Raw genomic sequence first — 72,089 nt, 5'->3', positions numbered from 1 at the left:
AATTAGTATGTATATTGCAAAAGGGCTTTACAAATTATATTAATAAGATGTAGTTGTCTTCTAAACAGAACCTTTGGAATACATTTTTCCCCCTCAAAAAAATATAAATGAGTGACAGTAGTAATTCTGCCTTCCACATTCTTAACATATTTCATTTTCAGGGCATTATTTATAGTTTCCTATATTCCTTTCCAAATGGAAACATTATGGAAATACCAATTATCCTAGAAATTCAAGTAATTTATAGATTATGAATAATCCAGATACAAACAAAAGCAAGCAAGCCAAGCTTCCATGTATGTGCCTAAATGTTTGATTAGAAATGAGTCAGGTGTTTTGGGGTTTTGTTTTGTTTTAAAAGAACAAGAAATCAGGTAGATTTTTAGATGTTCATTTTAGAAAACATATAGCATAATCTTCTCATTTTACAGATATGAGGAAAATGCACCAAAGAAGGCAATGAACTTACTCATGGTCCTATCTATAACATCACAGCAGAAGTTCTCCGGTAGGGATGGCCATGAGCTCATGCTGCCAGCATGTAATCATTTATTTATTCCAACTTTGTTCACCCACACCAATGCATAGAGCAATAAGGATAACTAAGAAGAGTTCTGGTAACCCTTCACCAAACACAACTTTCCCAAGACTCTCCTTATTTTGAAATATCTTGCCAAGAATAGAAAGGTAATTTGAAATAGGTCTATGATCTGAAACTTGGTTCTCTCTCAGATGGAAGGGTTACTGTGGAGACAAATTAATGCTCCAGTATACTTTCTTTTAAGTAAATTTGGTGATAAGTGAGATAGGAAAGATACAATGGAAAAGAGACGTATTTTGTACTTTAAGAATGGGAAGTTGGATTTTGGTGGACATACACTCTTCATCTTTGCCTCAAATGTACGTGCAGCTGGAAGCATCTTCACGATGTTACTATTTTTGTATATTTACATATGTCTACATGACTACAAAAATAGGCAGAAAAAATAAAGAGGAGAATAAAATTAATCATAGTGAGTTTCATTTCTGTTCTGTATGTAATTCATTTCTCATAGCATTTTTGATGTTGTTGTAAATTCTTGACTTCAAAGTTGTTGGATTTTATAAAGATCATGAGCTCAACACCCATAATATACTCTTCTCCTCCTTAAGTATTTAGAGGTGTCTCCAAAATTCCACAACTTCACACTGTAAAATGCAGTGATACAAAAAACCAATTACCAGGAGTGCGGTGTGGATACCATATTAATATTTCCTGTCATTTTTGTTCAGGTGCATGAATGATGTACTGTGCAGCTTGTTTGACATTCAATGATAATCTGACTATTCCAATTAAAACGTCTCTGTCCAAATAAACATTATAGAACATATAGTAATTTTACTTGCAAATAGACTGAGATGATTTTCTTTTATACCATTCGCTAAGGTGTATTTTATTATTTGGATTTAAAAACAAAACAAAACAAAAAAACTTTTGCTGTATTGTGATCATTTGGCATGAATTAGTTACAGCAGTAACTAATGAAATCCCCCAGAACCTCTTTGACTAGTTTTGACCACTCTGTCAGGAAAGGAATGGGAGAGACGAGACAGAACAAGGGAAGAGTGTTTGATATTTCATTCTATGAGCAGCAGGCTAATTTGCAATTTGAAGAGTCTATAGCCCAACATTTCCTGTCTGCCACATACATGTAGAAATATGACACATATTGCATATATCCTAATTCCAGAAATTGGGAGGTAAAATTAATTACTTTTAATTTGTCTTTCTTAAAAGATAGCAATAAAATACAGCAATATCATAGTGCCATGCAATTTTTTAAACTTATAACAAAAATCAGTTTTTATCTGTTTCCCCTCGTTTGTCATAATCTTGCCAGTCAGATTATTAAAGGATGTCATGACACTATTGAATAATTTAATTTTGTGTGCCGTATAAAGTAAATATCCAAAATACCCAGTAACTCAAACTCAAATAATACATGCTGGCTTCAAAGACCTTTGCTGTGTAAAATGTGCTTTCTCCTTTATAATCCCTCTCTGTCTCACTTTCTCTCTCTCCTACTCTCTCTTTAGATCAGCAGTATATGTACTGCTTTAAAAAGTAAACTTTATGTTTCATCATAGCTTGGCAGTGCATGTAACTTTTAATTATTTAAACTCCTAATCTTTGGAGACAAACTTTGCTTTTGCAGATGACTGTGTGAAAGATTATATCATTCTATTACTCTTTCATTATTAATTTTAACAGGGCATTTGCTTTGCTTTGCTTTTCTGAGTAGGTTATGGAAGAGCTTGAAGTCTGCTCAATTGTATGGGTGCCCTGCAGCAGTTCGTATTCATTTCACTTGAAAAGACAAAATACATTTTGAAGCTGTACAAAATATTAAGCTAAAACAAGCGGAAGCTGATCTCGTTTGAAAAAATGAAAAGTAAAAACAAAATTTGGAAAATTCTCTGTGGAGTCACTTGATGAATATGATGTAGGTAGGAGTCTGAGAGAAGAACAGTCAAGATGGTGCTGGCAAGTTTTGTATCCTTTAGAGGAAAACAGCTGGGATATAGTTGGATCCTTTTGCACTGACAGGTGTTATGGTCAGGCAGTAGTCAGGGCTATAAGACAATTCACAGTGAATTCCCAACACATAGGCACTGTGCTTGAGGGGATGACTGACAACCAAGGCAAGCACACAAGACTAGAAAAAGCAGCAAGATGGCTACCAGGCAGGATTTTGAACATGTGCAGTAACAAATAAAAAGTTGTAAGGCTAAAGGAGTTTGTGCAAAGCTGTATTTGTCATGGGAGTTTATGGAATTATTAAGTTTCTTCTACATGGACTGGATGAGGGTAGCTGAGGGTGTCACAGCTAGCTGGGATGGTTGTTCATATATTGAGTGGGAACAAAAGCTTTTCACATTTTTAAATACCAAAATAATCTAATCATTTAGCCTCAAGGGCATCCTTGTCTTGTTCTTGATCTTAGCATGATGTAATATGTAATATTAGAATAATATTGTAATATGGTAATATTCTAATATGTAATATAAAAAAGAAAAGAATAAACTAAGCCCAAAGTTAGCATAAAAAAGAAAATAACCACAATCAGAACAGAAATAAAAAAGAGACCAGAAAAATAAACAACCAAAAAAAAAAAAAAAGCAATGAAATTAAGAGATGTTTTTTGAAAAGATAAAAAAAAAAACCTGACAAACCTTTACTAGACGAAGAAAGAAAAAGACTCAAATAAATAAAATCAGAAGCAAAAGAGGAGACATTACAACTGATAACAATAATACAAAATATCAAGAAAATACTATGAGCAATTACATGCCTACAAATTGGATAACCTAGAAAAACTGGATAAATTGCTAGAAACAAACACCTTACCAAAACTGAATTATGAAAAAAATAGAAAGCCTGAACAAATAAAAAATAAGTAAGGAGATTGAATCAGTAATCAGAAACCTTCCAAGAAAGAAAAGTCCAAGATCTGATTGCTTTACTGGTGAATTCTACCAAATATTTAAAGAAGGCTTAATGCCAATGATTCTAAAAGTTTTCCAAAAAATTGTAAAGGAGAGAACAATACAAAACTCATTTTATTAGGCTAGCATTACCCTTATACAGTCAGACAAGGAACCACAAGAAAGAAAATTACAAGCAAAAAATATCCCTAATCAGTATAGATGCAAAAATCCTTAACAAAATGCTAGCAAAAAGAATTTAACAGCATAGTAAAATGATCTTACACCATGATCAAGTGGGACTTATCAAGTAGGATTTAGGAATGCAGGGAGAGTTTTACATACAAACATCATTGAATATTATACACCACATTAATAGGATGGAGGATAAAAATCACATGATCACATCAATAGATGCAGAAAATGCATTTGACAATATCCAACATTTTTTCATGTTAAAAACTCTCAACACGTTAGGTATAGAAGGAATATAATAATATATATTCTCAATAATAACAAAGACCATATAGAACAAGCCCATAGCTAACATCATGCTAAGATCATGAACAAGACAAGGATGTTCACTCTTGTCACTTCTGTTCAACACAGTACTGGAAGTCTATTTAGGCTTCCTAAATTCAGAAAGAAAAAAAGAGCGGGGGGGGAAGGAAAAAGGGAAGAGAAGAGGGAGGGAGGGTGGGAGGAAAGAAGGAAGGAAGGAAAGAAGGTAGGAAGGAAGGAAAGGTATTCCAATTGGAAAGCAAGAAATAAAATTGTCTGTGTTTGCATATAACATGATCTTGTATATAGAAAACCTGAAAAGACTCCACCAAAAAACTGTTGGGACTAATAAATTAATTCAGTACACGGACAGGATAAAAACAATATTACAAAGCTACAGTAACCAAAACAGAATGGTACTGGCATAAAAACAGACACATGGATCCATAGAACAGAGTCAGAGTCTAGATTTATATGCTCAACAAATTTTTAACAAGGTTACTAAGAACACAGTAGGGAAATACCTAATAAATGGTATTGGGAAAACTGGATATCCATATGGAAAAGGAAACTGGATCCCTATCTCGCACCATTCCCAAAAATTAACTTGAAATGAGTTAAAGACTTAAATGTAAGACCTGAAACCATAAGACCCCTACAAGAAAACACAGGGAAGAGGCTTCTTGAAATTGGTTTGGCAATGATTTTTTAGATATGACACTAAAAACACAGGCAACAAAATAAAAAAATAAACAAGTAGGATTACATCAAACTAAAAAGCTTCTACACACAAAGGAAACAATCAACAAAATGAAAGACAACCTATGGAATGGAAGAAAATATTTACCAACCATATATCTGATAAGGGGTTAATATCCAAATATATAAGGAACTTACACAACACAAAAGCAAAAAACCAAAGAATCTGATTTAAAAATGGGCAAAGGACCTGAATAGGCATTTTTCCAAAAAAGATATATAAATGACCAATAGGTACCTGAACAGATTCTCAGTATCACTAATTCACTAATCGTTAGGGAAATGGAAATCGAAACTACAATGAAATATCATCTTGCAACCATTAGGATGGCTTTTATCAAAAAGATGGTAGATAACAAGTGCTGGTGAGGATATAGAGAAAAGGAAACTTCTGTATATAAATGGTGGCAATGTAGAATGGTGCAGCCACTGTGGAAAATAGAACTGACATTTCTCAAAAAATTAAAATAGAACTACTGTATGATCCAACAATCTTTATCCAGGTATATATCCAAAGGAAATGAAATCAGTGTTTTGAAAAGATATCTCCAGTCCCATGTTCACTGTAACATTATTCACAATAACCAAAATATGTAAAACAACTTATTTCCATTAATGATGAGTGGACAAAGAAGATGTAGTATAAATATACAATAAAATATATAATGGAATATTATTCAGCCATGAAATGGAAGTCCTACCACTTGTCACAACATGGGTGAATCTAGAGTCATGGGTGAATCATATTATGCTAAGTGAAATTAACCAGACAAAGACAAATAGTGTATAATCTCACTTATATGTGGGGGGAAAAAAAGTGGAACTTACAGAAACAGAGAGTAGAATGGCGGTTACCAGGGTCTGGGGATGGGAGAGGAGAAGTGAGGGGGGATGGGGAGATGCTAGTCAAAGAGTTCAAGCTCTGGAGTTCTATCGCACAACACGGTGATTATAGTTAATAATAGTGTGTGGTATACTCGAAATTTGCTAAGAGAGTAGACTTTAAGCATTCTCACTACACACACATATACACATAAAAAGTTAAGTATATGTGAGTGATGGATGTGTTAATTAAGCTGCTTGTGGTAATCATTTTATAAAAAATACATATATGTCAAATCATCACATTGCATACTTTAAATAGATATACAATTTTATTTGTCAATTGTACCTCAATAAAAATGAAAAATAAAGAAAACTGTATGTGAATAACATTACCATCCAAAGCAACAAGAGAACACAGAAGACTAGTGATTTTATAAAGTCATAAACCAATAAATGACTGCCACGGGGCTTCAGAATAAAAGAAAAATTATCTTTATAGATACTTTTGGATAGCAAAGATTGGGATACATTTAGTTACTAAATAAAAGCCTTTTAGCTAGTTGATATCTTTTGAATATCAGACATAGCAGGCCACAGAGTCAATTGATATTATCTACTGAAATATCTCTTGGTTAGCCAATTGATGACACACTGAATCTAAAAATTTTCACCAAAACACCCTGCCAACAAAATGACAAAAAAATTGTTCTAACATCCAAATTAACTTAACATTTCTTCTCCTTGGTTTTCTGCTTCCATCTGCAAGTTTTAGTTAAGTTTCTCAATAAATTAATAGCCTTAGTACAGTTACTCCTCTAGAGAAACGTGGCTATTAAAAGAAAATTTTTTGTTTGCTTTAATTTTGTTTTTGGTAAACTTTAGAAACATCTGTGAGGTATATAGAGGGATACAGTGACCTGTTAGCTAAAACATCTAAGCTAACACAAAGTTCCAAGAAAAATACATCTAACTGAAGAACATGGTACATTAGGATGGAAAAGGCATTTCTAAGACTAAGTAATTTAAAATGCTCTTTATTTGTTTCTCAAAGAGTATTTCAAAAATAAAGTTCTATTTATAAAATTTCTTTGGTTATAAGAGTTATAAGGCTGCCCATGGTAACTCTTTAAGAGGATGTTTAATAAGCTCTAATGATCCTAAACTGACAGAAATCCTTACAATGGAAAATTCAAATCAGACAAACACTCACACCTTAAAATTTTAGCTGAGTTAACATCTGAGATGTTTTTTTTCTCCTATTTCTTATATTTGAATTGTTGTCACTCTTAGTTGTTTTCATTGATAATGCCCGTCAGTTTATCTAACTGCTTTTGAAGGAAAAATAGCACTGTGGCAAAGTCATTGAAACCAGTAGATAGACCATTCCATTATCTCCTCAAGTACCTGAACAAATATTGTATGAAGTAAGTGAAAATAATTCTCTCATTTGTAATGTCCCATTGTCTGTCTTTTCTTATTAGGCATTTTAAGATTAATTTTGTGCTTCACTTTTCTCTGTCAAGGTCTTCTCTGTCTCTCTGTCTCTCATTAAATGATCACAATTACCATTCACACATTAACAGAACTGAATTTACTTCCAAATGTCTACCTTGTAGGATACTCAATACCATTGGAGTCCTCATGCCTTTTTCTGTGCTAGGATCAGTTGTCATACTGAAGGTATTTTCTCTGCATTTGGTTGGAAATAAAATTTTAACTCTACCGTTTAACCCATTGTTATCATTCCCTCTAGTTAATTATTACTCTACAGTTTAAATCAAGGGTTTTATCTAATATTTCCAAATTTCCTTTTATCATCTATATTATGTACAAAATTTTGCGTTGTTGTCATACATACCTTAGTACGGGCCCATCAATTTCATGGGATTTTGAAAATTTTTAGTTAGTTGACTTTTTATCAGTATCTTACGTAACAGGCAGGAATAATTAACACAATTATTAACTGAAATGTCCCTGGATTAGCCATGTGATCACATACTGAATCTAATAATTTTCCTCGTACGTACTTAACCAAAAAACTGTGTGAATTATTATTCTAACATACAAATTAGCTCCATGTTTCCTCTTATTGATGTTTTTGTTTTAAAAAGTTGAAAACCACAGGTTAGTAGACAGCAAATGTTACTATCAATGGTACTGAGTTCTTAAGCATTTACTGAGGATATGAATAATGAAGACAATAAATAAGAGGAAAGAAATACTTTTGCTGCGAACTTTTTAATGATTTATATACTACCATATGAGCTCTTTTTTTTTTTTTTTTTGGTCCATGTATGAACTATTAAGGATAGCCACATTTTTAAAAAATTTGACAATCTCATGGACAATGTTATTTCTTCCATTGGAACTTCCAAGGAATATTAAATCCATTACCCATTTTTGTTTCCTTGTCAATGCAATCTGTCTCTGCTTTGCCCCTATTAATGCCACACTGAAAAATTGAATCTGTTCCTTAAGTTAGTCTCTAACCTCTTTTATTATTTGAAAGAGAGTTTAGTGCTTGGAAACTTGCTCAGGGAAATAGAATTCCCTTCCTAAAATTTTCCACAGCACAAACATCAGTATTGCAAGCATGCTCACCAGTGAGCCCCTGGACTGATTTTGAAGAATTGCTGAACAAAATGACTGAGGTCAATATGGGGCCTCTCAGAGGCTCAGCTAATTCATATGTTACAGGTGACGCTGATCCCTTCAGACTGAGAAAAGCCACTGCTTTCCAAGGCCCATTGTCTGTGGGGGGGGTATAGGAATGGTGGGGGGCAGGGGGAGATTATTTGTCTGGTCTATGTGCTTTCTGGACCTAAAGAGAAAAAGCTTAATAAACTCAATGCCAGTTTCAGATACCTTAAAAGCACATTCCTTTTCTAGTCCAAGCTAGATTCTGGTTTTTTTTAAATATTAAATTATTTTATCACTTTAACAAAATTATTGATCATTATTAAATGTAATTTACATATATTGGATCAGCTAGAATAATTTGAGTGCTCAGTATTGAACATGTGCTGTGAATGAGGTCATCTAAAAAACACGTCAGGGGCACCTGGGTGGCTCAGTCAATTAAGCGTCTGCCTTCGGCTCAGGTCATGATCCCAGGGTCCTGGGATCAAGCCCCATGTGGGGCTCCTTGCTCAACCGGGTGCCTGATTCTCCCTCTCCCTCTGCCTACCCCTCTGCCTACTTGTACTCTCTCTCTCTCTGTGTCAAATAAATAAATAAAATCTTAAAAAAAAAAAAAAGTCAAGGGTTTTTTGTTTTGTTTTGTTTTGTTTCCCCCTCAGGTGTATGGGGGAAAAAGATAAGACTAGCAAATTTCAGCCATCTGAACTGCCCTGAACTCTGATCTCTCTGCCTTCTGGCCTCCTCCACTCAGGGAGACCACTTTGCTCTGCTTTGGAGTGCTCTCCCTACCTCATTCAGAGTTTGGCTGTTTTCTCCACACAAAACACCGAGGTGATTGTAGGAATCACATGATTTTTTTCTTTCTAAGGGATCACGATCCTGAACTTTCAGCTCTCCAATGTCTAAAAACAGTAGTTGCATTTACTTATCTAATTTTCTCTCTTATTTATTTATTTTTACAGTAGGAGAGAAAGTCCATTCTCATGGACTTCCTCAGAACCAGAAGCAGAAATCCCTACATTCATTTTTGAATTATAAACTTTTTAATTGCAGTGTAGCCCACATACTGAAAAAGTGTGCAAATCGTAAACACATTGACTAATTTTAATAAAACATCCATGTATATAGCACCCAGATGAAAAATAAAACATTACCAATAGCCCAAAGCCCTCTGCATGCCCCTTTTCAACTGCTATAACCACTATTTTGACCTCTAACACCCTTGCCTGTTTTTGACTTTTATTTATAGTACATACTCTTGTGCCTGACTTGTTTTACTCGGTGTTATGATTTTGTGATTAACTGTGTTGTTGTATGTGGTTCATTTATCTTATTGTTGCAGCATATTGTAGTCTGTTCCAAATCTCTGGTTTGAAGCTATTACTAGTGGTGCTGCTATAACCATTCGCAAAGAGCTTGTCTCAAGAACATATGCACATACCCAGCTAGGTATCTACCTAGAAATTAAATTATTGGACCATAAGGCATACATTCATTTAACAAAGTATATACTGAAAGATAATCATCTTCTGGGGCCCCTGGGGGGCTCAGTTGGTTAAGTGGCTGCCTTCGGTTCGGGTCATGATCTCGGGGTCCTGGGATCGGCCCTGCATCAGGCTCCCTGCTCAGCGGGAAGTCTCCTTCTCCCTCTGCCCCTCCCTCCTGTTCATGCTCTCTCTCACTCTCTCACTCATGCTCTCTCTCGAATAAATAAATAAAGTCTTAAAAAAATTGTCTTCCTCCTCTTTTCATTCTTTTCCTTCCCCTCTTTCTTCTTTTTTGATTAGTACTGCATTCACTACATTCACTACTACTATACATTCACTACATAGCAGTATGGGAAGAATTAAAATCTTAACACTATGGGGTCTTCCAATCTACACTTTGGTGTATCTTTCCTCTCTACTTTTTCTGAGAAATATTTTTAGTACTCATTATATAGGTCTTGCAAATATTTTGTTTAATTTTTTCTTAAATAAATTTTTATATTCCTGTAAATGGTATTTTCATTTTATTTCCCAACTGTTACTTGATATTATAGAGAAATAATTTCTTTCTTTTTTCTTCTTTCTTTATAGTCTTTATGTCATTTATTTCTTTTTCTTACTTTAGTGCACTGGATTTAACTTCCAGTATGATTTTGAATAGAAGTGGTAAGAGTAGATATTTTTGACCAGATCCTCAAGAGGAAAATGACTGATATTTTATCAAGGTTTTTTCAGATGAAGAAGTACCACTCTTGCTCTAATTTTCTGAGAGTTTTGAAATTAATTTGACCAGTTTTTCTCTGTATCTATTGAGATTATCAGATGAGTTTCCTCCTTTAGTCTGTTAATGTGCTGAATTATATTTATTGAACGTTAAAACATCCTTGCATCCTTGGGATGATAAATTGCTCTTCATCATGATATATTATCCCTTAAATATATTGTCAGATCTTATTTGATAATATTTTGTTAAGGATTTTTGCGTCTGTGTTCATGAAAACTATATGTCTGTCAGCTTTTTTATTTAAACTGTCCTTTTCAAAATTAGGTCTCAGGGTTATTCTGGCTTCAGAAGGAAATTGGGAAGCATTTTGTTCTCATTTATTTTCTTAAAGGTGTGTACAGTCAGTCATATTTCTACTTTAAATGTTTAATAGAATTTGCCACTGAAGCCATCTGGGCCTGGGAGAAGGTTTTACATTAAGAATTCAATTGCTTCAATGAATATATGGTTACTTACATTTTATAGCTCTTTGTATGTCTATTACAGAAATTCTTAAAAGAAACTTATCTATTTCTTATAAATTTTTATATATTCCCATAAATTGTTAATGATTTTCTGTTATACTTTAATGTATGGAGAACTTACATTGATGATTACTTCCCTTATGCTGGTAATTTGTATTCTCTCATTTTTTCTTGATTATTCTTTAGGGGTTTATCAATTTCATAAATGTTTCCAAGAACAAGTTTTTACATATATTAATTTTCTTGAATATGTGTCTCATCTTATTTTATTGATTTTTCCCCTCCAATATTTGTTATTTTTTCTAATTATTTTGGATTTAATTTATCTTATTTTTCTAGCTTCTTAAGGAGCAAGGGTACATCCTTGATGTTTTTCAATATTTGTTTTATAGAAAAAGCATTTAAAACTATGCCTTTTCTTCTAAACACTGCTGTAGCTACATTCCATAAGTTTGGACATGTTATGCTTTCATCAAATTTTAGTACAAATGTATTCTAATTTCCCTTGTGATTTCTTCTTTGACCCAAGGGTTATAGTACCATGCTGCTTAATTTTAAATATCTCAGACTTCCTAGATATGCTAATTTTATTGGTTTCTAATTTGATTTTGTTGGAGTCAGAAATCATATTCTATATGATTTCAGAAATTTGAAAATTATCAAGACATATTTATGGTACCACATATCTTTGTGAATGATCCATCTGGTTTTGAAGAGTGCTTAATCTGTTTATTAGGTGTAATATGTCTCAATTAAATAAAATTGGATGATAATTTTGTTTACATCCCTTATATCCTTACTGATTTTTGTCTATTTCTCAATAGACTTTTTTCTCTATCAACTACTAAAAGATGAGTGTAAAACTCCTCTAGTTTTGGCTGTGAATTCGCCTGTTTCCCTCTTTGGTTATCAATTTATTTCATATAGTTTTATCTCCAATATTAAATAATGCAGATTTATTATCACTGTGTTCTTGATTGAGTCTAATATTATAAAATGTCCCTTATATTAACATAGCCAATAATTTTTCTTACTGAATTTTTAAAGAATATTTCTATCCTTTACTTATAGTACATCCTTGGCTTTATATTTAAAGTATAACAATATGCAGTTGAATCCTGCTCTATAACCAGGCTGAGCATCTCTGACTTTAAAAGTCTGGTTAATTTATATTTAAGACCATTATTGATGGCTCTGTGTTTAAGTTGAGCGTCTTACATTTGTTGTTTTTTTTTTTCTCGTATGTTCTTTCCCCCTCTTTTTCTCATTTCTATTTTATGATAGGTTACCTTAGTATTTTTAAGTATTCCATTTTCTCTCTATTATTTTATGTACAGCTCTTTGTCGCACTTTTTGGTGGTTGCCCTAGAGATAAGCGAGTGCAGGCTGTGTACAATACCTCTGAAGTTGAATGTCTGTCTTTTAATTAGTGAACTCAATAAATATTTGTTTATGTAAGCTTCATTCTATGTAACTCCACTAGCAGTACAAAGATGAATAAATCGGACATGATTTCTGGTCTCATATAGCTTACATTCTAAACTGGGAGAGGGTGAGACGGAGGAGGCGAGTGAACAAATAGTAACATGATTGTTAGTTGAGATACATTAAGCTAAATACAGGAAAGGTAACTCAGGGGACAGAGTCAAGGAAAGTCTCTCTGAAGAGGTGATGTAGAGTTGACACATGAATTATTAACAATATGTTAACCATGTGAAGAGTATTCTGAATAGAGAAAACAGCATGGCCCAAAGCCCTAAAATCACTAATCGAAATTGTCCAACTTTATAATTTCCTAAGGTGTTTTTTTTTGTGCCAAAGAAAGAAAAAAAGTGACTCTTTCAAAAGCTATTTTATTATTTTATTTTATTTTATTTTATTTTATTTTATTTTATTTTATGTTAATCACCATACAGTACATCATTAGTTTTTGATGTAGCGTTCCATGATTCATTGTTTGCGTATAACACCCAGTGCTCCATGCAGAATGTGCCCTCCTCAATACCCACCACCAGGCTAACCCATCCTCCCACCCCCCTCCCCTCTAGAACCCTCAGTTTGTTTCTCAGAGTCCACAGTCTCTCATGGTTCATCTCCCCCTCCAATTCCGCCCCCTTTCATTTTTCCCTTCCTACTATCTTCTTTTTTTTTTTTTTAACATATAATGTATGATTTGTTTCAGAGGTACAGGTCTGTGACTCATCAGTCTTACACAATTCACAGTGCTCACTGTAGCACATACCCTCCCCAATGTCCATCACCCAGCCACCACATCCCTTTCACCCCCCACCACTCCAGCTATTTTAAACGCACCAAAATATCTTCACTTGCATGAATTGTAATTTCACTTATTAAAATAGAACCGTAACTAAGTGCCTTCCTTTTTATACTTACTGCTACGGAAATTTCTGGATTTTTTTTAGCTGTTAAAATGCACAAGTTGAAGAAATACTTTTGCAGTTTTTCAGGTGGTTTCATAGGGAAAACTGTTCTTTGTATCTGACCTTATCTGAATCCACCTGGGAGTCAGGAGGCAGTCTTGGCCCCAGAGTGAATTGCTGTGAATAGTTGGCCAGATCTCAAAATCCATGTGTGACCAGAACTCTGAGCTTTCTGTAATTACAGAAAATTCTCAACCTATAGGAGTTAACTTAGCGTGATTCTCATTTATAGCACTCTTGCAATTGCACCTGGGTAATTATTTATGGCACTTAGGGCAGCAAGAGCACAGACGATGTCACTCAAACTGTCTAGATCCTTAAAGATTGCCACATAAAATTTGAACCCTTGGGGTGTGTACTTGGGGTCATTCTAGCTACCTGGTTCAGGTGCACCATTAATTCTTGGATGAAGATTAACCACTTCCTTGCATGTCTATCATTCCCTTTTCAGCCACATGTTTCTTATATAATAATAGAAATATGTATTAGAGTAGATATTGTATATCCCTTTTAATTATTGTCTATAATGTCAAAAGGCTTTTCGCTATACCATATACAGATAATTGTTTTTCATTCCATAGTTCAGTGATTATGTGTCTACTTATGTTTATAAAATATTGGTCAGTAGATCCTTGGCTAGCTTATTGTAATTTCCTATTGCAATGCTTTACCACATATGAAAATAGCATCATCATTTTAGAGTACCATATAATAAAAGGAATATGCAATATTTTTAAGAATTCCTGTATATATTCAAGTTATGATCAATACTAGTTTATGTGGATTACATTTCAACCTGAGATTTTATTTAACCAGTTAAAAAATGGATTTATTCATCTAAGCTCTTGAAATGCACATAACAGCATTATTAAGATGATTTATCATGAATAGCATGAAAAAGAGCTTCATTATTTTCTAAGATGATATTTTAAAGAGAGTGTTCCCCAAAACATGTTTTAAGAAACTAGGGGAAGGATTAGGTAGATGTTACAATATACTAAAGACAAACATCTAATACTTGCATTAGATCATGATTTTGAACTGAACATTACAATAATCATAATCAGAAATCATTGAGTTTTTAATCTGTGTGAGCCTCTAATAATGGTTGCAAATATTTTTTTTAGTATTTACTAAGCCTCAGATTCCATGATAACCGCGTTTTATATACTTTCTCAACTCATCCTTATCATAGCCTATCTGATTAATAGCATAATTACTCTTTTGTTTATGTCTGTCTTCTTTTATTTTGTTTAAAGCTGAAGAAACTGACACTCAGGAAGAACTTGCAAATAATTTTACAGATATTACACCCTAGAACCCACATTTGAATTGAGGCTGAGCCTAAACTCTTAATTTCTGTGGTACACTGCATCCTAACTTATCGTTTTGTCTGTTATAAATATTAATAACTTGTCAATCTTCCTCACTATATTTCAAACCCCTTAAGAACAAAAATGCATTTCCTTCATTTTTTTTGTATTTCTGACCAAATTCAGCTTAGTACATCAGTTCATTCCTTGAACCTAGTATGTCTAAAATAAATACTTGTGAGATATTGAACAGGCTTTGTTTTAAAATTCCCCTTAATTTTATTTTTATTCAAGAATTATCATGATAGAGTTTATGGTAAAAATATTTTCTGTATATTGGTAAAAAAATGTACAGGCAATTCTATGGCAGTTCTGTAGGATACATAATACTTTAATTATACGGCGGATATGTGGTCATATTGTGTGTCTTGTGATGGCATTAGAGGTCATTTCAGATTTTCTTTTTTCAGACAAAGCAAACCAACCCTAGCTTAAGATCAGTGTTTTTCTAAACACACACCACTACACGTTTTGATTTGTGTTCCTGATCTTATTCTTCTGTCAGATAACTGCTCATTAGATCTTTACATTTATATTTAAATTGAATTATTATGCAGTACAAGGGCACCAATGACATAAATAATCAATAATATAACCTAATTTCACCTCTCTCTTTTACTGTCATTATCTTAGGGTGAATGGGCTTTACATGTTTTTCCTAGATTATCAGTGTATTAAATCCACATCATTCCATAGCTTAAAAAAAATAAACAGGCAATATAGTAACTATCTCCTAACGTGCCTGTAGCCTTAACATCTAGTATAAGCAGGTGAGTGACTTGTGTGAATTACAATTTAGATTAAATGAGCACAAACTCTTACTATAATAAAAAACCGTTTGTGTTTTGGTGCTTTTTTGCCATATAAAATATAATATACTTTGTGTGGCAAAATATCTTTTTAACAAAGTTTATATTTTAAAATATGAATAATTAGTTGATGAAATCACTCTTTTAAAAGTGTCTCTGAAAAGCATCAGAAGTTAATAATACAGACAGAGATTAAGTGATAATGTTTCACCCACTAAAAATAAGTTGATTTTTTTTACTATTTTTACCTTTGAAACAAAACAAAAAGTTAATGTGATAAACTGAGTGCCTTATAGAAATGGTTACCATTATCTAAAAATGATCCATTGAATAAGAAGTAAATATATTATTTTACGTTCAGCTCTTTTCCTTCTTCAGCTTTACTAACAAAAAAGAATTCATAGTTGTGACTAATCTCTTGTCTAATTTAGAAATCACTATTGATCGCCTAATAATTGCCGGGAATTCTGTTGAATCTTGGGAATGCAAAATGCACCCAACTGGTTACGTGCTCTCCTGAGCTTCACTCTTAACTGACAAGAAACAATAATTAAAGCATTGAAATAAATGCCATAAATAGCAGTATAAACAACAAACAGTAAAACATAAAAGGAAGTCCTTAATTTACCTGAGAAGGTTGTAAAAATGTTCACGGAAGGGTGAAGGTGATATCTTAACTACATCTTATAGGACAAGTAGGAGCATGCTGAGAGGGCCAAGAAAAGAAGGAAACACCAGGAAAAGAAAAAAAAAAAAAAAGAAAAGAAATTGCCTGTGAAAAGGGGAAACTAGAAGTTTGTCATCCAGAAGTCTTCCATTACAAAACCCTTAACTATCATAACTTTTTCTTTTGAGGGGGGCAGAGGCAGAGGGAGAAAGAGAACCCCAAACAGGCTGCACACCCAGCACAGAGCCTGACTTGGAGCTCATCTCACAACCCTGATTACCTGAGACGGAATCAAGAGTCGGTTGCTTAACCAGCTGAGCCACCCAGGCGCCCCTATGCAACTTTTTCTAATGGAAGCTTAGATCTGACCAGCTTTTTCATGTCCTAGTAATTACTATTTTCATACATCTGGGGCACCTGGGTGGCTCAGTTGGTTAAGCGACTGCCTTCGGCTCAGGTCATGATCCTGGAGTCCCCAGATCAAGTCCCACGTCGGGCTCCCTGCTCATCAGGGAGTCTGCTTCTCCCTCTGACCCTCCCCCTCTCATGCTCTTTCTATCTCATTCTCTCTCTCAAATAAATAAATAAAATCTTAAAAAAAAAAAAGCAATCCATACATCTGTAATTTGACTTCGTCAACACTTTTCATGCTTCCTTTGCCTCCTCGTCCATGCCTTAATCGGTGCCTTAATTTCTCTGAAGATAAATTTCAGAAACGTTTCATAGTTTACAGCATCTCAACATAAATAATTTTCATTAGATTATTTTTTACAAGTTTGATTACAGATGGTATTGTAATCTATACTTCATAAATCTGATTTTTACCAATTTTGTTTTTGATGATATTGTAATCTATATAGTCAATTAATTTCATTTTACAGTTGCCTGTGATAGCATATAAATATAAATGAATTCTGTACGTTGGGGCGCCTGGGTGGCTCAGTCGGTTAAGCGTCTGCCTTTGGCTCAGGTCATGATCCCAGGATTGAGCCCTGCGTCGGGCTCCCTGCTCTGCAGGAAGCCTGCTCTCCCTCTCGCCCTACCCCTTCTTGTGTTCCCTCTCTTGCTGTGTCTCTCTCTGTCAAATAAATAAATAAAATATTTTAAAAATAAATAAATGAACTCTTGTTTCAGGTTGCATTTCCTAGGAATCAGACTGAGATTAGCAGGGAGGATAGGGGGCACAGGGGCCAACTTTGGCAGAGCAGAATCAGTGATGACCACCCAGTAAAGATGGTCCTGACATTAATGATTGATGTTCAAATGGTAACCCAATCATGCATTTCTGGAATAGAGCCCACTTGAATATATTATCCTTTTGTTATAGCAGTGAATTTAATTTTCCAGTATTTTGTTTAGATAGTTTGCAGTGACATTCATAAGACTTATTGGCCTGTATGTTTCCTTGTGCTCCTCCATCTTTCTTGGGTAGTTTAATCAAAGATTTCATCTAATTTATCTGTCATTTCAAAGCACCAGCAACTGGATTGATTACAAATTGTGTATTTTTTCTATTTCTTAAGTTATATTTGTTTTGACTTCCTTGTTTCCATATTCTTTTCTACAGCATTAATTAGGTTTATTTCTTGTTCTTTTTGTAATTTTTAAATAATATAGTGCATTTCATTTTTGTGAACTTTATTGAGATATAATTTATATACAGTAAAATACACACATTTAAATGTAAAGTGTGCAACTTTTGACAAATATGACCACCACCAAAATCAAGCTGCAAATTCTCCCCTCCAACCCCCCAGTGTCCTCCTGCCTCTTTGAAATCAGATTCAAACCCAGGCAATAATTGATTTGCTATCTCTCACTATAGACTAGTTTGCTATTTTTTTTTTGACGGTATATACTGTTGTCCAGTTTCATTTGCTCATCATATTTTTGAATTTTGTCCAGTTTGTAATGTGTATCAGCAATTCACCTTTTAATTTCTGTATTAATGTAATCTCAGTGTGAATATACCACAATCTATTTCCCCACTGACATTTTTGGATGTTCAGTTTGCTTCCAGTTTTCAGCTATACTGAGTAAAAAACTTTGCACAAGTCTTTATTTGACATATATTTTCATTCCTTTTGTGTAATACCTAAGACTGGTATTTCAGGCTAATTTGGCAATTGTATGTTTAATCCATGTAAGAATATGAAATTCTTTTCAAAGCAGCTGTACCATTGTACATACCCACTATCAAGTTTGGAAGAAAGCTTCCTGTGTCTGCTTCCAAAACATAGTCATATATATAATAGTACATATCTGGTAGCATTTATTTGGTACCAAATTTGGTACTCTCACCCTAATCCAGAATACAGGTCTCTCCTGTTACTTCCTTTCAATGAGAATGTTTCTTCTCCAACTTGACTCATTTCCCATTTAGCAGAGTGATCTATTTCAAAAAATAAATTTGGATCATGTTCTGCCCTACTTCAAACCAGTTGGTGAATTAAACTAAAATTAGAGTTAAAATAATTAAACTAAAATGGAGTTAAACTAAGATCTAACTTAGCAGGGTCCATTAGGAACTGTGTCATCTGGCTTCTGTCCCCCTTCACACCCTCAGGTTTTGGCCCTAACGTTCTTATTCACTGGACTTTACCTACAGTTTTCTTTTAGTTTTTTTCTGAGAGCTCTTTCCTGATCTAGAAGTAAACTCATCTAGGAAACTCTCTCAGAACATCCAGTTATTGGACTACAAAGTAATGATTGGTTCTCTGTAATTATTTGTGTGACTATGGCTTAATGTTTTCCCTCCTCAAAATTCTCCTAGAAACTTAAGAGCTCCAGCGCCTACAGATTTGGGGCAAAGTGTAGGGATTTAATATATACATATTGCATAATGCATAAATGTCGCTTCCTGGATCACTTTGTAAGAATTATGTACTAAAGAATTAGGTAGGGCGCCTGGGTGGCTCAGTCGTTAAGCGTCTGCCTTCGGCTCAGGTCATGATCCTAGGGTCCTGGGATCGAGTCCCACATCGGGCTCCCTGCTCTGCAGGAAGCCTGCTTCTCCCTCTCCCGCTCCCCCTGCTTGTGTTCTTGCTCTCGCTATGTCTCTCTCTGTCAAAAAAATAAATAAAATCTAAAAAAAAAAAAAATTAGGTAATAAAGACAATAGATGAACTTTTAATTTAAAAATAATTATATTGCAGTAGGTGATTTTTTTAACCTATAAAACTTAATGAGGTATTTTAGTTTTGTCATATAGCTCCCATATTATTTTCAGTTGTCTGTTTCCTTGGTATTTTTTTAAAACTACTTTCTCACCAGACTGCTTAATTTTTCTTTTTCTTTTTTTTCTACAATGGTATATTTTATGAATCCTACTTTAGTTCTATTAATGATTATCCATAAATTTTTAATTGTATTTATTTTCTGAAACATCAAGAAGGAACACACACACACACATATATAGTTGTACCCTGTTATTTGCAACTTGCGTAAAATTAGAGCCCTAGTATACAGTGTCTTCTTCCCTCTCACCTGTCCCTGCACCCCCTTTGAAGCACCTAGTACTTTTTTGTTTTATAGGGCAAATTTTATATTTTCCAAATAATTATTTTTCCAAAGAAGGGATCAGACTGGATATATGAAATGGAGCGCTTGGTTACTGTGGTCATGGTAGGAAAGTGCACTGATTTATTCAGTAATTGTTGATTCTCAGAGTTTCCATGTCTGGGTAGGTAGATAGAATTGCCTTTGTCCCTCCTATCCAGTTGCATCCTCCCCACCCAAGGTGTTGCCTTCTACTTAGATATGCTTATGTATTTCACAACCTCAATTATATGTAAGGAAGAATCTGGGGTGGGGGAATGGTGGGGAGGGCATGTTGTAGGGGGGAAGTTACTATTGAGTTGAGTCCCTTCTTTTATATAATTATTACAGTACTCTGAAGTTAAGATCTCTCTATCTCTCCTATCTCTTCTGTAACTGAATACAACTCTCCCCATTTGGAAATTGCTGTGGCCCAGACCCTCTTTCACTGATGAACCTATCTGCCTCAAGGGAAATCAGGTGAATCACACCATGAGCCCCCTAGAATAGTGGGTCACTATTCTAGCTCCTTATGTCCTTTGATTTGACTTTCATTGATTGTCACGTGCTCTTCTCTTGGTCTTAGCCTCTCCTGTTACAACTTTGAAGTTTCTGAGGGCCCTATTTGTGGAATTTCGTTTCACTTTCACTGAAGCACCATTATGCTTGTGGTTAATCTCGGACAAGTCTGCATTTCTTTTACTCCGATGTCATCTGCCTCATATTTTGCAGAAAAAGAATTGAAAATTTCAGTACATGTTTAGATTTTTCTTAGTCTTAAAAAGTCTTTCTCTGGGCCATTCAGCAAGATTTTGGAGGGAAGGAAGGGACGTAAGTTAAAAAGATTTGCTCAAATGCGCAAGTTGAAATAGATGTCAAATTGCACTTGAGTACAGAGTACAATAAAACTTATTATTAATACATGCAACGTTTTTTCTTTATTCTAAGTTGCAATCCTCCTGTGACCTAGAGCAAGAACTCTTCTTTCTTTTCTGAATTTTTCTATAAAATTAGAGTATATTTTTTATATTCTCCACAAAAATATAAAAATTATGTTTCATATTTTAAAATAGGGTAGGCGATTATTTAAGTAGTAACTACTAAGCAATTTAAAAAATACTGATTTATAAAAAATGGGGAGAATATGGTAGGAGTTGAGTGTTTGCACAGAGATAAGGTCTAAAACTGAAAAAAAAATTGAAAAAATATGATATAAACTAATGCTTTCAAACTATGGAGAAAAATACCAGATAAAACAGCCACAATATTTGAGTATTTTTACTGAAGGATAGAATGTGGGGAAGAGAGCAGTGGTCAAATGGGAGTCCTGCAGGTTTTCACAATAAACCTTAAGTATAATTTGTGTTTTTACATGATGTAGACACATTACCCTGATAAGAGTAGAAATTTCATGAAAGAGTAGAATTTCATAAAAATAAAATTTACTGGCCTTCATATCTTAAGAAATTTTACAAAGAAGCTTTAAATATGAATGGAGGACAAAGACAATTAAAACATCTAGGTATTGCCAAAAACAATAACAACAAAAAAACAAAAACCAAACAAACACCACAAAAGGTATTGCCAGAGTATATGTATACAACATGTAAGCCAGGCTTGCTCATTTATTTTAATTACTGTCACAAAACTGTCAAGAAAAACTACATAATAAAGTGCAAATATGAGTATGCGCCCTTCAATCAGCATCCAATTCTATGATTATTTGCAGATGTGCTAATTAATTTTGCTCCGGCTTCTAAACACCAGTATTGGTGAACTCTACATGAATTTAATTAAATGTCCATATAAAAGATATTATCAATAGCTCTAAAATTATAAAATCATTTTAAACAATAATGAAGCACCCTACTTCAGTTTTTTTCTCAATTTTTATTTAGAAAGTTCAGTGAAACAACATATCACAGTTTAGAAATATTTTAATCTCACTATAATTTAACACTTACAAAATTTAGTAAGTTTTGATTTTCAACAATAAAATTTATAAAAATAATTTTACATTTATAAAATGAATCATTATTTCACAATAAATTATTCATATTTATTACCTAAAAAAAGTTTTGTGCTATATAAAAGCAATAAGTTTCATTATCAATATTTTGAAAATATGCTGAAAACTTCCATTCCTCTTTGTCCAGCATTTTTGGCAGTTAAGTATACAAAAATATTATATTAAAAATTCCCTGACCATAGTTATTAAAACAAAATCGTTAGCAATAATTTCCAAAACAAAGTTGTTTAGTAAGTATATGCAGAGAAGTTAAAGGGCTCATCTTTAAAGATGAAAAGCATGAAACTGAGACGCTAGAGTAAATTTCCACAAAATAAGAGTGAAGTAAACTTTCCTCTTCCCTCATTCACTCTCAAAGATATATTTTATAGTTTTCAGGTACCAGCTATTGAAGGAATTTTGATTTTATTAAATCAATGATACCTTCTAATTAACCATTTTCCTACTCTGAGTTAATAAGTTAACATTAACAGAACCTTTTTCTTTGTAGGGTATGTGGGGGCTATGAAATTTCAGAAATTTTGAGATTCTGTAAAAATCACTGAATTCAGTCTCTTACAGATTGGGACACTATTTTTTTTTTTTTATATCACTGATAATTACTCAACCAGTTTTTCCTTGTTTCTGGAAATAAAATGTGTATGTTGTGTGTGTGTGTGTGTGAGAGAGAGAGAGAGAGAGGGAGAGAGAGATATCACTGTTTTCCAGATGGTCCATCACTGTTTTTAAATAAGCTTCAGCTTTAGATCAAATAGGGTTCCAATGAACTCCTCAGTCCACTGGATTTTTGAAAAATCTGCTGAGTCAGTGATTTGAATTTGTGTTTTTTTAATCATAACCTATCTGGGATTCTATCTTTTATTTTCTTTAATTTGTTTTCAAGTTTTTCTTTTTTAGGGGAAAGACATTAAAACTACAACAGTGGTTTCTTATTTGTGATGCAACAAATTTACACTCATTGATTACAGGTAAATATGTGCTAAGGTAACAAGATGGATAGGATTCGGTCATCACTCAATTGCATACATTTAAAAACCATAGTGAAAAGCTCACATTTTTCATCCCACCTCAAAGATTTATTCTCACTAAAGTCAAGCAGACCTGGGCATGAAGCTGGTGGCTCTCCTACTCCTCAGGTTTATGAACATTGGTTATGTACCCTCTAAGCAATTGGTTTCTTCATTTGTAAGTGAAAGATAATAAGAGCTCTTTGATAGGGATCCTGTGAGTCTTAAGTAAGGCAATGCACGTGTGACAGATGGTGGCTTGTCTCCCAATAGCAGTCTCCCAGAGTGGTGCAGTTTAGTGGGCACAAAGCTTGCCACCTAAAGCCTGCTTCCCAGCCTCCCTGGGAACTGGATGCAAGCACGCTCTAAGTTCTAGTCAATGGATGACTACTTCTAGATTGTTTTAGGACAGAAAATCAATGTCTCTTGGTCGAGCCACTGTTTTAAGGTTTTCCTTTTTTTTTTTTTTTTTTTTTAACCATTTATCCTATGTCCTAACTGGTAAAGCAAACATGTTTTATCTCAAGATACATCTTCAAATAGAGGCAGATTACAAGGACTAGCCAGTCATCCTTGGAATGGCTATTTATGATTTCCTAAGCTAAATATAGGCATATTTAACTGTGAGTCAGAAAGATGCTTCTTAGCCATAGGATATCCAGAAGCGATTCTTCTTCAAAGAAATATTTCCTGTTCTATAGCAACTGCTTTAATTTTCTAATTTGCAAGTTTAAAATTGATAAAAAAAAAAACACCTTGGTTCATTTTACATTAATCTGGAGTTGCTGATCTACTGTTCTGGTCAAAAAAAGAACACTTGGTTCTGCATCACATCACAATGAAGCAATTATTTACAGATTTAAATTAATATCAAGACAACAAATGACAGTAGTACACAAGATTCAACTAGTTCAGGAACAGTGCAAGGGAAGCTGGAAAAATACACTATACAAACATATGGGAACTCAGATATACACTGCTTGAATTGGAAAGTTTTAACCAATAGTGACAACAAACAAAATGAGACTATAACAAAAAAAACAGGATACCATCTTATAACAGCACCATGAAGAAACCTTGGCCAAGAGTTTGCCGAAAGTACTATCCTGAGTTATTTCAAGACCAACAAGTTTTCACATTTACGCAATGCCGCTCAGAAGTAAACACAGTCTCACAATTGCTTTTGTTTGGAGAGAGGCTGGTGTGAAATCACTGAAGCTTGGTTGGCGCCTATTTTGTACTGTTCTTGTCCAGAGCCTTGTGGTGGGGAAGGGAGTGGGGTCTCAGGAGTTGCTAAAAAAGAAACAGAGAATTGTACATGATGGTGACCGTCAGCCTGGCTCAACCCAGGAAGTCCTGCATGACACCAATATGCACTATTTTATTTTGGAGGTATTTTTAAAAGATCATATATATACAGTAGGATTATCTAATACGTTATGAGCTCGTTGAGGTCCTACTGGAATTGCACTGCCTTCTGAACTCCCAGATAGCATTCAAATGGAATAGAGCATGCTTGAACATTTTAAAAGTCACTTAATAGTCCCTTAAAAGTCACTTCCTGCGTTTCTTAATAGCATTTATGAGCATTTCATTCTCTTACAGACCTAGCAGAAAAAAAGTCAATACAAAGAATTAACAGAAGGCTAGTTTTTTTTTTCCCCTCAAATCTTAGAAAACTTCACATTTTTTGCAATAAAAAATGCACATAAAATAAAATATATTTGGTTTGGATTCCACTCAAACATCAGACATCAGAGAGAGATCACTGATATCTCTCTGATGATATTTGTTGCATTCCACTCAAACATATTGTATGACATAAAAAGTTAAGATACTTTTCAAGTGCTTTGAAACCTATATCGTAGGTAAAGTCATCTGAAAATACTGGCTTTTTTGCTTCAAAATTATTGTTACTGTTGAGCTCATCTGTCTCTTCCCCATCAATGCAAAGAGCAAGCCCAAGTAATGGAAAAACAAAGTTACAGTTTGAATACTTCATTGTTTAGAACAGTATATCCTCCTATTGCAAACTTTTACTATATTATAAAATAATCTAGGAACTATTCTAGATTTTTAATTTTAAAAAACTTGAAATATTTTAATATTCACATTTATTATCATTCCACATATTTAATAGAATAGAAAATGTTTGATGATCATACTGAGGCATTTCAAACTTTATAGATTTTTTTCCCCAAAATATCTTTTAAAAATTCTATATAAAAATAAGAAAAGTTCCCTTTTGCCTGATTTTCATTATTAGAAACAACATTTTTAGATACAGTTTAATTGACAAAAGAATAATCAGATTTGCTTTAAAAAATTATTTCTGGATATTTGGGATGAATCTAAGACTACAGTGGCCTGCTCTAAAAGGCCAGGAAAACACATATGAACTTAAATTTTTCTGTGTGTATGTGTTTAATGTTTTGCTTTGCATGAAACAAATGATTCTTATAAATATTATGTTGAAAGAGAGAATAAAAATGAAAAATAGGATATGATTTTAAAAAGATTAGGGTCAGTAAATATGCTTTAAAAAATACTAGAAAACTAGCATTTAAAAAGTAAAAGATTCAACCACCAGCAGAATTGTTAAACTTTCTTGCCAGTTGATGCCTATAATGTTTAATATGCTGTTAATGTGTTTTATTTTCTGAGTTTATGAATAACTGATCTCTACAGAGATGGTAATGGGCTTGCCTCTCTGTTCTTGGCTACGAAATGAAAATGGTAACATTTGCTTCACAAGGATGGTCCCAAATTAATGTCTTTCAAGTACAATTATATCCACAGGTTAAGTATGTCATATTATTTCCATAATTTGTATATTTTTCTAACAATTTTACTTCTGCCTCTATCATATATTCAAAGAACTTTGTGTTTCAGACACAATTTACACATGGGTTTCCCAGTGCTTGTATCTAAGGGATAGCAGTGGTAATAAGTATTTCTGTGGCTTCTACTTTTCTTATCTCTAGGTAGCAGTGAGATCACACTCACTAAATTGGTTACATTTCATTGAACATTTCCATGAAAACACATAAAACTAGTTATTAAGGGCTACTGTAAAGTCAGTAGGTAATACAGTTATGCATCACAATTATATGACAAATGCTCAAGGAATCTCGATGAGTTAGCCGGTTTAATGTTAAGAGGAGATAGATCAGGGCGCCTGGGTGGCTCAGCCGGTTAAGTGTCTGCCTTGGGCTCAGGTCATGATCCTAGGGTCCTGGGATTGAGATCGAGCCACGCATCAGGCTCCCTGCTCTGTGGAGAGTCTGCTTCTCCCTCTTCCTCTACCCCTCCCCCCTGCTTGTGTGCTCTCTCTCTCGATCTCTCTCTCTCAAATAATTAAATAACATCTTTTTAAAAAAGAGGAGATAGATCAAAGGCAAGTCTGGGATTACTTAGTATAAATTGAGAAACAATTCTAGAAATTTTGTCAAATAGAGATTTTTATCTCGGGGGTAGCTTATAAAAATAGAATTTGTGTTAAATCTGCAATACTATCAGATTAACTTAGCTACTAACCCCTACTTTATATAATCATTTTAGTTCCAAAGAGCTTTCCCAGAGGCCCTCACTTTGCACAAATGACGTGCACAAATTTCAGTTATCACGGCTTGGCTAAATAGCACCAGTCCTGCAAAAACATGGTTCGAATTTCAGTGAGCATGGTAACTCACAATTAACTGCGAGTAACTGCATACATACAAACTTCACTGCTAACTCTTCGGTCTACATTAATTACCTCGATAACAGAGGTGCATTATGATCAGTGACCAATCACATCACATCTTTAAGTTTGTCTGCGACTGGTCACTGAATATATTTTACTCAGTTCATGTAACTGACAGCTTAAGTGTGTAGCTGTGTTCCCTCCTTGTCTCCTAGTGATAAATTCTCATATTCTCACGACATTTTGCAAAAAATGGATAAAGCAAAAGTGGCAAAAAAACCCCCAAAAAACAAAAAGTGATCATGCAGGAAGTGAATGGAGCATGATGGAGTTACAGAATGAGCTGCCCCTGGGAATGCGGACACTGCTGCTGAGTCTCTAAATCTGCATTCTGGAGCTTAGTGAAGGAAAACTGATGGACATTAGTGAAGAAACTGATTGTGTTGAAAAGGATGAAGATGTCCGAGAGGAAGTGAAACCTGTAAAAAAACCTTCACATTAAATGGGTTCTCAGGGACATTTCACAACGCAGAGTACTAACCACTATACGATCACGGTGAGCTACCGGGGACCCTCTCAGGGACATTTCAGACATGGAAAGTGCAAAGGGTAAAATGTTGGAAGCTGATCCAAACTTCCAAAAGAGGAAAATTGATCAAGGCATAGAAAAGATGCTCACTTCCACTTGCAAGGTAGAGGAGGAGAAGGTGGCAAGGACTGTTCAAGCTACACTTCATAATTTTTTAAAATACTATTTATTTATTTATTTATTTGAGAGAGAAAGAGAGAGAGAGCACAAGTGATGGGGACGGGCAGAGGGAAAAGGAGAAGCAGGCTCCCCGCTGAGCAGGGAGCCGGGCGTGGGGCTGAATCCCAGGACTCCTGGATCATGACCTGAGCCAAAGGCAGACACTTAACCGACTGAGCCACCCAGGTGCCCCTACACTTCATAATATAATAATATTTTTAATGAAGAAATAAAATACGATAATTCTCAGTGAATCTAATGTTTACATTACAGTGTACTAAATAAATATCAGGATTATTATTTTTCAATTTCCCTCTACATTTATAACCTGTAGTTAAGAGAGTTCTTAATGTTTTGGCAAACATTTTTAAAAGTCACAAGCAAACTATAATTTTCCTATTGATTATTAAGATTTCTTTGCACGGTTCCAGCTTGCACAGTCCTTCATATGGTCCTGCACTACCAGGCAAAACTGGGACCGCCCATACATCCTGTTGTACTTTAGAAGCATTTACGAACTCACATCCCATTTTAGGGAGCAAACTCATGCCTAAGGAGAATAAGTGACTTGCTGAACGTCACAATCTCCCACAGTTGAGTCCTAGAGAGGAAACTGTACCTAATTTTTGCAACTTCTGGACACTGATAGATTCTTTCCCCAAATTCCACTTTTTCTCAGGTAATTAAGTTTAAAAATTAATATGGTTGAAAAGTAGCCCAGATACTTACAGATCTGGTCCGTATGAACCAGTGTTGACATGGGACCTAAAAGTATAGTTTGTCCAGTTAATGGATCTTGAGACAAATGTGGATGCATGGGATGATGGAGATGACTAGCTTCATTGGAAGCACCTACAGAAGATAAAAAGATGCTTGCGTTAGTGATATTTGATCAAGTTTACCTTGCAACAAATGTGATTGACAGCTTAAATATTGCTATTTTTGCAAAGTGCTTTTTGGGATTTCAAAAAGAATTAATAGAACCACTGCCATATTAAGGACAATGTCAGCTTTCACTGTGCATTGGCTAGATTAATGTTGTATCATATTATGTGGTATATTAATAATGGACCTTGTGTGCCATTTCCTGGAATCATTAGATTTGCTGCCTGTTGTTAAGGCAATTCCAAGAATCACTTACCTCAAGTTTATAGTATTTGGGATCACACTAATAGCATAAACAACTTTTATTTCAGAAAGATGTCATTAGGAACACATTAAGCACCAGAAAACTAAAACTAAACTAAAATAAAATAAAGTGATTTTACAAGGAAATTTAATCTAGATCAGAACACAAAATAAATGATTTCTTAACTTGTTCCTGACATTTATTGCCTCAACAAAATCTTATTTTTCCCTTCTCATTGTGTTATGTCAATTAATTATTTCAGGAGCAAAGTGTTTATTTTTAAGGTATTTACTATAAATATGTTTAGGTAATGTTGCAAAGCTGGCATCCTTGAGCTTTTAAAGGAGTCAAGGCTTAGAAAAACACAATCCACCCCAAGGAGTACGAAAAATTGGAAATATATTTCTATTTACCATATTTGAAAGGATAAAAACTAGGGCAAGAGGAACTGTGTGGCACAAAGAGGGTGGAGACCAGGAAGAATGAGGATTTCAATACATTCAAGTACTTTTGTCTCCATCCAGTGGGTTTTGCAGACTTTGTAAATGTAAAAAATTGAGTTCATTATGTCACGGACAAAAAATAAGTAGGTCAACCTTGTACAGAGTGGGATGCTAATAAATAAAATGGGAATTCTTAAATGTACTCACCACCCAGTAACATTTCTTGAAGTAGATTGTCAATTTTAACCATCCCAAAAAGTTTAACGAACTGTATTTGCTCAATCATTTGCCAAGTTATGCTCTGCAGCGTGGGAAGGAGCAGAAGTAGCTCTCCAAACCTCCCCCGGGAGTCGTACTGCCTGTCGTTGATGTAGTCCTCCAAACTGAGCTGCACTTGGAACCGCATGTTCTTAATCTTTACTGGATCACTTAGCCCTTTTGCATCTATAAAAAAGGAAGAAAAAGGGCAATCTAAAGATTGAATCTTACTTGAGTGTGAGAGTAAACATTCTAATATGAAATAATAGTTTACTTTTCATTATCATTTTTTTAATGGAATTCTGAAAACAAACCTGGATCAAAAAATACAATTGCCTTCAAACAAGCATATTCATTGTCATCAATCTGAATTTCTTGAAATGGTCGTACCAGCTCGTCTAGAACCCGGTTGGCCACACGGCTGATCTCAATTTCACTGCTGTTGCGGTGAATTACATAGTTGTTCCCTAGGAAAAAAAAAGGTCAGCCGCCCCCCAACAAAAGATCGTCAGATGTGATTAGTTTTTTACAAATCGATGTTTTAAATGCCTCTTTCCTTGAAAGAGTAGTAACAGTACTTCCTTTCAATAGTGTTAGGTTAGTTATGTTAGAAAAACTTAAGAACACGTCAAGGATCAATGACATTGATAATATGATCACATGCATTTTAACAGTCTCAGTCACTAGTGATAACACGAAAGTACAGACCAATAACAAGCTAATAATTGACAGGGGAGAAACAAAATATAATGATTAGCCTTCCACTATGTCAGTTATCTATTAGTGTCTTATTAATGAGCATAACACAAAACCTAAAGAAACTTTCTTGCTTACACTGGATAAAAATAGGACTCCTTTAGTGGTCTACATATATGTAGTTGTAATAACTCTTGAGACACAATTTTAACAAGTCTAAGTAGATGAATTCAAGGAAGTCCAGAAACTGGATAGAGACTAGACTACCTAATCCCTAAGGCCGCTCTAATTTAGAAAGTCTCTGGCTATAATAGAAAACAATGACAAAAGCTCCTACGATAACAGCTAGATTGTTATTTTCTGGTTTTATAAAAAGCAGAACATTCTGAATTCTTTCACTGCAGGCAAAGATAATCTTCAGTGTAACAACATGTGTGAAACAACTCAAAAAATGTAACCTTGCTCTTCTTATGAAAAGTTAGTTTACCTAATTATTCAAGGTAAAACAATTTAGAATTAGGTAGCAAAGACATTTGGGTTTTTACGTATATAGTATTCATCTATAATGAGAACATTATTATAGCAGTCTTCTAAATGCGAGAGTGTTTAACAGAATCTAAAGCATAGTCTCTGCAGTCACATTATGTGGTTTAGAATCCTGGCTCTATCCCTTACTAACTTTGTGACCTTAGGTAAACTTTCTCTGCCTGCATTTCATCACCTACAGAGTAACAGTACCTACCCCTTAGGGTTGTCATGAGGATTACAAGAGATAGTGTGTATTTACATGTAAAGCACTTACAACAATGCATCTTACATAGTATGTCCTCAACAAATATTAGCTATTGTTATATTACATTCAATTTATATCTATTTTGGGACATAACATCTATCACAAAAATAGAATAAATAATCTGGTCATCATTTCATAGAGCCAGAGAGAGGTGGAGGTAATAGTAATAATCATTACAGGGATCTCAACTCTCTCAACAAGAAACCTAATTTAAAAGGTGAAGTACAGGGGCGGGAGGGGGTTGGGGATGGGGATTGGAGCAATTACTTGAGGAAAACAAAAGCTTTCCCTTTTGTCTTATCCCCCCTTCAACCTGCCATCCTACTTTGCCTCTTCCAGCACTGCTACTTCACTATCAGAATTTTCAGACAGTCACCAAATTATTTTTTTTAACTTGGGATTTTGCATCATACGTAAGCAATGATATCATAGGAAATAAACATGTCCTTGAAAGTGTATAAAACAATATAATTACGAGTATTAAGTAGACACTGAAGGAGTGTGAAACAACACTGAGACTCCAATAAAGTGGTCACACAAGTCACTAATTCTTTGTCCTGATATGATTCAAACATAATTCAATATTACATTTATTGAGCAACATTTCTTTTTTATTTTTTAAATCTTTCTCAGTTTTAGTGAGAAATCATGGACATATATCACTGTATAAGTCTAAGGTGTACAGCATGATGGTATGACTTACATATATTGTGAAATGATTGCCACAATAGGTTCAGCTAATGTCAATTTTCTCATCAATACAATAAAATGAGAAGGAAAAAAATCCCCTTGTGATGAGAATGCTTAGGATTTACTCTCTTAACAATTTGCCCACATATTATACAGCAGTGTTAGCTCTAGTCACCATGTCGTATGCTGTATCCCTAGTATTTATTGAACTTCCAACTGGAAGTTTGTATGTTGTGACCATGTTCTCCAACTCTTATTTTTAAATCTTAATGCACCCTGAACGTCTCAATACCCTCAATGCCCTCTAAACTTCCTTGCGATCAAGTCAAGGAAAGATAGGGCCTTGAGTGAGGACACAATCAATTAAATCCAATTTGTGAAGTGAGAGTACCATTTGACAGTGTCTATGAATGCTCGGTACCTACAGAATAGATCCGTGTAAGGATAAAGCATGCATAATTTCTTCTTAAATTAAAAAAAAAAAAAAAAAAAAAACTTACCCAAAAGCAAAATATCTTTATACACCATGGATCTCTTCGTAGCTCCAAGCAGTAAATGTTCCCCTGCGTGAGCTCTCAACAGTGCCACCTTAATGAAAAATTTCAAGTTTATCAATTAATTATAAAATATAACGATTAAAAGATGGTATAATATGTGTCTGATTAACTCAGTGTTCTTTAAGCCTGGGACCTTTTTTGTTTGTTTGTTTTAATAAACTACAATAGTCATAGATACTTGCCATCATTAAGCCTTCTATTTTTCTATTTTAGCATGTCAATAGAGTTTTACTTTTCAAAATTTCTATAAGTTCTAAGTCAATACAGTGGAAACAAACAAAAAGCAGAACAAAAAAAGCTGAAAGAAAGCATTCTGGAATGAAATAGAATCAAACAAATCAGAGTTCAAATCCTGGCTTGGCCACATACTACCTGTTTAACCTTAGATAAGCTAACCAGTATGTTTGGGACTCTTTTGTTTTCATCTATCAAATGGGGGCAGTGATAAAAATCTCAAAGTGTAGTCATGAGGACTACATAAGAAAATATATGTAAAACACACTCTGTTACACATAATAAACTGAATAAACAAAAGCAAAGCAAGGACTTGTGACATTCTGAGAAGAGGATGGGTGATCAGCCTGCTGATACTTTCTAGATTGAACCTCTAACTCTTCGCACTAAGCTCTCAACTGAGCTTTATGCATATACTCGATTGCCTACTTAACATCACCATCAAGAAGAATAGGGAGCATTCCAAATATAACACATCAAAGTAATGTGTCTCCAACATCTTCATCATCTTAGTAAATGGCCCCATCATTCAAAATGCTTGTTGATGTCAGAAACAAGAGTCCATTTGATTCCTTTCTAATTATAGCAAATCGTTGTGCTGCTTCCCCATTGCTCCACCCCAGTGGGGCCCTTTGTCATTCTTCATCTTGCCTGCCGCAATGTTCTCCACCGATCTCATAGGTATTCCTGCTTCCTTTCTGGTTCCTCCATCCTAAATCCTTCTTGACAGAGCTTCCCAGAAAATATTTGTAAAATAATAATCACTTAATATCATTCCTCTGCTGAAAACTCTTCGCTGGTTCCTTACTGTCGTTACAGTAAAACCCAAACTTCTTAACCGTGGCCTCACAGGTTGATAGCTCAATGCTCTGCCCCCCACCCACTTCTCTGGTTTCATCTTGCAACATCCCTTGCTCACTTTTCTCCAGGCACATTATTCCTACTTGCCTCAGAGCCTTTGAACATGATGTTCCTGTCCCTGGAATGCTTTGTCCTCGGATCTTGGCATGCCCAGCCCCTTGTCATTCAGGTCTCAGGAAAAATCTCTGATCTCCAGCTTAATGTATGTCTTACCATTCCACCCCAGTCATTCTCCAACTCATTTCATTCTATTTTATGGAACTTATCCCCACCTAGAATTAACTTACTCATAATCTGTATATTTTTTATTGTCTGTCTCTCCCAAATAGAGTGCAAACTTTATGAGAACAGTGACACAATCTGTATTATTATCGCCAAATCCTCACGGTTCCTAAAACTGAAATGCAGTCCTACAAAATATTTGTTTGATGAATTTTCTGAGTGAATTTCACTGATCTAGAATCAGTTTTAAACCCTGTTAAGTGGCGATAATAACATTTATGCCAGAGCTCCTGAGAGGATTACATAAAATAATGTAATATATAACGCAACTGAAAGCTACCTTGCTAGTGCCTTAACCAAAATGGACATTTGCCAATCCATGGCTATTAATGTTATATTGTTAGTATTCAAGTGTCATTTAGTAAATAAAAACTCTTTTTGACTGGTTACTGAATTTTAATTTTCCAATTTTTAAATCATTGTCTTCATACCACAAGTCAGCAACTTTTAAGGAGGAGTGATAATAAAAATATAAAACTGATAAATAACATAACCCTACTTATATGGCTTGGGGTGAGACACGTATGTTTTAGCAATTTAGCATTATTCACTCTGAAATAACCTTCTGAGCCAAGCTATCTTTATGATATGTCAATAACCATGACTCACACCAGGAAGGCAGTTACAGAACATTTTAAGAATGATTTCAAAAAAAAAAAAAAAAAAGACAGATTTCAGATTTCATAGCCTTTTTTTTTTTTTTTTTTTGGTCGCCATGTGAAATGCTGTCTTGGAAATATAACTGCTGACTTCCTATGATCACTTTTCATTCTGGTTGTGTAAATACTTTGCCCTTCTTGGATTTTTAAATAATCATGCACTTTGACTGTTTCTTTGTTTTTGTGTATTAGTGGTAAAGAGCACCAGTCAGAGGGTGTAAAAATATACACTGGGTATAATACATACCATGGTTTACTCAATGTGGGTAATTAAAAATTTTCAAATTACTTGCATCTACAATATATTAACTACTTAGATGGAAGCATTCAAAATTAATCTGAAGCTAATAATCTAATTTTCATAGACTAGGAAATTAAAATTCTTAGCTATTAATTAAAATGTCTTAAGGTATATATATGACAAAATATGAAAATATATGTATTAAGAAGAGATTATTGTATCTGAATTCTATTTCTCTGTAGATTTCAGAGTATGATCCTAGAGACATTTTTGCCAGACCTATTATTTTTATACAGTAAATGCTAGAATAAAATTGACAATCTGAAGGGCAAAATTTTATGTTAATTGTATAGAGTGCCTACAAAGACAACAACACAACCTGTGTGGTTTCTGTCTTGGAGTGGCCTGGTATTTCAGTGGAATTTTATATGGCACCTTCCATAAACACCAAGACCCAACAGTATACCGCTTGCCTCCCACATATTTATTCTGCCAATACTTTTCTCACAATGGCGGTTCCTTGCTATCTGTTTTTCTTCTTCACTTAAGCTTTTTAAACTCCAGGAGGGAAGAACCGTGTCTTCCTCAACTTCACCCAATAAATAAATTTGTAGGGCCCCTAAAATAGAAGTTAAACAGTTGTGCCTCCTGCGAGAACAAGGTGACTGGACAAGAAAACCAATCTTTTCCTCATAATTGAACCATTGTTAAATACAGTCAATCTATTATAGATGTAATTTAAAAAACACAAAAACGTAGCCAGGTTCAAAAAACATTTCCGAAAGCATTCATAACATCTTTTAACTATACCTGGTCATCCAGCGGTAACTCACAGAAGGCAGGAATATATTTAGCCCATTCCACCAAGACTAGGAGCTGTTGCTTCATAGATTCACAGACATCACCGATACTTGCAATCTTCTTAACATTTATGTCAGTGCTTGTGCCAGGGCTTGAGACTGAGATCTAGCATGAAGAAGATCACCTTAATTTATCATTTAAAGCTTTGAAGTGGGCACTCCCATTGCCACAGCATCTTGAGATACACAGAACATTTTAAAATGGAGAAAAACATACCTATATGTACAAGCTAAATTGGAAACATTCACTGCACAGTACCATGCTCTGGGAGCAGTACCTTTTTCTTACGGGCAAAACCGCAAAATAACTGACTCAACTTTCAGCATTTTCCTAATTCAAAATAACTATACAAAAAGATATGCCGTAGTCACATGAAATATGCTCTATGATTTTATTTTTATGAAGAAAATGTTTCCAGTGCATACAGTTCACCAAACTGAGGAAAAAAGATTTAGAAGAGAAGCCAGAACTAGTGATGTTGCTGCAGGAAATGGAAGCCCATCAAAGTAAAAGTAAGAAACCAACTCTTGACTCAGCAACATTGAAAAGCTTAACCTGTAATGAAAAAATTTTCAAATATATATAATTTTGAACTAGATAAAATATAAGTGGTTTGAAAATGCTTTTCTGCTAAAAATTGCTTTCTAAAAGTTCTTATAAACTTAATTTTTGAGCATGCAAGTGTGTGTGTGCGTGTGTCTTTCTATGCGTTTATCTCTTCACAGCTTCCCTTAAGCCATTTTGTAAATGCTCGATAGGATCATCAAGTAATCTTCAAGGACTGATGATAATGGGGATGTTAGCCTCATCATACCACCCTCATGCTATCAAAAATGAAAGTAGTTGCACTGACTCATACAGAACCTGATTAATAGTTAGCTATTTCATAACTTTTTATAATAGAAAAATATCATTAACTTTTCTAATGGGGCAATGCTAAAATAAACTGTCTTCAAAAGGTTTCCTCATTTGATTTTTTTTTTTTTCACACTGACCAGTTTATTATAAAGAATACAATTCAGGAAAAGCCAAATGGAAGACATGCATAGAACAAGGTAGGTAGGTAGGGGTGTGGAGTGGTAGAGAGCTTCCAGGCCCTCTTCAGAGAAATAACTTTTGAGAATATTAATGTGTTCACCAACCTGTTGTTCAAGAGTTTTTATAACCCAGTCTTCAGCTCCCTCCCTTCACAGATAGCCAGTGGGTGGGGCTGAAATTTCCTATCCTTGAATCCCAATTTGGTCCTTCTGGTGACCAGCCCCAAACTGATTTCTGGGACCCGCCCTATGTCACCTCTTTAGCATGAACTCTGGAGAGGTCTGCTGGAGATTTTATGACTAACAAAAGGCCCCCTTATCACTCAGGAAATTGCAAGGATTTTAGGTCTTTTTAATTTTTTTTTTTTAAGCGGGCTCCACACCCGAACATTTTTAAACTTTGGAACTGATACTCTCATTCTAGAAATTTAAAATAATAAACTCCTTCGCCATTGGTTTCTGGATTCTGGCTCTTCCCTTAAATACTTGTTTCCAAAGCAGATGCCGAGGTGAGTTCTTGAGTTCAGAAACCATTTTCAAGGAAGGAAGTTCTGATGATAGGTCTCAGCCAAGCTCCCCAAAAGTCATAGTAACTGAGTTTACAGATTTAATCAGTAAAGCAGGCTACTGCCTCCAGAGGATTGTGTTATGCATTCAGTATTTTAAACCAACCTTGTAAACAAACTTTCATTTAACGACATTAGACTGACATACATTGTATTTTTCTGTTTAAAAACAGGAAGTTGTCCAGGAGGAGTCAAAATTAAGTCAATAGACCACCTAATATTTTCAAAGTAAAACTGTAATTCATTTTAGAAATGAGCCCACTTAAATGGACTTAGATTATTTTCAGATTATGCCTAAGTAGACATTTGATAGTATTGAACAGGACTGGATACTGGAGCGCAGCAGGTACCTGGCGAGACCGAATTTCTGCTTGTGCCAGTGTGTTAATGGAGGGAATGTTGCTGCCATCGAATGTGCTTCTTCTGGTGCTTATTCTATCGCGTTCATTTTGCACAGCTAGGGGAGAAAAATCACAGTATTCATTGGTCAGTTCTTTTCACTACATGTCAGGAAATACAGTTTAAAATTTAAAAGTAATAGTATAAAAAGTAAGAAGGGGCTAAGGGGCAGAGGGGGAAGTATGGTATGACTGAGGATATTCTTCAAAAAAGTAGAAGGCCAGGCCTGTCATTAGAGCTCATAAAAGATGATTTTTTGAAACTTCATGATTGCAGCCGTGTCAGAAAGTGTTGGGTCAGTCAGTTCAACCATGCAGTATCTGTAATAGGATGGCTTTCCATTCTCTCAAAGTTAATAAACTGTAAGATAAGTAGAAGGAGAGTATAGCCTGTGAGACTGATCAAGTCAGAGTATATCCACCATCAGAAGATACAAATCATAGATTTTGAAACTTCCATTTTTTTTTTCCTAAAACACTAGCAGAAATGGAATTTCTGAGTGAATTTATTTAGTTAAGGTGATTTTAAGCTTGCAATCTCATGATCTCTTATGAAACAATGTCCTCAGGACAGTTTACAAGCATTAATAAAGCAAAAATTGCAGGAAGGGGTGTCTCCTGAGGCGATTGAGGTTTGAACATCAGCATTTTGGAAAGGTGAAGACATCTTAAGTATCATATAAAAAGCTTCTAGGAGAGAGCTAGATCTACTTGTTTCAGAAAGGAAAGGGAAAGTAATGTGTGTTCTTATTGAGCCACGCAGGCTCCCCAAAAACTACATAGTAGGGAGTATTACCTTGTATATCTGTCATATAAAGAATAATATAAGGGGTGCCTGGGTGGCTCAGTGGGTTAAGCGGCTGCCTTCAGCTCAGGTCATGATCCCAGGGTCCTGGGATGGAGCCCCACGTTGGGCTCCCTGCTCAGCAGAGAGCCTGCCTCTCCCTCTCCCTCTGCCTGCCTCTCTGCCTACTTGTGCTTTCTACTCTCTGTCAAATAAATAAATAAAATCTTAAAAAAAAAAAAAAAGAATACTAGAAGTCAAATATCAAAGTTAGATTTTACTTATTTACTTATTTTTTTTAAAGATTTGTTTATTTATTTTGAGAGAGAGTGAGTGAGTGAGCACAGAAGTGGGAAGGGCAGAGGGAGAAAGAGAGAGAATCTCAGTCTGACGTGGGGCTCAATCTCATGACCATGAGCCAAAACCAAGAGTCTGATGCTAAACCGACCGAGCCATCCAGGTGCCCCTCAACATTAGATTTTAAAACTTAGGAGATAAACATATCTTCTATTAACCAAAAAGAATGAAAACAAGGCCTGTAGCCCCTAAATGATTTAGATCAATGCTCTACCCTGTTCTGCTGGAGAGAGAAGACATAAAACTATTATAATTTTTATGCAATTATTATTTTATTAAAGAGATGCACCAATTTCTATGCCAAAATCTACTATCTACCCCAAACTTACTATTAACCACCAACTCATTAATTTGGAAGAGAAAATACTGGACTTTTGCCTTTAAGAGTGAGTAGTATTTAAGTTGGGAATGAATCATTAATATTTTATCTTAAAATCATATTTACTGGTAGCTTACTCTATTTTCCCCCCACAGAAATTGTCATTGATTTTCAGCCTAAACTGACTCACATGGAAATGCATATGTGGAGATAAAAAATTAAAATGTAAGCTATGCTTTTATGAATTTCATTTACATGATTAATCCTTAGAAACACATCAGAAGAAATTGGGAACATTTGTAATCTTCTTACTGCTATCATTTTTGACATAAAACCATGCTTATATACGTTTCTATCCAACTAACCTTGATATTATGTTATTAATGTAAGTAAGAGAAATATATCTACTTTGAAACCCAAAAGTTACTTCCTAATCTATTAAAAAAAAACTAATGCATTATTCTATGAATGGTAGGAGACATAATTTAACTATTTTTGAAAGTAATTTTCTTTCAAAACCTGTGAACTCTTAAAGGAAACAGAGGATTGCGACTTCCTTATACTTTTGTAGGAGTAGTGCTGGGGTTCAAATAGAAATAGATGAAATTGATTGACAAAGTATGTAATTAATAAACTACTAAATATGCTATTAGAAATAAGTCATTTTGTAATGACAAAGTGTTTCTCCTTTAATTTTGTGAACTTTGTCTTCTTTTGGAGACTAGCAATCTGAATGAAACCAATGGAATTTTGGTCTCTTTAAAATACTGTGACAAAGAAAAAACTAGCTATGTTCAATATAAGTTTGATACATTTTACATTTCTGTAGTATATTAACTTGATTTAATTCTTTTATGGTTTGCGAAATAGTTCTGAAAAATATTTCTTTGTATATAATAGGCATAAGCATGTGAACTGATAAGCATAAGATACTGCAGTGGTTATCCCCTGCCCAATGTTTACATGTGTTCAACAGATTTATTTCCAAATTAACCATAGTCAGAATGTAGGATATTATAATAAGATTAGTCACTACCTTCGAAATGAAATTAATGCACACTAAAACAGAGTATCTAGTCCATTGTCTCTGTTCCTCAATGGAATATAAGCTCCCTGAGAGGGAGGACTCTTTTTCTGTTATGTTCACCACTGAAGGCTTAGCAACTGCAACAGTTTTTAGAAAGAAGTGCTCAAGAAATATTTGTTAAATAAATAAATCAGTGAATAAAAAGTTAATGTTCAATCAATGTTTATGGGATGAGCAAAGATATTCAATTATTATTGACAATAAGTATGTGTTTAAAAATAACATTTATAATTTCAACCTATTAGTAGATTTTGCATTTATCTTTTGAACAGGATATCGGTATATTATTTAGATAATAATTTTGTTTCCAGGTATAACACAGTAGTAGAGGTAACACTGTCTGGAATCAGACAATCATCAAAGACTGGGTGTCAGTGTCCTTGGGTAAATTCCTAAACTCAGGGAATTATAGATTCTTCATTGAGAAAAATCAGAATTCATGTGAAAAGGTTATTGTGCTTAAATGAGGATGTATGTGTATAACAATTTCCATCAATAATTATTATTATTATACTATATATTATTACCTTCTTTTTTCATTCCTGCTCTAAAACACTTTCTTAATCGACAATATCTACATTGATTCCTTTTGTCCTTGTCAACAACACATTGCCGACTGAACCTATAATATCAAACAAAGATATATTAGTTTGCAGAAAACTGTTTATCAAAACAAAAAACAAAACCAAACACGCACAAATAAACAGATAAATAGACCTTGCATAAATATGGTCAAATTTGGCCCCAACAGGAAGAATGTGTAAGAACAATTACCTGCAACTTTTCCAGTCTAATGGTCAGCATGTACATGGAAATACAAGCCTTACTTCTCATGCAGTCTTTATAATAAAATAAAATTGACTTTTATCTGACTTTTCACCAGTATACATAGTATACATTATCACTTCCATGAAAGCCAAACCTAGTTTAAAAATCTTTGGCATGTGAGTTCTAATTGTTTATTACTAAATGATTTCAATGTAATAGAGAATATATCAGAACATCATTCCTCTGCACTTGCATGCTTTTCTCTTTTTAAATATTCTTCTATTAATTTCAAATGTGCCTCACATCAATTGAAATTTACTCTAACTGCCAAATTACATATCCAGAGGCGGCTGAAAACAGCATTTAGAGTATGGTCTCTGCATAATTAGGTACTACCTCACAGCCACTAAAATGGCTATAATCAGAAAAAATAAACCAGACAATAACAAGTGTCAATGAGGATGTGGAAAAATTGGAACCCTCATACATTGCTTTTGAAATATAAAATGATGCAGCTGCTTGGGAAGAAATTTTGGCAGTTTTTAAAGAGAAGTTAGATATTAGAGTTACCATATAATCCAGAAATTCCACTCCTATGTATATACCCAAAAGAAATGAAAATATATGTTCACATAGAAAAGTGTACACAAATGTCCAAACCACCATTATTCTTAAAAACCAAAATGCAGGGACAACGCAAATGTCCATCAGCTGATGAACAGATAAATAAAATATGGTACACCTACACAATGGATATTATTGTTTGGCAATAAATGGGAATGGAGTGCTGATACATGCTACAACATGGATGAACCTTGAAAACATCATTCTAAATGAAAGAAGTCAGACACAAAGACCACATATTGTAGACAGGCACTCCTGAGAGATACTGCTGTTTTGGTTTCAGACCACCACAATAAAGCTAGTATCATAATTAAGTGAGTCAAATGAAATTTCTTGGTTTCCCAGTGTATATTAAAGTTATGTTTACACTAAACTGTAATCTATAAAGTGTTCAACAGCATTGTCTAAAATAACAATGTAATACCTTAATTAAAAATACTTTATTGCTAAAAACTGCCAACCATTATCTGAACTTTCAACGAGTTGTAATCACTGATCACAGGTCACCATAACAAATATAATCATAATGAAAAAGTTTGAAATATTGCAAGAATTACCCAAATGTGACTCACAGACACAAAGTGAGCAAATACTGCTGGAAAAATGGCACCAACAGACTCGCTCAATGCAGGGTTGCCACAAACCTTCAACTCGTAAAAAAAAAAATTCAATGTCTGTGAAACGTAATAAAGTGAGGTGTGTCTGTAATTTAATTTATATCAAAAGTCCTGAAGAGGCAAATCTATAGAAACAGAAAGTTCATTAGTCGTTGCCTGTCATTGGAGGGAGGGAGTTAGGGGAAATGGGGAGCAACAGCTTAAGGGTAGGACTTCTCTTTATAGACTAAGTTGGTTGTAGTGATGGTTGCACAACTCTGTGAAAATAATCAAAACCTGAATTGTACACTTAAAAAAAAAGGGTACATCTTCTGGAATTAGATGTGAGCTTGATTTCCAGGTCCACCATTCACTCCTGATGGAACGTGGGGATGTTATTTAACATTCCCAAATTAATTTATAGCTGTCAAATTGGAAGGACTTTCAGTAAAAAGTTGTGTGAGTGTAGGGTAAATATCAATCATTGGCTTTGGGGCAAATATCAATCATATAGTAAAATAATAATATTTCTTCAAAATTGTGTCATAAAATTACCCACATCCACATGTATTGATGTATTACTGATTATTTGTGGCTGATTATTAATGATGGGAATAAAAGAACCTATCTGGTGATCTATAAAAGAAGGTATTTCTTCTAAAAATGATGGGTAGCCACTTTGAACTGACTGAATATAAAGTCTACTATAAAAGAACTGGGCCAGAAGAGAGAGATTTTTAGGATGAGGAAAAAGAATTGTTCACTTGGGAATTCATGGCTTCAGGGGAGGGAATCCGATTACTAATCAATACAAGAGGAAAACACACTCAATTAACATTAATGAAAAAATTGAATAAACATATTAAGCACCTTCTGTGTACAAGATCCTGGTATAGGGATTAAACAAAGGAATATGACCTGTCTCCTCCATTCAGGGAAACTACAATCTAATAGAGTACACATACAAGTTTACAAACAGCCATAATAAAGAAAACATGATGTGAGAAGTATTGAAATAGCAATTTAAAGTGCTTTGGGACAGAAAGCCCAACTTCAATGGGACGGAACAGCTAGAGTGAAATGAAATTTGTATATCTGAGGAAATGGATAAATTTGAGACCAGCAAAATCTGAGCTTAAAAAACCTTTACTCTCCTACACCTTCATCATTATAATAACTATTTTCCAAATGGAGAATCATAGCATTTGCTTAATACCAAAATATGTAAAGAAGGCTAAGTTGGCAGCAATACTCACGATGGGAAGGTGTGAGGAGTTAAACTGTACATGTGGTGGGAATATTTTTTAAATTCCAGAAGTTGTTATGGGAACACTCCTTTCTCACTTTGCCCATACAGGAAGGGAGGAAATCTTGGAAGCACATGGTGCTGATATTTTCTGATTCTTAAAAGTCTTTGTGGGATTTAGTTGTTTGGATCACACCATCTTTCATATATATGTATTTCATCTTTAACAGAACACGTGACTCAAAATATATTGTTTACATGTTATTTGTGTTTATTTTCGCTGTTAATTTTCTAAAAGCACTGAATATTTAATGTAATCATAGAGAAAATGCTTTTAATGAGGGAAATCTACTTGGTTTATTTTTTATATCTAGAGCTTTGATGTACATAAAAGCAAGAGTCATCTAAATATATTTTCTTGTTTATCAAGAAGGTTTTATTTTATTTTTTTATTTATTTTATTTTTTAAAAGATTTTATTTATTTATTTGACAGAGAGAGACATAACGAGAGAGGGAACACAAGCAGGGGGAGCCGTAGAGGGAGAAGCAGGCTTCCCACCGAGCAGGGAGCCTAATTTGGGGCTCAATCCCAGGACCCTGGGACCATGACCTGAGCCGAAGGCAGACGCTTAATGACTGAGCCACCCAGGTGCCCCCAAGAAGGTTTTAAAGTGGATGATGGACACTTTTTTTTTTAACCAACTTTTTAAGCCCTCCTGGAAAAATTACTAGAGAACACTAGTTAGATATTTGGAGAGTTATATATTAACTTTTTTTCCAAATCCCTAGAAATCAAATGGCATCATACTGTAAGGGAGATAACTTTTTACCAAATGTCCAGCTTGTTCTCAAGATAACATAGCAATTCTATACATGCTTTTCATCAATAGAGCAAGCTTTGATATTTTTCTGTTAGCATCAGTCATTGTTTTAATCGTCCATATTTCACATAGATGTAATCTGCATTCCAGAACTGTCATTCTGAACACTCAACGTGGACGATCTAACCCTAACTTGTACTATGATGTTGACTAGATATTTTTTTAAAAGCCTACTAGAAACATGTGACATATACAGTATAGTTAAATACATCTTAGACAAGACACTGAATTCAATGGCAAAATTGTGGCATGAGAAATACATTTCAAATTTTAAGATTGAAAATTTAATTTCATTCACTGACTTTGACAAGCTACCAAAATCATCCACACTTTAATAATTTTGTTTAAAAGACTCAGGAGGTAGAGATGTTGAAAAGAAAATCAATATGCAGAAAAATACACAGATTGTGAAACCATTTAAATATAGATTTAAATATGTCCATTGGTAATGTGAACATGTGGTAAAACAATAAAGGAACATAAAGAAAAGACAAACACCAAATTTCAGACAGCAGTTACCTCTGGGAGAGAGGAGAGAAAGAGAAAGTGATAGAAGAAGTGTGTTCACTAGAGGCTTAGACTATATTGGTCTAGGTTGGGTGATAAGTATGTGGATTTTTATATACATTTTATAAGACTAAAATGTTTCATAAAAAAGAACCACCTCTGGGAATGCATCCTGCATACACACCCACATATCCTTACTTTTAACACAGCTTATTGATTTTGTTTGTATAGTCACAGAATTATGAAAGGTCTGTGTTTCTTAAGATTTTATTTATTTATTTGAGAGCGAGAGCAAGAGAGCAAGAGAGGGGAGGAGCAGAGGGAGAGGGACAAGCAGACTCCACGCTGAGGTGGGAGCCCGACTCGGGGCGCCATCTCACGACCCTGAGATTATGACCTGAGCCAAAATTAAGAGTTAGGTGGTTAACCGACTGAGCCACCCAGGTGCCCCAAAAGCTCTGATTTTATTTCCTTACTTCTTGCACGCCATTTTGAAATGCCTCTAAAGATAACTTTCTCAAAAGGAGCATCTCAAGTACCTGCAGGAATAAACGTGACTCTTGCGTATGCTGCGTCTGAAGAAGCCCTTGCACCCATCACAGCTTGATGCTCCATAATGTTTTCCCGTTGCTCTGTCCCCACATATAGCACATAGACAGTTGACACCATTGTCTGTGGTATTCATACTTGTTGTCTCTGGAGCAGAGTTATCTGTTAAAGAAAAAGCAGAGTAGCCTTCAAGTTAACACTAAGTATTTCTTATTTATATTACCCTATGAATTATTCACAGGCTCAAAACAGTCCATTTCCTTGACCTCTTAGAGCACACCAGTGCTCTCCTTTTAACCACCGACCACTTCTTCTAGTCTCCGTTCCAGTCTTCCCTCTCATATTTCTGAAGATTAAACTTCGGGACACCATAGGTCTCAGTCCCCGTAAATATACTCTTTCCCAAGGAAAGCCCATCTGGTCCCATTGTGTTAAACATCACGTGCATGAGAGAAAATCCCCAGATTTTATCTCTAGTTCTGATGTCTTCCATGGGTATCAGTCTGAAATGCCCAAATAACTATTTAACAACTTCACTTTAAAGTTTAATAGAGATTGCTAATTAATGTATCAAAAACAGAACTCTTCTATTTTTCCCCTCAAACTTGTTCTTCCTTCAGTCTTCCCTATGTCAGTCAGTCAATGGTACCATCCAGTACCTAGGACCAATAACCTGGTGGTCTTCATTGGATTCTCTCCTTCATTGTTCATATCCAATCTAATACTAAGTCCATATTTGAAATACATATTGGATCCACAACTTTTCACCCTTTTTCCATGGCCACCCTTATCCAGTCAACTATAATCTTTCCCCTAGATTACTGCAATAGCCTCTTATCTAATTTTTCTGTTTCCACCCTTGCTCCCCTACTGTTTATTACCCCAAAGTGCTTTTGGAATAAGAAATTCACATCATATTAGTCTTCTGTCTCCAACCCTCAGAAACAGAATAAAGCCTACGCATCTCAGGCTTGCTGTAAAGCCTTGTGTGATAAAGCCCCCTCCCATCTCTCTGACTCCATTACTTGGTACTACTTTCCATCCTGTTCACTCTTCAACAATGTTGCCTTTTTAACCCCCTTGGAGTTGGCTCCCATCTCTGAATCTTTACACTTGCTGTTCCTTCTGCCTCCAAGGAAAGTTCTTCCTCAAGGATGTCTTTGAGCTGGCTATCTGATTTCTGCTCCCATCTCTCACCTTCTGTGAAATATTCTCTGAACACACATCTAAGAATCACCCCTCATCTGCCCTTCAAGTAGAATCTAGAACTCTGATTATTTTTTAAATAACTACTTCATTTTTAAAAATTATCTTATGAACTAGTCTGTTCATTTACCACCCCTCTTTCCCTACAGAATATAAACTTCATGATGTTAGAGAACTTAAGATCTGTTGTACGCACCCCTGTCTTCCAGCTCTGAGAACCGTGCCTGGCATAAAGTACGCATCTAATCCATAGATTCCTCTTTTGGAGGAAGAGGCTTAAAAAACTCCACATAAATATTTTTATTTAAATGGTTTCTTAAATGAATTAGTATTATTGATTACATCTTTAAAAATCTGTATGGACTCAAAAGACATTGAATATAAAAGACACTGAATATAGGTAATATATTAAAAATTATCATAATATTGTATGATAATATAAACATAATAATAATGCATATTTTGAATATAACAAAAAATAAAATTAAAGGCTGTCATGTACCATTATATTCTGTGAAAACACACATATTTTACTTACTAATACTTCTGAGTAGACAGACATTACCATATATAATTTCGTCAAGTTAAGAAAAACCTTAAAGAGAATATGTTTAAGGGTTAATCATGTGATGTTATGGAGTTTAAAGCTAGGAATTTTTCTTTTTGGTAATATAAACAAAATAGGTATTAGAAATATGACAGAAGTATTAGGATTGATTGTATTCTAGATTTATGGAAACAGGAAAAAAATTCAACTCTTGCTTCCAGTTTAATGCCATAATTACATATTGTTAACAACACTAATTCTCTTTGTGCTAAAATTTCAGAATTCATCTTCTGAGGATTAAAAAAAATCTTCCACTAATAAGCTATTGTTTATTATAAATATAACGAGAACAGCAGTTGTAAAACTGAGGAGCATAGCAGAACATTACCATATCCTGAGTATAAGATACATTCTCAATCCTGAACTACACACACACACACACACACACACACATTTTTCAAAGTATATATAATACTAGATTTGAGGTGTTCTAACAATTATAAGTAATCTTGGACAAGATTTTTACTTGGAAAAAACCTAAATACAAAGTCAACAGTAAACTGTATTATATAAAGACATGAACTCTAAACAATTCATGCCTTATTTAAAGTTAAAAAGTTACAGTAGATAAATACCAAGAGCTTTGTGAGGCTAAACATTAGCTTTTCAAGTAGTAAGGTTATAATATAAGCCTTTCTTTCCTTTCATATTGTGTTCAGTGCAAAAACTTAGAGTAATTTTAAACGCAGTTTCTCGTCAGCAGCCATTGAGAACTGAGATGACAGGAGGAGGCAACCAGTAAAAGCCTCCAGCGTTCCGTATGTCATTTTAAACACCGCATAGAAATGTACTTCACAGCCAGTCTGCCAATATTACTTACTCCTGTGATTTACAGTAAATAAAGTAACTGATGAAACTGTTCTTTTTTACCTTAACTGGCCCATGACAGAATTCTGAGGTCACTTTATTACGCATAACTAGACTTTTAAAAAGTCTCAACATAAACGAGCCATAACATTATTAATTTCAATTTTGTGAGGAAATGCAAAAGCTCAGATACGTGGTTTTAAAAAGCAAGCCCCGAGTTCTTCAGCAAGAAGACACAGAGCTACCACCTGGGAAGCTCAGTTTGTACCCCTCCCATTATACCTGCTTTCCTTTATGTCTCCAAGCAGATGAGAACTCACCATTTGAATTATATAGAATCTGCATAGTTTCAAACTCCAAAGTTGTATAAGTTGGGTCCAAAACTTCACTGTAATTTGCCATCTCCATGTCCAGTATCGGTTCTGATACCCTCATCATTGACTTAGAAACACACATGCAAGTGCCACCACAGGCCAGTGCTGCTGGGCTTTCAGTCTGTGAGTGATAATCCACAGTTAACTGTTACTGTTAACAGTGACTTATGTGGGAGGAGCTGTAAACCTGGAAATTCCTCTGCAGGCCATATTCTGCTCACTTCTTTCTCTTTTATGGCATACGAAAGCAATTCCTTGTGATAATCTTGGAATGCTTCATGGAATCACCTTATCTGAAGTGCTTAGTGGACGAACCTGATTTCCTAAATCGATTTCCAGTAGACAATAAATGATGTCATTAAGTAGTTAAAAATAGAAAAGAGAATCTCTCAGGTTTCAAGTATTTGTGACATGATTTATCCCATTAAGGGGCGGAAATCACATACCACATGTTCTAAAAGATGGGATTTTACTGTTATGAATCAAGTCAAGACTGTAAGTTAACACTTAACATAAGCACTTAACGATTTCAATTTTTCTTACCGTACAATAAAGCTAACTTTGTTTATGTTGGGGTAAAACACTTGTAATTTGAAATGACAGGGATTTATGATACATTCCAGTAGTAGCCTGGACATAACCCTAATATGGCTTCACATATTCTCCTTAACTATCTCCTTATGAATCTGTGTCCCTTGAATGTTTGTAAACTTCCCAAGGACAGAACCACTAGAGTTACTAGTACATTGTAGGCGTTCTATAAAAACAGCTACATGAATAAGCTTTCATTTCTTTCGACATCTGATGCTTATTACATTCTAGGCACTGAACTGAAATAAAATTATCCCTAACGTGTGTGGATCTATCCATTCCCATCATCAACCTTCTAATACCTAGCATCCATATAGCACAGCACACCTTTTCCACGCACACGTGACAAGGAACATTTAGGGTATGGGGACCATTTAGAAGATAGGAGTCAATGATTACATTTTGCTTCTGAGAATATGTTTACTGATTTTATTTTCCAGGAAAGAATTCCAGCCACATTTACGTTACAAAGTCAAAGTCTCATTTCCTACATTTGTTAAAGACTACGGCAAAGTAATATTTCTTATTCAATTTCTTAACACCATGAACCTTTTATTAAACCTTGTTTAATAAAATAAAAATATTTTATCTTAGAAAATTATTATATTTTTCATCTGGGAAGCCTGGCCTCTTAAAATAAACTCAAAACCATGGGAAGAATTTGTGAAGAAAATAGTGGAGTCATTTTAGCAACCAGAGTCACTAAATCAAACAGTGATCACTGGAATAGTCCACTTGCCTTCATATTCTGTAGCACTCCTAATTGTGAGGATCATATCTGAGGGATACATTTTAGGGACTGATTCTCTTTAGTGAAGGCTAACTGTACTTACTCAGTTTGGAGAACCAGACAGCAAGCGAATCCCATGGTTTTCATTTGCATGAATTAGTTATCTCTTGTGAAGTAATACAGACATGTTTCCTGTGTGACCCAAAGCAGTGAATTGTGCCCAGCTCACACTCTTTCTCATCTACGTGGTAGCTAAACAAGGCTGAGGAATATCACCCATAAAAGTGTCCCAACAGAAGGAAGAGAAGAAAAGAAAAAGGTGGAGACTCGTTCATTTATAGGGCTCAAAACACTAAGAGAAATGTGGATATAGCTCAGGAGAACAATGCTGTCATGGTTTATTGTTCTACTTCATCCTGTGTCCCCAGGTGGCATCACTATTGGATCAGGGCATTTTCCTTGAAGGGGGAAGGGCTACAGCTTATCTCAGCACAAGTAGTCACTAGCAATTCATCAGAGCTAGCTTTCAAGATGAAACCTGTTTCCCATCCATGTTACTGTAAATTATTTTTTACATTTTATAGAGTAAAAACTTGAGAATTTCCAGAAGATACAGCAGATCCAAATAGCAGGCATATCTCCTCAAGTGGGCAGTTTGTCTTCCTAATGATATTCAGATGTGGAAACACCCACAGCATCCAGTCAGCCTCAGTCCAGTGAAGGGAAAACTCTCTTTAGGTTTTACATTCTCGAAGAAATTAAAAAGTACCGTAGAGGACTTCTTAAGTGCTAGGATTGGTAATTTACTGAACTGGTTTAGTGAATAAAATAAATAAAACAGAGAATTGTGAAAATGGTTTATCTATTCTTAATAGTGTATTCAACTTAAATGTGTAAACTGCTGCTGTTTTGTTGGATAACCAAGACTTTTTGTTCGAATAAGTACCCACTGCTTGTGATTCTTTATTAAATCGTTTGTTTGCAGAAATCTCATACACTGCCTTTGACGTCGTTTTTTTTTTTTTTTTTTAATGGAGGAAAAAAGTCAAAGCTATCAGTAAAACCTAAATGCAGAAACCTTCTAGAGTTATATACTTTTTCAAAATATTTTATATATTTTAATCCACTTGCTTTCATCCACTTCCAAAGTATTCTCCTAGGTTTTTATTGGGGAAAAAAATCTCTTTTAACACTCAGGTTTCAGCAAATTATGCAATGTTAACCTAAATCATGATGAAATAATAAGAACAAATGACATAACCATGCTACATAACAAATACAAATGCCCTTTGATAACTTTATGTAACTGGTCAGATGGTCAGGAGACATTGCAACACTATTCACAATAGCCGAGACAGAAACAATATAAATGTCCATATATGGATGGATAAAGAAAGTGTGCCATACAGTGAAATACTATTCAGCCTTAAAAAGGAATAAACTTTTGATACATACTACACCATGGGTAAACCTTAAAAACATTATGCTAAATAAAATAAGCCAGTCACAGAAAAAGACACTACATGATTACAACAATACGAGAAATCTAGTCAAACTCATATATTCAAAGAGAGGAATGGTGCCAGGGGCCAGGAGGAGGGCGAAATGGGGACTTACTAATCAAAAAGTGTAAAATTTCGGTTAAGCAAGATGAATAAACTATAGATAATCTGTTGTACAACACTGTAACTGTCAATAATATTGTACTGTACACTTAAAAATTTATTCAAAGGTTGGTTTCATGTTAAATGTTCTTACTAAAATAAAATAAAATAGACTTATGAAGAAAATCTAAACTATATTACGGGAAAATGATCAACCTTATCAGTAATCAGAAAAAATGTAAAATAAAACAATTAATTCTATTAAACAAAAAAAAGGTGCCTACTACTTAAGGAAGTTAGCCTACCCTGAAAACTAATTAGTATGTTCCACAAAAGAAGTTGAAAACCTGAGTTAACCCAGGGAGTTGGCTAAAGGGAGATTAGAGTTTTTCTTGTATTGATTTTAACATGAGATAACTTGTTAATTAATTTCCTTATGACCAATCCCTCTTCTCTACTTCTAAAATTAATTAGTCTAAGTTCAGAATATTTTTATTTGCTTAAAAAAGAATAGGGAAAGGGCAACAAGATGGATGGGAAAGAAAAGAAAAAAAAGAAGAAAATGTCACAGAGAAATAATTTTAGTCATGGTTACTTTTAGATTTTTAATTATGCATCATAATCTAAGCAAGTATCACATTCTTTAGTATTTTTGTGTTTTCCATGCAAAAGTGATCGCTGAATTTTTATAATTTAGTAAATGTGATTCTTGGAAACATGTCCATGGCATAATTGGACAAAATAAAATTATGTAATTTAACTGCATAAACCTTAGATACATAAAACACTTATGGTATTTGTTTGCATATTTTCACATTAAAATTCAGCTATTTTCAGGAAAAAGACAGATGGACACCACACAGGGAGTCTTTCATTATTGCTTTACCCTGTACTTCTTATGGGTAAAATTCATTAAGGCTACATTAGATTAAAAGCTTAAGTAGTTATATTAATTTTATGCCTAGGTGATATAAAAACAATTATTCTTAAATAAATGGGACTTACTAAACCCTACATTCAGCATAAATTTATGAGTACTTTTAAGCTTAACTTCTAAAGGTTGAACTGGGAAAAGCATCAAAAATTCATACTAATTCCTAAGACAGTAATTTATAGTAAGTAGCATACATTTTCTAAAGTAGAACTGTATTAACTTAATCTAGGTCCAAAAATATAAATATATATGATAAACTATGACCTACTGAAAATCTCTCTTAACAGAGGTTACTTTGTAGTATATGTTCTGTAAGCTTAGCAAAATGTTGCTGTTCTTTGGGGTGATATCATGATTTATAGGCAAAGATGTACCTTCTCAGCCCCGATTCAGGGCAAACACGCCAAAGAGAAAAACATTATTGGTTAGATGAAAGGTCAATTTTAAAAAGCACAACTCATATTCCTGAAAAATGTTTCTCTCAGAGCAATGGTTTTCTAAACCGACATGTGAAATATGATATTTAAATTTTTTTAGAGCAACATAAAGAGATGAAAACTACATGGTGTTTGAAGAAGACAACAACTCAATTCACTATTGACTATCCAAGATAGCAGAAACATTTCTATCTTATCTGTAAGACTATTAAGTCTGTTAAATTGTTCTATATTTCATATTTGATTTAATCATTCCCTCTAAGCATGTTTTAAAATAGAAAACAGGCTAATAAAAATCAAGGTTATTTTCATAAAAGAATGATCTTGATTTTTATTAGCCTGTTTTCTAGAAGTTTAAATTATGTAAAATAGTTTTCATGAAAATAATCTGGAATGTTAGTATCAATATTAAAACATTTCATATTAAAATTAGGGTTAATAAACTTTGTTCTGTAATCTGATTTCTTTGAGGTTACTTTTCATTACCAAAAATACTATATTAATCCCCAAAGCACATGAGTAGTTTCTCTTGTTTCCATATTCTACCTTTTCAAGTATGAAGATTACACAGATGTGATCCCTAGAAGGAGATGAAGAAGAGTAACTATCCACATCAGCTCAGTGTGGTCTCCAACATAAGGAAACCATTAAATGGAGAATCTGCCCAGTAAAATGACATATTAATCTAAAGCTAAGCTACCTTCCACTTCTCAAAAATCACTTCATTAAAAAAATAATAATAATTATTATTATTTTCCTTGCTGCCACTGTCTTGACCTAACCACCATTCCTCTTTTGAAATAGAAATTTTGTCTTTTCTCTCTACTTTAATGAGGGAAAACAAGCATCTTAAAAAATTAAAACAAACAAAAATAGACATTTTAATCTTCAAAGCAAGTTGCTATTACTGACATGCAAAGAAAGAAGTTGGGAACTGGCTGTAATGATGGGATTCTATTTTCAAAGAGCTTCATAAATCCTTTCTTAAAGTCCAGGTTACATAGCATTTTATATAAACCAAAACAATTTTCCTTGTCTTTTTTTCTTTCTTCTTAGATCTAGCTGACGCTCGTGCAATGAACAGCAGAACCACATAACTTGCTTAATCAAAGTCATTCCCAACATTAAAAATGTCTATTATTATTGTTTCTGAAACACACTTCTATCCTAAAATTGTTGAGAAAATTTAAAATTTAAACTGAACTTCTATCGATTTTGTTTACATATTTTTATAATTCTCTGTAAATAATTATAATTATCCATAGCTCATTGTTCAATTTATACTGCTTTTTAATTCATGACCATAGCCCAAGGAAGCAATTGTAAATCCTTATTTTAGATTCATCACTTATCTGATCAGTGCAAATAACTCCCATCACTACTAAAAAATGCCATTTTTTAGTAAATCTAAGTACACTGGACAGAGATACATAGCACCTTACAAAATAGCTGACTTTATTTAAAAATGTTACTATTCTTTATAATATTCATGATTTACCTCAACTACTCATATTTCCTCTTTTCTCATTAAAACATCAGATTATTATTTAAAGGCAGTTATATAAATAAAGATAAATAAATGTAAATGTAAAATGTAAATGTAAAAACAAATGTAAAACCCAAAACTAAAGAAGAGTGGAGACTGTATTAGCATGAAATCATTTACTGTTAGGGTAGACCAAGGGAGACTGCACAGCCCAGATATAAATGTAACCAAGAAAGTATTCTGAGGAACAGCGTACAGGTGATAGGAGAAATCTGCATATATTAAACCTACCTTCAAGGTCAGTTGCCTTGTGATTCAAAATAGACTCTCCTTTTCAGAAGATAAGGAGCTGATTAGAACTAAATTATTAACTGGAATATAGATTATACCGGTAAGGAAAATAAAAAAAAGTCTGGATATAAGGGACGCTAGGATTCGACAGTCACTTATTTCTGCATTGCCTTTTTACAATCGGTATTAACCACTGTTGCCGCTGCAAACTCAGCAAGGTTAGTCAGAATATTCAAGATTGTGGTGGCACTCTGATACCAAAGTTGCTGCATTATGCAAAATGAAGGGAAGGAAGTTACCAGTTTGGGCCAGTACCTCTTTCAAATACGTTCTGAAGAGAGATAATGTTTAATAAAAACAGCAGCAGTTTTACTATGCTGAGCGCAATTAGACTTGAACATTCTGAACAAATGCATCGTGACCGTAAACTTTAGCACCTGGGAGCCAAATCTGTCCATCCAGATGTCCATCTGTCCATCCACCCATCCATCCATACATCCATCTACCCATCCACCCCTACCTACATAAATACATACATAAGAGTTACTGTTTTTTCATTCAGAAAAGGTAGTAACAGACCATACACATAGTCATAGAGTAAAGAAATGCTCAACATTCCTCCTTAAAGCTTTTTTATATACATAGGAAGAACAACATATTAATGTGATATTTGATTTAGAGAAAACTAAATAATATTTGCCTCTCCATTTAATAAAGGTAGGTATGTGACTGACTCAATTGAAATGTTAAATTTATTTCACCTCCTTTTAGATAAATTTCTTTTTGAAAAAAACAATTGGTTTTTTGAAAATACCATAATGAAGTGTTCCTTTTGGGATAAAAATACAGGACAAAATTAAAATGATATTAATAGGTAAGCTCGTGGCTTTTGGCAATGGGTTGCACTTCAAAATTAAAGTAACAGGCTATTATCACTCTCAAGTAAGTAATTTGTAACTGTTTAATGTTTAACTTATACATTAAGCCAGTGATTCAGAAATTCTGCTGCACATTAGAATCATCTGGAAAAGTTTTGAAGACCTCAAGGCCCAAGTTGCATCATATACTAATTAAATTAGAATGTAGGGTGGAGTCAGGTATCAGAGTTTTAAAAAATTTGTAGGTAGTTCCAATGTGCAAGAAAGTCTAGAAACCACTGCTTTCAGCTGTAAGTTCCTGAAGGCAAAGACCTTATATTCCTTATTCATTATTGTAATCCTAGGGCCTAGCATAGTGTCTGCCACGAGGTAAACTCCCCAATTACTTATCGAAGGTATGAATAAAATGCATATGCAAACAATTAACTTTGACATAGGAGATCATTTATATTGCGCACGTAAGTACATTTTGTATGCCAAGCACTTCTCTAGTCACTGAGTATTTTTACATGAACAAAGAGAGAAAATCCCTGGCCACATGAAACTTATAGTCACATCATCATCATCATCATCTATATCTTTATAAAGAGATGGATAATTAAAACCACTTTCCACTGGATCCACAGAGCTGGACTAAAAGATATAATTAGTATCTTATATACTTAGACCTTGAAATAGCTAACTTACTGGTTTGCAGGTAAATAGAAAGAGGTATAAACCTTCCTATTAACTGATTCCTCAATGACTGTCTTATTTTACACTGTTTATTCTTAGGTATTTCAGAGGGAAAATGCTGCAAAAACTGAATTGGCAAATAGAACCTTTGCTCCCAGGAGAAATAGAGGGTAAAGTTCCTGTGAGCCTCTGATCACATTTTTATAAACCAATGAATTTGCAACCTCGCTTTAGGTGGGTTTCTGTTCAAAGACCCCTTATTTAATATATATATATATTTGATTCATTAACATTGAACTCGCAGCCAATAGCATTATAACTCATGCCTGAATGAAGCTCATCTAAAATTTAGTTTCTCTGTAAGGCACATCCCAGCCTTCTTGCAATTAGGAATACTAGACAGAACTTTAGTACTACACTTGGGGGTCATTTTAAATAGCAAAATCACCAACAAAAACACAAAAATGAGAAAAACTTGGCATTAAATATGTTGTGAAAAGGATATTTATTGGTATGAGAGCTGAAACAAGAAGGCAGAGCACTGGGGCGGCCTGGGTGGCTCAGTCGTTAAGCGTCTGCCTTCGGCTCAGGTCATGATCCCAGGGTCCTGGGATCGAGCCCCGCGTTGGGCTCCCCACTCCCCGGGGAAGCCTGCTTCTCCCTCTCCCACTTCTCCTGCTTGTGTTCCCTCTCTTGCTGTGTCTCTCTCTGTCAAATAAGTAAATAAAATCTTTTTAAAAAAAAGAAGGCAGAGCATTGCCTTGTATGATCTCAACTGGGAACATGCTCATTGAACAACTCAAACTTTTCACCAGTCAGCAAATCCATGAATGACTGTAAATGGACCTTGAGTATTGATTTTGAGTTTGGAAATATATTTTAGCAAGTAGGTGTATTTGCAATCATGGAACCTGCAAATAATGAAGATCCACTATATATATGTATATGCATTACTGAGGTTTTCAATATTCAATAAAAAGAAAGATATTCATTGGCTGTGTAACATATTAATTATACATTAAAATAAAGAAAACTTCCTGAGAATTACAAAGTCCTTTGTAGTTTTTCATATATATATATATATATATTATATATACATGTATGTATTATATACATATAGTTTTTAAATTAAATTTTAAAAAAGCTATGTGACTATGTTTCTGTTATTAGCATTTGGGTTTAAATGTGAAGAAACAATGGATATATATATTAATAAATCCTTTCTCTTTGAGGCTTGTCCATTTTTGTTGACCCAACCTCCTAATGTTTATAAGTCATTTTATTTGATACAAGAAACCAAACAATAATTTTTCAATTTTGGGCCACTAAAAGTAAGAACCCTATTTCTAAATCTTTAATAAAAACAAATCAGCTAGGGGCACCTGGATGGCATAGTCGGTTAAGCGTCTGACCCTTGGTTTCGGCTTAGGTCGAGCCCAGTGTCAGGGTCCATGCTCAGCTCGGAGTTTACTTAAGAGTCTCTCTCCCTCTCCTTGTGCCCCTTGCCCCCCAAGATAAATAAATAAATCTTTAAAAAAAATCAGCCAGTAATTTCACTATGATACTGGGTTATGATAGTAAATGGAATGTTTGTTGGGGCAAACACTGTTACACTAACATTAATTAGGGCAATTTCATTTTTCAGCGATTAATATACATCATGATAGCAGAAATATTTTCTTCTAACTGTTCTCCTTTCAGTTGTGGAAAAGGAAATGAAAAAGAACAAACAACTTAGATTAGAAATATGGACCTCTGGAAAAATTTAAACCATGAATATGTAAAATTTAAATAAATGAGTTATTTGTATCAGAATACTAGGGGCAAAAAATTGTTTTGATTAAGTGTTAAGAGCACACCATAATAATTTTTTATGGTATTACTACTATATTTTAAATGAAAATGAGTAAAAATTAATATCAAGTAGGAAAAACTATATAGTAAAACTGTATAGTATCTGATCTATTTTTCACGGAGCTGAAGCTTATACAGTTTTGACGGGACTCTTGAAGAGAAATAAATTTCTAGAAACACACTGCCAAGGGCCCAGAAGGGGCTCATACACAGGGATGTGCTTTGAAAATTGAAGTTTCATTAGCTTCCCTTGAAATCAAACCCTGACTTAGCAAATACAGTAACTGTTTTTATTTAAAATTATATTATCCTGATTCTTCCTTTCCCTGTGGGGCAACTCCCTCTTTTTCTCTTCCTTATCCACCTCATAAATGTTCATTTTTTTAGCTTGCTGCTATTTTATTTTCTTTTGGAATCTCATGCATTTAAAATTACCATCACTATTTAGAAATATAATTCCAAATTTTTATTACAATGATTACTCCTTTGCAAAATATAATTTTATATCCTCAGTGTTTTTTAAGCTCTATGCCCAACGTGGGGCTTGAAGTTATGACCCTGAGATCAATAGTCGCATCCTCTACCAACTGAGCCAGCCAGGCACCCCTATAACCTTAATTTTTGATTAATCCTCTTCACCTTAGAAAGCTTTTCTGTCATATAGAGTAAAAGTTTTCCACAGTATTATAAGTGGAGACCAAAAACTTCAATCTGGTTACTGTGAAGTTAAAAGAATAACCCAGGTGAGCCTACAGAACTAGTTGGTTTAGAGGTGAAATGTCAGGCGGCTCAATCCAAGTCTTTCCAGGTTTCAGAGGTAGTTTGGACACAGTAACATTTGTCTATTAAGGCTGAAATATTAATGGAGAAGATTCTGGATATTGTCATTGGTTAGAATTACACCAAGAATATTAGAATTGCCAAAAGTATTATCCCCAAACTCTTATTATTGTGAAACAGGTCATTGCACATTATATACATGTACATATATATACATATACACATGAAGTTTTATATATAAAGTGGAACTCATTTACCCACAGCAAGCAAAAAGCTTTCCTTTCTGATTTTCCTAACTTTATCTTGGTATAATTATTCTTCCAGTAATACATACACACACACACACAGTCTTAACAATTAACAGCAAATTTCGTCCCCTTTAATCTTATCAATTCAATGACCAAGTCAGATTCATCCTAAGTAACACATTTCTCACTTGTCCCTACCTATTCATTCCCAGTCTTCCTAATTCAAGACACAATCACTTCCTGTGTGATCTATTGCAACAGCCTCCCAATCTTTCACTTGTTCCTTCCTCTCCCTCATCCATTTCACTATATGTATTCTAGTCTGTGTATAGGGAACTATTCCTAAAATACGTATTTTATAATGTTACCGTTCTGATAAAAAAATATAATGACTCTAACAACTTAAAAAGCATATAACATGGACATGAACATAGAAGGTAGGTTTTCAAAACTACTCATGATACAACACTAAATCATGAAACGTTTCTCAAGACAATCATTTTAATCAGACAGACTGATCTTGTAATTTCTTGAGTCTTTTCTCCTCACTGGGGAAGATGAGGTGGGTAATGTAATTACAGAATGTTTTGAATTGGTGACTAACGTTTCCTTTTACTGTCTCCAAATTCACAGCAATTCTTTCCAGAGTTATAATCTTACCTAGTCATTCATATTCCTTATTGTACCTAGCACAATACTATGCATATAATACATATAACATAAATTTTCGTTTAATGAATATACTAATAGAAAGTCAACCCACATGAAATGTGTGTATATCATGGGTTTCTAAAAGGTGCTCATATCTCCGTGTTCAAATTCTAATCTGTGGTTACATGGAAGTGTATAGTCGCAAAACTTTATCAAGCTATGCTTATGTATCTGTATTATGCTTCAATAAAAAGTATAAAAATTAATCTGCTGTAGGATTGTATCTTAAGGCAGTGTTACTATTTCTCACAGTTTAAGGTAGCCCATATAAAGTGTTTTTATTAAATGTTTTCATTATAGAGACACAGGAGCCCTTTAAGAATATTCTTAGAAAAGTGACAATTATTGACAGTTTTATGAAAATTACAGAAGACAAATATATAGAGTTATTTTTTCTGGTCAGTTATAATCAATTCATTTTGTTAATGAAATGTCTTGGGAACATTTTTACTAAGTTTAATACACTCTTCAGTATTATGGAGTTGGGGGAGGTTTTAAAAAATCCATTGAATCTCTCTACTGTGAAAAAAAAAAACTTCAATAACTCACTAGTTCCTTAAATACTACTAGTTTCTTGTATACTGATACTGCACATATGAGTTTTCCCATACATTCAGTGTACTCAAAGAAGATTCACATAGATACCTCTCCACTTCTTTATTCATTGTTCATCACTGGGGTCCAGAATATTGGGACAATTAGTTTATTATATATCTAGCATTGGGATCAATGTGTTTTGTTTGTATAATTGAGCGAAGAAGAAAATGAATTTTTTTTCCTACAAGAAGAAGCCATTGCAGTAATGGGACTTAGGGGCTACTTAGAGAGCCTATCAGAAAATGATTGAGATAAAACGTTCAAATCCTTGATTCTAGAAGGCTGAATTAGCATCTAGAAAAAGCATGAGGGAGAAGAAATTCATCATCCTGTGGATTCAAGGATGTTACTATTCCTTTGCATCTTTGACAGAAAGCTGGAATTCAAACCAGGTCTTTCTGGTTCCAAAGGCTTTCCTTTTTTTATGCCATCTGTTTCGTGTTCTTCTTCAATTCACTTTGTCTACCTATTTAAAGACAAGAACTGAACTCCAGGGAAAGTATTTGCATTATACAGGCATGGCATAATTCCAGTTTTATATTAACTTATATGAAATATCACTCTTGAAAAAAAAGAAATATCCCTTTTGAAATACCACCTCACTAACATTTAGGGGGCATATTAGGAAAATCATCACACTATAGCAGTGGTTCTCAGTGAAGGGTGATTTTGCCAGCCCAGGAAATATTTGAAGATGTCTGGAGACATTTGAAGCTGTGACAACTGGGGGTGGGGGTGGGGAGTGAGTCACTACTGATCTCTAGTGAGTATAGGCCAGAGATGCTACAAATACCTTACAATGACAGAGTGATGGTGGCTCAGAGCAAAGAATTACGAGGTCAAATGTCAACAATGCTGAGGTTGGGAAATCTCAACCTATACCTGGGTTGTGTCCTCATTTAATATTAAAAATATTTTAAATGAGAATCAATAGTAATAATGTAGTTAGGCATTCTGAAAATTACAAGGATCCACCGTGATCATATGCTTGAGCTCTTTGGAAATTATAAAGAACTGCTTAATCATTGCTTATTTATTTAAATTTATTATTATAAAAATAAATGTTCATATAAATATATTGTGGTATACTCTAAGCTGTACGGACACAGCCTCTTGTACATCATCATAACCCCGGTATCTCCATAGTCTGATAGTAATACATACATAAAAAGTTTGTTTAATAGGGGCGCCTGGGTGGCTCAGATGGTTAATTTTCTGCCTTCGGCTCAGGTCATGATCTCTGGGTCCTAGGATCGAACCCTGCCTCGGGCTCCCTGCTCAGTGGGGAGTCTGCTTCTCTCTATCCCTCTCCATCTCCCCCCAAGCTTGTGCTCTCTCTTTCTCTCTCAAATGAATAAATAAAATCTTTTTTAGAATGTCTGTTTAATAAATGAACTCATATACTAGCATAACAATTGTAATTCCTGGGCGCCTGGGTGGCTCAGATGGTTAAGCATCTGCCTTTGGCCCAGGTCATGATCCCGGGGTCCTGGGATCGAGTCCCACATCAGGCTCCCTGCTCAGTGCAGAGCCTGCTGCTCCCTCTCCCTCTGCCATTGCCTCTACTTGTGCTCTTCTGTCTATCTCTCTGTCAAATAAATAAATAAAAATCTTAAAACAAAACAAAAACAATTGCAATTCCTGGGCAGAATCTTTTACAAAGAAGCCTAATAAATATAGCTTATTTTTTTTCCCACTGAAAAAGAGCTTTGCTGCCTCCAAAGTTAATTTTAATAACCAATTATTGGTAAGGGAGACGTACAACAGCAGGAGATAGAAGTGAACTGTAACTTTATAATAAATATACAACAGACATTTTAAAAGATGGTTTTCATTCAAAAGATAATGACTGCATGTTTTAATGTTGTTAAAAATACGCCTTTAGTATACTCTCTTTGAATTTTCTATTTGTATGTTTTGTCAAGTGCACTGTCAGCCCTATAGTCACTTATACTCAGCTTTCTATAGTATCTTTGCTGTTTTAGCTGTCAGGTCTTACAGTCTAAAGTTTGGCAATCTCATCTTCTCTCATGGTTGCAACCATATATATATATATATATATATATATATATATATATATATATGAATACACACACAATATATAAACATATAGATATAAATAAGAATAGGCAGAGAGAGAGAGAGAGACAGAGATATAGTCAGACTAACACAGGCCTCTTCCCTCATCCAGCCTCATCTTGGTTGTCTCTCAGGTACCTCAAACTCAACATGCCCTAAATGGAAATTGTCTTCATAAATTACCTATACACTCTTGAGTCAAATCTACTCCTCCAGCATTCTCTTACCCCGTAATTGGCACCACCATCAGCTCAGAAGCCCAAAATAAAATTCTAAGTTTTATCAAGTTCTCTCCTTCTTCCCTCTTCATCTACTCAATAATCGATTCCTATCACATTTACTTCAAAATCACCTCTTGAAACCATTGATTTCATTCTATCCTTTCTATGCTAGTGGTCATGGAAGTGTGTTGCCCGGAGAATCTGCTCTGGGAGGCACAGTTACTGACTAATGGCCACAGCTGCTGCCCTTCTGAATCTCCTACATTGATCCATAGTGAGGTCATGTTCCCAGGGACCACTGTTTTACACCACACACAAAAATTAACTCAATATAGACTAAAGACCTGAAACCATAAAGTTCCTCAAAGAAAACACAGACAGTAAGCTTCTTGACACAGGTCTTGGTGATGATTTTCTTTAATCTGACACTAGAAGCAAAAGCAACAAAAGCAAAAATAAACAAGCGAGACCATATCAAACTAAAAAAGTCTGCACAACAGAGCAAACTATTTAGGAAATGAAAAGACAACCTACTGAATGGGAGAAAATATTTGCAAATCATACATCTGATAAGGGGCTAATATTCAAAACATATAAAGAACTCATAAAATTCAGTAATGAAAAACAAACAATCCAATAAAAAAATGGGGCAAATGATCTGAAAAGACATTTTCCAGAGAAGACATACAGATGGCCAACAAGTAAATGAAAAGATGCTCAACCTCATTAATCATCAGAGAAATGCAAATCAAAACCACAGTGAGCTATCACATCACACCTGTCAGAATGGCTATTATCAAAGACAAGAAATTAACAAGTGTTGGTGAGTATGTGGAGAAAAGGAAACCTTTGTGCCCTGTTGGTAGAAATGTAAATTTGTATAGCCACTATGGAAAATGGCATGAAGGTTCCTCAAAAAATTAAAAATAGAACTACTATATCATCCAGCAATTCCACTTCTGGGCATTTATCCAAAGAAAACAAAAAAACTAAAATGAAAAAGATATACACACTCCTAGGTTCACTGCAGCATTATCTATAGTTGCCAAGATATAGAAGCAACTTCAGTGTCCATCGATAGATGAATGGATAAAGAAACTGCCAGATATATATATGTTATAAAAGTATTATTCAGCCATAAAAAAGGAATGAAATCTTGCCATTTGTGAGGGCATTATGCTAAGTGAAATGAGTCCGACAGAGAAAGAAAATACTGTATGTTCTCTCTTATATGTAGAATCTAAAAAACAAAACAAAACAAAAAAACAAACAAAAGATCAAGCTCATAGATACAGAAGAGAAGAGATGGGTGGTTGCCATTGGCAGGGGGTTGGAAAACTGGGGGAACTGTTTTGTTTTTATTTTGTTTCAGGTTAAATAAATTAAAATTTTAAAAAGTCTTCAGTGATTTCCCACTGCTCTTAAAATGGAGCTCACATTCCTCTACATGGATTACAAGACACTTTAAACTCAGTGCTGGTCTCCCTCCTCACCTTCATCTTTTTTCACTCACCCCTCCCCCTCTAGGCTTCAGTATTAATGGACTTCGTCAGTTCAGGTGTTGTCTTGCCTCCATGCCTATTTACATGGTTACAGCTTCCCTCTTTCCCTCATCACACTGTTCTTCCAGTATAAGATCAACATTTGTTATTGTAATTACTTTGGGTTGTGTTTTCAGCTAGACTCCAAGCTCTTGGAAAACTGGTACTTTTGTCTTCTTACAGCTGTACCTAATACCTGAAAAAATAGGTTTTCAATAAACAATTTTTAAATAGTTAAATAATTTTAAACCTAGAAAATTCTTCCTCAAGAAAGTTAAAGTTGTTTTGAAGTTATGAGGGCATCATTTTTTATTTAACTATTTAATATATTTTTATTTAACTATTTTTAATTTATTTTTATTTAACTATTTTATTTATTTTTTTATTTAACTATTTAATATATTTAGAATTTATTGGGGGATATGGTATAAGATGGGGATCTAAATTCCTTTTGGTTTGGATTTAAATAAATGCTTTTATATATATGTATGTTAGTTTATATAAAATATTTTCATATATATTAATATTTATAATATACAATTCGTATTATATGTTATATATACTGTGTGTGTGTGTGTGTGTGTATATATATATATATATATATATATATATATATATACAGGAAATCCCCGTGAAAACATATCCTATTGGAATTTATAAGATTAGCAAATGGCTCAAGTCCTCTGTCCAGCCCCCTTCTCAAACAGAGTGTCTGAAAATTCTTGCTAGGGAGGGAAGGTAGCATAGATGTTCCACCCTAATTTTCTTACCACAGGAGAGTAAGTTTTCTTATCTATAGAAGAGAGTCTCCATCTGGTCTCTCTATTTGTTACAATATTCTCTCTGTGTATTCCTACCACTAACACCATCACTGTAGCCTTATAATGATATTGTTTAATATCAATGTGCTTACTCCCCATTCATTTTTGTCCTTTTTTTCAAAATTACTATCTCATTCTGTTTATAATGTTAAAATTAACTTTAGAATCCTTTTGACAAGTTTTACCCAAACTGTAAATCAATTCAAAAGCTTCTGAATTCTTTACACATTTTAGTTGCCTTACCCAAAAACCTGGTAATTCCATTTATTACTTATTATGTTTTCTTTTAAAGCACTTAAGAATATAATTATCTTACACTTGACGCACCTCTGTTCACAATCATTTCCAAACATCATGTGTTTTAAAAACATATTACTAAATTTTAATGGAATTAGTTAATACTTTTTGAACCAGTTTTGAAACTTTATTATAAATATTAAATAATTTGGGCGCCTGGGTGGCTCAGTCATTAAGTGTCTGCCTTCGGCTCGGGTCATGATCCCGGGATCCTGGGATCAAGCCCCGCATCAGGCTCCCTGCTTGGCGGGAAGCCTGTTTCTCCCTCTCCCACTCCCCCTGCTTGTGTTCCCTCTCTTGCTGTGCCTCTCTCTGTCAAATAAATAAATAAAATCTTAAAAAAAAATAAATAAATATTAAATAATTTTATAAAATATATTTGTAAAAAAATAGTTATCACTTTCCTTATATCTTTAATTACAAAAGTCTTATAAGACTGATCATAAAAAAAGCAAATTTTATAATGTATGTAAATTAAAACTTAAAAGTCAATTCTTCCCCTTCCCAATTTCACTCCCCAGTGATAGAATTATAGAGACAAAGATTGTAATAAAATAGGTAGGAAGGCAAGTAATGGGTTATATATAAAACAGGTAATTATCATTTCTACAGATAATCTATATATAAATAAATGAAATATATATTTCATGAACACTCATTCTCCTATACAACATACACATATACATGTAGAATTTTCTATACATGTAAGCTTTTCATATGCCTGTAGAAATTTTTAGCCCAAATAAAACTGTAATGTTCAATCATCAAGACATGAATATAATTCCACATTGATACATGGAGACCTATCTCATTTTTAATCATCAGATAAAATTATTTTTTGCCAAAAAGATATTTCAGTAGTTCCCACCTAAGCTCCTGTGTGGCCTTGCATCCTATCAAAAAATTGGCATAATCGGATGGGGAAAATAATCCTTACAGATTATTTCTTGATATTATATAGGAGGAGAAAAGTCAAATTTGGGAAAGAAAGTGCACAAGCACCATATTCGGAAAATATTTAGGAACTATAATTAAGTGTTAGTAAGCCAGTTCAATCATGAAACCTACTAAACTTTGAATTAAAAAGGAGGTCAAAGGGAATGATATTCTAGTAATCAGGATATATGCTCCCTTGTAGGAATTAAAGGATATGAGAATGAGGTGGCTTGTTAATTATTTTCTCTGATTAGGTTACCTATTTATCCCCATGTACATTTAAATATTAATCAGAGATCCACTTTGTACAGTGTTATTCAAAAGGATAAATGAGGGAAGAGTTCAAGTACAAGATAAACAGGCACTTAAAATGGAGGATAGGAGTTCCCTGCTTACTGAACCTAGTATTTAATAACTACCAAAGCTGCTTGTAAATTTTATGATAGATTTTATTTTTGCTATCTTTAACTTTTATGTTTATGAAATTAGTATTTGTTTGAACTTTCAAACTCAGTTCACTAAATCTATAATATATATAAAAATCTATAAAATCGCTATATAAAAATCACTAAATCTACTTTCAGACCTGTTTAACTTTCAGGCTATACAGTTTCTAATACATTAGAAGACGTGTATACTGTAGTGGAAAGAAAGGGTACAACTGCCCGTAATAGATGCCTGACCTTGAATTACTTACATAATCATTTTTAAAGCACACCCACACTTTTAAAACGCAGAACACTCATTTTCATTAAGAGAGAAAAATCACTAAACTAACCAATTTTATTTATTTTATTATTATTGTTTTTTTAAGATTTTATTTATTTATTTGACAGAGAGAGACGCAGCAAGAGAGGGAACACAAGCAGGGGGAGTGGGAGAGGGAGAAGCAGGCTTCTCGGATCATGACCTGAGCCAAAGGCAGACGCTTAACGACTGAGCCACCCAGGCATCCCAAGGAACTAGAATTTAAATAAAAACATAAAACAAACAAACAAAAAAAATAGGAAAGAAGGTCTCTGTTTTTGTAGGGTGATATTTTCTAAAAAGATCTTAGTTTTGGGGTGTACTGATTTTACCCGCTAAATATTTGATGTAGTTACTAATTGCTAAACCCGATTCTTCTGCTAACTTGTTGGTGAACCTTTGACAAGTCACTTAACCTTTTTGTTTCCTCAAGCACAAAAGAAGCATTAGTCTTAGATGTCTCTAACCTCCATGCTAGCTGATTCTTTCTGATTGATTTATACTACCCATTTCTTGCTCCCAAATACACCTTTGGAATTACAAATGAATTTAGGATTGCCTATGGTCTACCATGAGTTGGCTTCTCTTTTTATCTAATTCTTTAATCCCTTTTTCAGCACAAGATAAGTAGCACAAAGGTTTCAGAAGTTTGGAACTCAAAAAACACAATGTTTTGAAATTATATTCATTCACTAAAATATGGACAAAGTTAAAGCAAAATATGTAAAAACTCTTTTTATCTTGCAGTCTTTTTGAGTCAGTTTCACTGTCTTATTACTCATAAACAAACACAAACATGCCTTATGCAGGAGAGAATTATATTGCAATCTCCATAATAGACAGGTTGCAGAAAATACATGATACAAGAGTTGCAAATATACATATTTGGGGATTCTTGCCACTTGTTAAATTAATTTAAAAATCTTCTGAAGAAGAGTGTGATGAATTCATTTAGCTCTGTTACATTTTAAATATTTTGTAGATACACAGACTCTAAATAATTAACTCTGCTTACTACTCAATGATTTAAGTGGAATGACCCTTGACAGTCTGTAATAACTAACATGGTGCATTTTAATTATTATTATTTTTTTAATTGGGAAAAGACATCCCCAGAGCTCAAGATTCTTGGAGGTAAAATTGCACTTTTAAAATTGGTTAGTTTCGGGGCGCCTGGGTGGCTCAGTCGTTAAGCGTCTGCCTTCGGCTCAGGTTATGATCCTAGTTCCTTCTTTCTAAACCCTAAAATACTCTAAACCCTAAAATAAAATACTCTGAAAAGAAAATTACTCAGTGATAATCATAGTAAGTGTTAAGCATTGAGTATATCCCAGGTTCTGGTAAAATTTCTATAATCACTTTCATTAGTGAATGGAATTAAGAAACATCTACCCTCCTTTCCACTCGTAGCCCACCAAATATGATAAGGTGTAATTCAAAATCACCACACTATAGGGTCAGGCAGATAAGAGACTCAAACTAGCTTCCACAATTCATAAGATCTCAGGGTTATTTATATGTAAGTAATAAGAAATCATTCAAATTTGTAATAAAAATATCAAGAACCTAGTAAATAAATAGTCATCAGGAGAACATAAATATACAATTTAGACAAAGGGAAATGTAAATAGAAAACTGAAATATGGGAAAATGTCCAAATTTTTAATAATCAAAGGACATTAATCTCAAAATACAATTTTATGCCTAGTAAATTAGCTTACTTAGTAAATGACAACGCTATGTGCTGCAGATAACCAATATGACTCATACAATGCTGATAACAATGTAAACTGCCTTCCCCCAAACATGTATATGCATATGAACATGTATATATCAAAAGCTATTAAAATGCTTATAACCTTTGCCCTAGTAATGCCAGTTCTAAGAATGTGTCTTTCTTGAGATTTGATAACCAGAACTACACTGGTATTTTTTTTTTTTTTTAAGATTTTATTTATTTATTTGACAGAGAGAGGCACAGCGAGAGAGGGAACACAAGCAGGGGGAGCGGGAGAGGGAGAAGCAGGCTTCCCACCGGCCAGGGAGCCCAATGTGGGGCTCGATCCCAGGACCCTGAGATCATGACCTGAGCTGAAGGCAGACACTTAACGACTGAGCCACCAAGGCGCCCCTACACTGGTATTTTATTATTATTATTATTATTTTTATTATGTTCAATTATTCAGCATATAGTACATCATTAGTTTTTGAGGTAGTGTTCAACGATTCATTAGTTGCGTATAACACCCAGTGCTCCTCACTACACTGGTATTTTAAAAGCAGAAACGCTATTGTTTAATATAAAGGGTAAGATTATATTTTCTGTATTCTTCCCTGCTCATGCCTAGAATTTTATTGGCCTTTAGGATTATGGAGGCAACACAGGCTCATGTATTCTGAAAATAGTCTACAATGATTCCTAGATCTTTAGATCACCTGGAACTTTGTGTTTACTGACTTTGAACCAGTTCCTATCCATAGCAAAGGATAACAGCTTGTGATGACATGATTTTCCCATACACTCCCACTGGCACACCCAGAGCTCTCAGAAATTCCCTTTCTATCCCACTCAAAAATTGTGGAAGGAGCCGAGATGCCCTTTAACAGACGAATGGATAAAGAAGATGTGGTTCATATATACCATGGAATATTACTCAGCCATCAGAAAGGATGAATACCCACCATTTGCATCGACATGGATGGAACTGGAGGGAATTATGCTGAGTGAAATAAGTCAAGCAGAGAAAGACAATTATCATATGGTTTCCCTCACACAGGGGAAGGGAGGGAAAACTGAATGGGAAGAAATCAGAGAGGGAGACAAATCATGAGAGACTCTGGACTCCGAGAAACAAACTGAGGGTTACAGAGGGGAGGTGGGTAGGGGGATGGGGTAACAGCATGATGGGTATTAAGGAGGGCACATGTGGTGATGAACACTGGGTGTTATATGCAACTAATGAATCATTGAACACTATATCAAAAACTAAAGATGTTCTATACAGTGGCTAACTGAACATAATAAAAAAAATGCATTTCATAATTCAGGAGAGTCTTTATAGGCACAGCAATGATTCTGTTTTAACATAAACAATCCTCTAACTTTGGTAAAGTATTATAAGAAACCAATTACTCACAAAACACACAATAATTATAACTCATCAGCTTGTAATGGCACCATGAGTAGGAAACTCTGTCTAGACCAGCTGCTACTGCGAGAATATTTTGACAACATCTCTCACTGGAAGCCAAAACCTCCGTATATTCAATCAGTTTGAGCTACTACTATTGCTAATAAAAATATTATATAGCATTTATAGGATGATTACTCTTTACCAGGCCTGGTGTTACTTTACATTCTGTATTTATTTAATACCTACATTAGTTCTGTAGGTGACCATCATTTTTATCTTTATTTTATGAGAACACTGAGGCATAGAGAGTTTAAGTAATTGCCCAAAATGAATTCAGTGACAAAATCAAACACAAATATAGGGCTACATAATGTCAAAGTCTATTCTCTTAACCAACGCTTTCGTTTACCACATGAAATTCCTTCAGATATTTGATAATTATTTACCTATGAAGTTTTCTTTATGAAAGTAATCTCCCCCTCCTTCCAGATCCCAAATCGCCCCTCCTAGTGGCTCTACAACTATTTTTGAGTTATTGTGTGTCTGTCCAGAGAAAGTCTATGCATACAAAACTGTTTGTGTGTAGTATGTTTGTGTGCTTTAAAAATACAAATAAATAAGGACACCTGGGTGGCTCAGTCAATTAAGCATCTGCCTTCAGCTCAGGTCATGATCCCAGGGTTCTAGGATCGAGTCTGGCATCAGGCTCTTGCTTAGTGAGGAGCCTGCTTCTCCCTCTGTGTTCTCTCTCTCTGACAAATAAATAGTCTTAAAAAAAATACAAATAAATTAATATACATTATGTCTACAAATGTCTATTTTGCTTGAGAATATATCCAGGAAATGTTTCCATATCATCCTCTAGTGGGTAATCACTCGTCCAATGAACAATTAGGTTGTTCCAAGGGGTTTCCTATTATAGATAATGTTATCATGAACAACTACAAACATCTTTCCTAACAATTTGTGTTTCTGTAGAGACAGGCAGAGACTTTTTTTTGAGAGATGAGGTCGAATTACTTCAAAGTGACTGTAATAATTTATGCTCACCCCAACACTATATGGTAACAGAATACCTGTTTTCTCACAACCTCATCAAATATTATCAGACACTTTTGTTTTTGCTAAACTGAACACTAGAAATATTATGTTTTTGTTTATACTTGCATTTCTTTAGTTATTTGAATAGACCAGGTATTGTCCATACATACACACACCTATATATAATTAAATTTTAGAAATATATATGTGTATACATATGTAGTGAATCTATATTTTATATATGTATATTTATTTATAAATCAATGGTTTCCATAATATTCAAAAGGTTGTACAACTATCATCACTATCTAATTCCAGAACATTTTTATCACACCCCAAAATTCATACTCATTACCAGCCCCAGGAAACCACTAATTACATTTTTTTCTCTTTTAGATTTCCCCATCTGGACATTTCACATGAATGGAATTTTACAATATTTGTGTGTGTCTTATTGCTTTCACTTAGCATGTTTTCATGATACATCCATGCTGTAACATATATCAGTACTTCATTCCTTTTATGATTTAATAATACTCTTAATGGATATTCCCCATTTTGTTTATTCATCCATCTGTTGATGAAAATTTGAACTGTTTCCACCTTTTGCCTATTAAGAATAATGTTGTTATGAACATTGATATATGATTTTTTTACAAATATATATTTTAAATTCTCTTGGGGACATACCTGGGAGTGGACTTGCTGAGTGATATGGTAACCATACGTTTAACTTTTTGAGAACTGCTAAGCTTCTTCCCAAAGCAACTGCAACTTTTTTACATTCATTCATTTATGTGTATGAGGTTTCAATTTTTCCACATCCTTGCCAACACTTGCTATTGTCTTTTTCATTATGGCCATTATAGTAGGTGTGAATTTTCTCTCATTATTGTTCTAAACTGCATTTCCCTAATTGCATCGTCACTAAAGATGATGAGCATCTTTTCATATTCTTACTGGCTATTTACATATGTTCTTTGTAGAAACATCTATTCAAATCCTTTGTCCATTTGTAATTGGCTTTTGTATGATATACTGTAGTATAAGAGTTCTTTATTCTGAATACTAAACCCTTATCAGATATGTGACTTGTAAGTACTATCACCCATTCTGGGGGTTACCTTTTCACTTTCTTGTGTCCTTTGAAGCACAAAGGTTTTTAATTTTGGTGAAGTCCAATTTATTTTTTGTTCTTGTTGGTTGTTTTGTTTTTCTTTTCTTTTGTCGGTGCTTTTAATGTCATATCTAAGAATACATTGACTAATCCAAGATCATGAAGATGTAAAGCTATGTTTTCCTGATAGTTTTATAGTTTTGGCTCTTATACTTAGGGCATTGATCATTTTAAGTTAATTTTTGGATATAGTGTTAGGCAGGGTTTCAACTTCATTCTTTTGCATATGAATTTCCAAATGTCCCCACACCATTTGTTGAAGAGACCATTCTTTTCCCACTAAATTGTCTTGGTGTCCTTGTCACAATCAGTTGACCATAAATGTATGGTTTTTATCTGGACTCTCATTCTTTTTCACTGATCCATATATCTATTTTTATGCCAGTATCTACAGTCTTTTTTCTTTTAACATTTTTTTAATTCAAGTATAATTAACATATAGTGTTATATTAATTTCAGGGGTACAATATAATGATTCAATAATCTATACATTTCCCAGTGCTCATCAAGATAACACTCTTAATCCCCTTTATCTATTTCATCCACCTCCCCTCTGGCAATCAATAATTTGTTCTCTGTATTTAACAGAGATGGTTACTTTGTTCGGTTGCTTTGTTTTGTTTTTGGTCACTTTTTTCTT

The 72,089-nt window shown here is 34.2% G+C and overlaps 1 protein-coding gene across 1 annotated transcript; it reads right to left on the bottom strand.

The window, feature by feature from the left end:
- Positions 1–23,744: 23,744 nt before the first annotated feature.
- Positions 23,745–47,703, bottom strand: HNF4G (hepatocyte nuclear factor 4 gamma). Its single transcript, XM_035011082.1, has 10 exons — positions 47,586–47,703; positions 44,636–44,807; positions 40,001–40,095; positions 36,879–36,985; positions 34,875–35,030; positions 31,731–31,818; positions 29,366–29,518; positions 29,001–29,237; positions 27,951–28,073; positions 23,745–24,081 (listed from the first exon to the last, which is right to left on the bottom strand). The coding sequence occupies exons 1-10, from the start codon at positions 47,701–47,703 to the stop codon at positions 23,960–23,962; spliced, it is 1,371 nt and encodes a 456-aa protein (XP_034866973.1). The 3' UTR covers positions 23,745–23,959.
- Between the last annotated feature and the right edge of the window lie 24,386 nt (positions 47,704–72,089).

The sequence above is a fragment of the Mirounga leonina genome, unplaced genomic scaffold (genome assembly GCF_011800145.1).
Source record: "Mirounga leonina isolate KUSES-001 unplaced genomic scaffold, KU_Mleo_1.0 Mir_165, whole genome shotgun sequence".
Lineage (NCBI taxonomy): Eukaryota > Metazoa > Chordata > Mammalia > Carnivora > Phocidae > Mirounga > Mirounga leonina.
This window is presented reverse-complemented; position numbering and strand designations above follow the sequence as displayed.

Excerpts from the sequence above, each read along its gene's own strand:
- HNF4G (XM_035011082.1), bottom strand. The coding sequence starts at position 47,703 with ATGATGAGGGTATCAGAACCGATACTGGACATGGAGATGGCAAATTAC. Across the intron at positions 35,031-36,878 it reads CAGAAATTCGGTCTCGCCAG|ATCTCAGTCTCAAGCCCTGG; the intron begins GTACCTGCTGCG and ends TCTTCATGCTAG. Across the intron at positions 31,819-34,874 it reads AGTTACCGCTGGATGACCAG|GTGGCACTGTTGAGAGCTCA; the intron begins GTATAGTTAAAA and ends TTTTTCATTAAG.